Source organism: Vicia villosa, linkage group LG4, assembly GCF_029867415.1.
Source record: "Vicia villosa cultivar HV-30 ecotype Madison, WI linkage group LG4, Vvil1.0, whole genome shotgun sequence".
Classification (NCBI taxonomy): Eukaryota; Viridiplantae; Streptophyta; class Magnoliopsida; order Fabales; family Fabaceae; genus Vicia; species Vicia villosa.
In genome coordinates, this window is record NC_081183.1 from 161582646 (window position 1) to 161654734 (window position 72089).

A 72089-nucleotide genomic window follows, 5' to 3' on the forward strand; every position below is an offset into this window, starting at 1 on the left:
AGAGGTTCAATATTCTCTCAAGATTCAAAGGTTCCTTCAATCAATATTTGGTCCTCAAAGATTCATTTCAACAAGCTCAAAAGCTTTGAATCAACCAAGCTGGGATTCTTCATTCATTCACTCGTTGATTGCAGGATAATTTCGTGTTCATTTGAAGTGTGCCATTTTCAATTGGTGAGATTTAAGATACTTGTTTGGAATTTATTTCATGGTTTTTTGGCTCATGGTGAAGAATTGATTCATATGGATTATTTGAAAGTTGGTACAAGTTTGAAACAATTCATGGAAATTTCACCGAAATTGCAAGAAATATCTTTTAGTCCATTTGTTGAAAGATTATTTCAAGTATGGTTTAAAACCATAAATTCAAGAATTAAAAGTTCATTGATGCAAGAACATTCTTCACATTACTTTCAAGGATTTTCCATTCAAGAATATCCAATATTCATGGTTCATAAAACTTCATTCAAAGATTTTTAAAGGAAATTCAAACATTCAAAAATGAAGTTCATTCTTTACAAAGTTCCAAATTTCAAATGAATTACAATAGAGACTTTGTCCAAAATTCAAGATTACAACATTTCAAGTCTAATTCAAGGTTCAAAGATATTACAACTTTCAAATTCTATTCACTTTCAAGAATACAAGTTCATACAATTCTAAAGTGGAATAAATTCGGATTACAAAGAATAAAAGAAAATGCAATGCTTTCTTGAATTCTTCAATCTTCAAAGTCTTCATCCTTCAAGATCAAGCTTCTTCATGCTTTCTTCAAAGTCCTCATGCAACATGAAAAAAGAAACATAAGAGGGGTGAATTTAGCAAAAGAATAATTCAAGACAAAAAAGGGGTGAGATTAGCAAAAAGTTAACAAATAATTCAAAAAGAAATCAAAGAGATATTTCATGTCCACTTGCATAGCTCATGTCATAAGAAATATCTCATAAAGAATATTCTTTGCCAATCAAGTTTACCAAATGCCAAACACATCCTTAACCTTTCCTATAAATAGAAGGCCTCACTTCATTGCAAATGACACACAAAAGCTACTATACTACTAGCTTTCTCACTTCTCTCTCTTTTTATAATTTTCAAGTTACAAAGTTCCATAGTTACAAAGAAGGGAGAGGTAGTTCTTTATACCTCACTTGAAGATCTTCATCTTCAAGCTTCCAACCACTTGAAGTTCATCTTCAAGTCTCCCTAATATCCAAAGAGGTGTTGAGGCATCACCTTCATCAAAGAGCCTACAACAATTTCAAAAAAAAGAGAGGTTGTTAGTAACAACAATTCAAAGTTGTTTCATCATCAACAACCACACAGTTTCAATTCAACAAACCGCAAGCAGCTCACGGTTTTGTTCATCTTCATATCACCTTCAATCAAACTGCAGCAACAATATAATCACTTCAACACAGAAATTCAGCAACAACAGTTGCAATAACAACATCACCGAAGGTTCTTGCTCACCAGCAGTCAAAACACCGACGCTGCAAGCGGTTCAGCATCACAACAACAATCAACAACAGTTCCGAAGCAGTAGAAAAAAAAAAGGCGGTTCAGCATCACAATTAATTCAAAGACAGCAGCAATAATCCAGAAAACAAAAGTAGCAATCAACACGTACCGGCAAAAATCTCCTTGCCGTAGGAAAGTCAATCCAATTCTTACTCTCAAAAATATCGTTGCTGTTATGAACATAGTTCCTGTTAGAACAAATTTTTCAGAAACCTGAGAAATAGCATGAGTTGTTGTTGCTATACTGTTAAATAAAAGTAAAAACGAAATTTGGAAAGAAACATACCTGGGTTCTTCAAGCTTCTTCCATGGCCGCAAGTGAGAGCAAACCGAGAGGTTATCAATTGTTGTTGTTTAGCAGAGAGCAACGTTCGCTGAGAGGAGAGATGTTCTTGCAGTAGACTTGGTTTCACCGAGAGAGGCCATAGTTGTTGTTGCCGTCCGCGAGAAAGATGATGATGAGAACGAAAATCCACCATGGTTGAATCTTAGTAAACGCCGTTTGTTCACCGTGAGAAGAGGAAAATTGAAGTTTTTATTGTTGTCCCAAAAGGAGGAAGTTTGTTCTCCTGAGTTTGTTTCTTTTTCTCTCAGAATCGTGAAAACAAGGAAGGAGAGGCGCTGCCTCTTTTGTGTTTTTTAGGGTTTCACTAACCCATCTCTTGCTTACTAGAGTTGGGCGGATCCGGGTCACACTGACCCGACCCGGTCCGGCCCATTTCTTTTTTTATTTTGCATTCAGCTTTAATTAATCTGGGCTGCACCCTCCTATCCGGATTTCTCACCTCTGGCCCAAACATTAAGTTTTTTTTTAAACTATTTTCTTTTAGTTTTCTTTAAGAAATTGTTATAAATAAAACTTAGTATTTTTAATTTAATATAGGATTTAGTTTTATTTTCTAACCCTTATTAAAAAATGACAAAAAAATATGTTTTTAAGATTAAAAGTTTTCTTTTAATATTTTCATATGTTTATAAGTGTGTCTTTTTTTTAAAAAAACAACAAAAATATTTTAGATGCATATTTAATTTTATGTTTTCTAATTATTTTCTTCCTTCATGAAAAAATCACAAAAAAAAATGAATTGAGTTTAATTTGTTTTATATTTATTTTTTATTATTTCTTATTTTTTTTTCTTTGTCCCAAATTGGAATAAAAGATCAAATATGGCAGAGATTGTATGCAGTTGATTTAAGACTTTTGGAAATTTATCGTGTAGTCGCTATGATTCTATCAAGCTTCTGATAAATTTTCATTAACTTTAAATCCGAGATCATCATTCACTCACCATCGATCATCACTAACATCGTGGATATACTTGACTAGCTTCAAGATGATTCGCGTGCTAACATACTAACAATTAACTTTAAATTCCGCATTTTATTATATTGTTCTTTATATTTCTTGCTTTATACTTTATTTTATCATTCATATTATTTATGTTTCTATCATTTTTTCTTTGTCCATTTGGACATATTATTTATGTTTCTGTCATTTTTTCTTTGTCCATTTGGACATATTATTTATATTTCTGCTATTTTTTCTTTGTCCATTTGGACATATTATTTATATTTCTGCTATTTTTTCTTTGTCCATTTGGACATATTATTTATATTTCTGCTATTTTTCCTTTGTCCATTTGGACATATTATTTATATTTCTGCTATTTTTTCTTTGTCCATTTGGACATATTATTTATATTTCTGCTATTTTTTCTTTGTCCATTTGGACATATTATTTATATTTCTGTTATTTTTTCTTTGTCCACTTGGACATATTATTTATATTTCTGTTATTTTTTCTTTGTCCATTTGGACATATTATTTATGTTTCTGTCATTTTTTCTTTGTCCATTTGGACATATTATTTATATTTCTGTCATTTTTTCTTTGTCCATTTGGACATATTATTTATATTTCTGCTATTTTTTCTTTGTCCATTTGGACATATTATTTATATTTCTGTCATTTTTTCTTTGTCCATTTGGACATATTATTTATATTTCTGCTATTTTTTCTTTGTCCATTTGGACATATTATTTATATTTCTGCTATTTTTTCTTTGTCCATTTGGACATATTATTTATGCTTCCGCTATTTTTTCTTTGTCCATTTGGACGCTATGTTTATGTTTCCGCTATTTTCTTTTTGTCCACTTGGACCATACTTTACTTTTATGCTAAAACACTAATAAACAACAAAATCTAAAAAAAACGCTTAAGGTTCTCTCTTGGACTACTGGTTACTATCCCTAGCATTTTGGAGATTCGGACTTATGGATTTAGTGCCTCTGGACCCTTATTCTGTTATTACTTTGTGGTTGTTCAGTCTGTCTGGCATTGGATTGTTGTTTGTTTGTGTATGCAGGTATTTCCTTGAAAGTCCTTGATGGTTAATTCCAAGGCATTGAGATAAGGATTTTACCCGAAAACAGTCGTTACTCTGCCCGATTTTCGTCAGAATTTTAATGTGCTTAATGCAAAGTGGTGCTAAAGATAATAAGTTCATCTGTATCCCCAAGTGGTAATGCGTCGGTCAACTGTTGGTTTCTTATTTTGGTCAGATTATTCTCTCCTTAAACTTTTATTTTAAGCACTAGGATAGCCTTTTCATCTCCTCCCACTTCTTAAATTTTCAAAATCTTCTCCCTTTTTCCAAAATCTTCTTATGTTTGTAAAACCTCTTTTAAAAATCTTTTCTTATAAAATACCTTTTGCCCTTAGTGGCTTTTCTTTCAAAATTTAGACACGATTAAATGTTGTAGTGAGTTGTGATACCCCACGATTTTGAAATTGATTGATATAATGAGATCTTTTCTGCGTGAGAGAGCTAGTGGCATACTCGTTGATTTTATCCGAGTTGGAGCCCTTCTTTCATTAGCGATGCAAAGAACTCATTTGTTCTCATGCTCAAGATCAATGGCCGAGTATTTCTCTCCGACGATGATAAAGTGTTTATTCGTTTTTTTTTAAAACCGTTTTCCCTTTTAAGCGGAACTACATTAGCTCTGACTTCTCCATTGCACCGAGGAGGTATGTAGGCACAAGGCTTAATGTCTTGCCGAGCTTATTTTAAAAATCAAACAAGAGCAAAAGTGATCTAAGCAAAACTAAGAGCCCATGGATAACCATGGATACAAAGGGTGCTTAAAACCTTCCCTTTGTATAACCAACCCCCCGAACCCAAAATCTGTCAAAAGGTCTTTCCTGTTCTTTTATGCCTTTCCTTTTTTGGATAAAATAAAAGTCGGTGGCGACTCTTGCAAAAATATAAAATAATTTGACAAAAAAGAGAGCAAGGAGTCAGTTCGCCTCAAAAAACCGAGTTTACAAAGTCGAAAGTCCTTTAGGTTCAAAATAGACAGTTTTTGGCAGTTTCTCGTCAGAAACACGTGGAGTTTTTCCGAGGACAGGGATGCATGGATGGGACACGTGTCTGATTAGTCGACCGTTAAGACAGTTTATTTAGAATTCCTATTTAAACAAGTTAATGTTAGTAGTTTAGGGGTCCGCATTTCTAGGTTGTGTCTCCCTTTTTTGAACATAGTACAAAAAATTCAAACCTAATGTTCTTTAATCATGGAAAATATTATTCCAGACAAGAATTACGTTGTACAACAAGAATTATAGATTTGACACAATTATGTACATTGCATTTTCTCTTCCTTAATAATTATAATTTTTTATTTTTTATAATATTGTCTTCATCATGCATGAAGAATGAGATGCATGTAGTCAACGAATGTTGTTATAGTATTTTGACTAATACTAAAAAAAAAAATCCTGACAAAAAATTTTATTGGCTCATTTGCCTTCTATTTATATATATCTTGTCTCAATTATCTTTCCAAATACCTTCCAACAAATGGGATGACAAATTTCAAGAATCACCATATGTTTAATGTAACACACCTTACTTCTTCAAAATTTTGTATCATTCCTATTTTGGATTAAATTTTCTTTTACACATGCCTTTTTGACCAATGATGATAGACAGCCCATTAGGCCCAACAGAATTAAGAAAATTCCAGCTTCATTAAAAGATTATTATCTTTAAAAGGGGGTCTCATTAGTAACTTTTATATTATTTGCTCTTTATAATTTTCGTTTATGGCCCATGGCCCATTAGTAGGGATAAAACCCTAGCTATTTAAATGTATCTTCTCCTTTGAGAGAGTTATGAAGAAAGTATGAAGTTTGTTTAATGTCAATTTCTTTTAATGCCTTTTTGATCTTAATTTAGCCTTAGTATAGTCTATCATTGGTGCTTTCATCTCTTACCTCTCCTCCCATGGCTCCCCCAAAACCCCCTAACCCATCTTCTAAGGAAATCTTAGAAGAAGCTCTTCAAATATCCACCTTAAACCTAAACAATGCTATGCAAGAAAATCAAGAACATATGAATGAGAGATTTGCTCAAATATCTTCAGATCTATCCAACCTCCAAACTAGATATGACAATGACAAATCGGAGGAAGACTCTAGGTTTGAAGCACTCATGGCTGCCATCACCAAAATCTCTCTTAAAAAAGAACTACAACAAGCTCTTTCAACAAGTTCCGCCACTGTTCACGGAACAGGAACTTCTGTTGGCTCGGTTACTGTTCACGGAACAGGAACCTCTGCTGGGTCCGCTACTGTTCACGGAACAGTAAATCCTACCAGCTACGCTACTGTTCAAGGAACAGCATCACCATCAGGTATGGTCCATAATACCCCTTATATTCCTAGGTTGTCAGCACCTAATTTTCACACTTTTTCACCAACAAACACCCCTATGAGAAATTCTGCCACTTTTTCCACCACACACCCTCAACCAACTACCATGAGACACACTAATCCTCCCATTCCCACAACTTTTGTACCTTACCCTCCGATTCCCTCTATTTTAACCTCCTCCCAACCCTTCCAAATTCCTTTTTCACAGCATATTCCTTTTTCACAATTTTCCCCCCAACCCTCATATCCCAATCTCTCTCACATCCCACCTTTATTAACACCTCGAACACCAAAACTTGAACTCCCTATGTTTGATGGATCAGAACCTCTTGATTGGTTATTTCAAGCTGAACAATTTTTCAATTTTTACAATATGCCACCAGAAAATCGTTTGTCCTTAATTTCATTTTATATGAAAGGTCTTGCATTAAGTTGGTTTAAATGGATGCATAATAGTCATTTATTATCGGATTGGGCCTCTTTTACAAGAGCTTTAGAGTTGCGTTTTGGCCCATCTACCTATGAAAACCATCAGTCAGAATTGTTCAAATTGAAACAAGAAGGAACAGTTGTGGAATATCAATCGAAGTTTGAACAATTGGGCAATCAAGTGATGGGACTGCCACAGGATGCCATACTAAATTGCTTTATTTCTGGCCTTAATGCTGACATTAGAAATGAGATGGCAATTCAAAAACCCACAAATATATCACAAGCAATTGGGTTAGCAAAATTGATTGAAGCCAAAATTAAGGATTCTAAACCCAAATTCTCCAAACCCTATCTTAACCCTTATCCCAAACCCAATCCAAACACTACTACCACAACCCAAAAACCGCATACCTCTATTTCAGCCCAAACCCCTTGTCGCCCAAAAAGCCTATACAACACACCACCTTCCCAGCTACCCATAAAAAAATTATCCCAAGCCCAAATTCAAGAAAGGAGAGCCCAAGGTTTATGCTTTAATTGTGATGAAAAGTTTATTCCCGGTCATAAATGTTCTACAGGCAGATTCTTGATTCTATTGAGTGATGATGAGGCTATTGACTTTAATCAATTGGCTCAAGGGGAAAAAGATGTGGATGAACAAACAGAACCCGCTGACACCTATTTCCAATTGTCCACACAAGCTTTAACGGGTCAATTCTCACCTCAAACACTTAAATTCAAAGGATTAATTGGAGGCCTAATAGTTATGGTTTTGGTAGATACCGGTAGCACTCACAACATACTTCAGCCCCGAATTGCACATCACCTTAACCTTCCTACCACCCCTATCCCTCAGTTTTCTGTTATGGTTGGTAATGGGTCACACCTTCAATGTGAAGGAATTTGTACTAATGTCAAACTCACACTCCAAGAAAAAACCTTCAAACTACCATTCTATCTTCTACCTATAGAGGGTGCTGATGTTGTCCTCGGTATGGCTTGGCTAAGAACCCTTGGTACCATTCAGGCGGATTTTTCTATTCCCTCAATCACCTTTACTCACAACAATGCTCCCATGACCCTACAAGGAGATTCTGCCTCCGTACCCTAACAAACCACTTTTCATCAATTCAAACAACTAGTTCACACAAATTCCATCTCCTCTTTACACCTTCTGATTCTGCAGCCCACCCAAACACAAACAACTACCTCCGAACCCCACCCTTTGACCAACCTACCTAATGATACGCACCCTCAACTTTCCAAACTTCTTCATAAATACCCCTCAATTTTCCAGCATCACATTGGTTTACCCCCCCCCCCCCCCAAGACCACATGATCACCACATAAATCTTTTACCCAACACACCCCCTATAAATGTGAAACCCTACAGATATCCCCATTCCCAAAAGACTGCTATGACTGCCATTATTTCTGATATGCTAAAAGACGGACTCATAGTGCCTAGTCACAGTCCATTTTCCTCTCCGGTTTTACTAGTCAAAAAAAAGGATGGAACTTGGCGTTTTTGTGTTGACTATAGAGCACTAAATGCAGCAACAATTAAAGACAGATTTCCCATACCCACCATAGATGAGTTGCTAGATGAACTAGGTTCAGCTAAAATCTTTACCAAACTAGACCTACGCTCAGGTTATCACCAGATCAGAATGGCATTAAAAGATACACATAAAACGGCTTTTCGTACTTTCGACGGACACTATGAATTTCTTGTTATGCCTTTCGGCTTAACAAACACACCCTCCACGTTTCAATCAGCAATGAATGATCTTTTGAGACCTTACCTACGAAAATTTGTTTTGGTTTTTTTTTTATGACATACTGATTTATAGTTCCAATTTTTGTGATCATTTAGTTCATCTACAGGTTGTTTTTGAATTATTAGCAGCTAATTGTTATGTGGTGAAGTTATCAAAGTGTGTATTTGCAGTTCCTACGGTCCACTACTTAGGTCATGTCATTTGTGAAGGCAAAGTCGCGCCAGATGCAGAAAAGATTAAAGCTATACTAGACTGGCCTCAGCCACGTTCTCTCACGGCTCTCAGAGGATTTTTAGGCCTTACCGGATTTTATCGTCGATTTGTGAAACAATACGTCGCACTCGCCGCTCCACTCACCGATCTTTTACGTTCCACTAGATTTGTTTGGAGTACAGAGGCAACAGAGGCCTTTACAGCATTACAGAATCACATGACCGACATGCCGGTCTTAACACTACCAAATTTCAAAAAAAAAATCATCGTTGAGACAGACGCGTCAGGAGTAGCTATCGGCGCTGTTTTGTCACAGGATGGTCACCCATAGCATTTTTCAGCAAGAAGATGTGTCCTCGCATGCAGGCTTCGTCCACCTATGTTCGTGAAATGTATGCTGTAACAGAAGCAGTAAAAAAATGGCGTCAATACTTGATTGGCCAAGAATTTCATATTTACACGGATCAAAAGAGTTTAAGAAATTTGCTACTCCAGAAAATACAGACTCCAGAACAACAGAAATGGGCTGCCAAATTACAGGGTTTTAATTTTGAAATCTTTTACAAACCTGGAAAATCAAATGTGGTCGCTGATGCTCTAAGTAGACAGTATTCCTCGGAGGACCCAGTGTTGTTTGCGCTTTCATCCGCCATCCCTGATCTTCTCACCACCCTCCGCGAATTCTATACCAAAGATAATGCAGGTCAACAATTGGTTGCAAAGTGCTTCACAAATAGCCCAGACAAAGAACAATTTAAGGTATCAAATGGCTTATTGTTCTACAAAGAAAAATTATTCATACCTGCTATTGCACAACTGAGACAACAAGTCCTGAACGAATTCCATGCGACTCCCACTGCGGGACACTCTGGAGTAAAAGCAAGCCTCTCGCGGTTATCAGCGTCGTTCTCGTGGCCAGGGATATACAAAGATGTCAAGCACTTGGTCAAACATTGTGGTGTATGCCAACACAATAAATATTTAACACAGAAAAAGAAGGGTTTATTGCAACCTTTACCTATTCCGGACAAGGTTTGGGATGACACCTCCATGGATTTTATCACACATCTTCCAACTTCTTTTGGTCACACATGTATATGGGTTGTTTGTGATCGTCTGTCCAAGTCAGCACACTTTATCGCTTTACCAACAAAGTTCAAGGCGAAAGACATTGCACACAGGTTCACGGTGGACATTGCTAGGCTTCATGGCTCCCCAAGATCCATTGTGACAGATCGTGACCCACTGTTTCTGAGTAACTTCTGGAAAGCATTTCATAAAGCACAAGGTACCACGTTAAAATACAGCACTGCATATCATCCCGAAACGGATGGACAAACAGAGGTTCTAAATAGATCGGTTGAAACATACCTCAGGTGTTTTGCAAGCAACCATCCGCGTCAATGGTACAAGTATCTTCATCTTGCAGAGTATTGGTACAACACATCTTATCACTCAGCCATAAAGACAACTCCGTTCCGAGCATTATATGGTCGTGACCCTCCGTCTATCTCTGCTTATTTGACCGGATCTATCCATGAATCGTCCTTGGATATCATCTTGCAAGAACATCATGAAATTTTAAGCACGTTAAAAACAAATCTGCAGAAGAGCCGTATTCAAATGGAAAAACAGGCAAATGTGAAGCGGATAGATTATACCTTCAACCCTGATGATTTGGTTCTCCTCAAGTTGCAACCGTATCGCCAGAAAACTGTTTATAGACGCTCTTCGCAGAAGCTGGCTCCCCGATTTTTTGGCCCTTTCACCGTCATCAAGAGGACCGGCCAGGTTGCTTACATGTTGAACCTTCCTTCGTCCTCCCGCATCCACCCAGTGGTTCACGTCTCCCTTCTAAGACCTTATTTTGGCACCACACCCGAAAAGGATTTCAGACCTTTACCGCCTCACACGCCATTTCCCTTCACTTCGGAAACGGAAACAAAAGGAGATACCTATGGAACAAAGCAAACGAAAGATGAGCTATCAGGTGGAACAAGCATGCAAAGAGAAGAAGTGTAAAGTTTATCACCTGCGGTAACAGAGGAGAGACTCGGAACTCATAGAGTTTCATACGGAAATCTGAAAGAAATATTCAAGAAAGATGAAAAGAGAGAGACATGTGAATCTTATCAAGTGGAAAATAAACTAATGCCCACTTCACCGAAAACTCAGTTAGACTTAAGTGTTTTTTCCAAACCCAAGACCCCACTTCCCAAGTACAAGTCTGTTTCACCAAGTCTTCACGTTAACCCATGTGTCCAGCTGTTCCCCACTAGCAACGGTCCTTTGCTGGATTCATCTCCACCATTGATGCTTGATCCGATGGCCCAACTTAAACCCACCAGCCAGCTGTTACCAACTACACAAACACTCTCCAACACTCCACTTGTTTCAACGCCTCGTTTCCCTCACCCAATGCATGCTGCCACTGTTCCCAATCCCATCACCTCAGACTTATCTTTTCCACTAGATTCTCCATTATCCCAACAAAACCCTACCCGTGCCACACCTTTTTCGGTTGGGCCTCTCACACAAAATCAGGATCCGGGCTGTAACTCGGTGAACTGACTTTTATTTTTATAAGCAACAATGTTGCGGTAAGCATGAGTCGCCACCGACTTTTATTTTGTCCAATTTTTAGGAAAGGTAAAAAGTACAGAAAAAGACCTTTTTAAAAGAAAACGGGCTCGGGGGATAAGTTATGAAAAGGGAAGGTGCAAACACCCTTTTCATCCGTAGTTATCTACGGGCTCTTAATTTGCTTAGCTCATATGTTTGTTTTGTTTGATTTGAGTTAAAAAGGGACATAAGAACTTTAGCGTAAATGCGTAGCCTTATTATTTGAAAGAGTTTTGAAAAGATGTTTTTTTTAATCGAGCTAAGCATACTAAGAGCACTACCCTAAATTGGTCTTTTTCTATGCTTTTTACTCTTCTAAGAAAGGGATAGGGCTATCCTTACCATTTAGGGTAGGTAGTCCTATTGTTTGGACGTTCGGGACAATCGAAGGGTCATCGAGGTCGTTGAAAGCAACACGTAGAGGTACCTTTAGCAAATTCGAAGGGACAATCATTTCTTTTTGTAGGCAACAATTGAGGGTCAAGATCATGTATTCGTAGGCAACAACGAGGGTCATCGAGGGACCATGATCTTTGATGATTTTAAAGCGTCGAGACTTTTGCTAATGGGTACCTCTATTATTCGAGGGACACGACCGTTTAATTATTTTGTAAGGCAACCAAGAGGGGCGTACCCTAGAGGTGAGTGAGTGCAGAGTGTGTTGTATACAAATATTTATCTTGACTTAAGTTAGCTAACGTCCAGTTAATTAATCTTGCCATACACACCTAATTAAGCTAGCAGTTAATATTTACAGAAAATAAAGTGTGGAATGTAAAGTGTTCTACGCTATTACAGGGCTTCGGGATGGGGGAATTACAAATTGCCAAACGGGGGAAAAAAATTATTACAAACCCCAAACATGAAATTAAATCAAAAATAAAAAATATATATGAAACTATCAAGTATAAAGCTTGTAAATGTCCGTAAAGCCTCAACAATAGTACCTCGCAAAAATCAAAAGAATGTTAGTACGGATGTATAAATAATGACGCGTGAATAAAGAAATATTAACAATTAATCATAACTGATGAAAGAAAAATCTAAAAATAAATATATTAAAAAAAATAAAAAATAAAATCTAAAATTAAACAACATATCTTTTATAAATGAGAAGGATAAACTAACCTATTTTTAGTGTTTTTAGTAGTATGGAAAATAAGATTAATTCTAATATTTTTGTACTTTTTGATATTTATAAAAGAAAATCAAACTATAGAGATTTCAACTAATAAATAAATAAACTAAAAAAACAAATAAAGGGAGGGTGAACTAGCAAATAGACGTTGCAATGAGGAAAATGGGCCTGCTGTCTAACTTAAGCCCATATTCACCTAAATGTGATGGAAACCCTAATAAACTAAGAGGCCAAACGGCCGCCCTTCCTTCTCTGGTTCTTCTAATCATTTTTTTTTTCACGCTAAATTCTATTTTCCTCTGTTTCTCAAACAAAATTCATCAATCAAACTCACCTCTCACAATCAAATTCACAAACAGGACATTAAACAAAAAAGGTGAAACAACTTTCACAACAATGCCTCGTACATGAGTCCACGGATAGTATATCACATACTGCAACATGTAAATGCAAGCGAAGGATTGAAGAAATTACCTTTTTGCGGTAGCTGCAAGTGTTGATCGCAGCAGTCGGTGATCGTTGTATCAACGTTGTGTTGAAGGCTGAATGGCATGGGCGCGGCTGAGTGGAGGATCTGCGAGTTGGATTTCGCTGAAGTTCGATTGGGAGAGGGGAGTTTACGTTGCGTTTTTGAGCTGTGACGTCGTGTCGGCAAATCCGTGTTCCGTCTTCTTCTTCGAAATCAACTCGATTATGTTCTTTCAATTCCTTTTTTCTCTGCAAAACGATCGAACTTTGATGCAAATCGTCCGCTCGGTGATGAATCCGGTTCTGATGGTTGAATTCGATCCGGCGCGGCGCTTGATATTCTTTTCCTCTTTTTTATCTGCAAAACATTCAAACTAATCTGCAGAAGAGATTCAATTAGTTACTGCTAAAAAATATTTCAACTGTAATGTAGGCCAATTTTGCATCAGGTGATGAACGGGATAATAGAAATCAAAACAATATGAAAGTGGTATTAATGAGATAAAAATCTGTTGAATTTGATTACATTTTGTTCTATTGAATTTGATTGGAAAGGAAATAAATGTTAGTAGTTTGTTATTGAATAGGACAAAAGTTCACAGTAAAAAAATTAATAATATGTGATTGATTATTACTGAAAATAGTGAGAAGTTAGAAATTGGCGAAAAAATCGAATATGTACAGTGAAGAAGGATTTTCTTCATGTTGAAAAGTCAAATTAGAAAACTGAAAATAAATATGTATACATATGATTTTTGGAAAAATAAAGTGTAACAATTTTTTATATATGTACCGGGTTTAAGCACATTGATCTTTCCCCTGGTAATAAAAATAATGAAAAAAAATATATATATATATATATATATATATATATATATATATATATATATATATATATATATATATATATATATATATATAATTTTGGAAAAAAAGCAAATACCATCAGAAAATGATCATCACGTGGTAAAAAACAAATATGAAATTAAAACGATTAAAAATAACATTGGAGTCTCATATGAAAATCATCGACCAAATATTTGAAAATCATTTGAAAAAGGGTAGCCTCAGGTGTCATCATTGGCCGCATAAAAAGAGATTTTGAAAAAAGCTATTGAAAACGGATTTGTAAAATTGTTAGGGTTTGGGTAGAAATTGTGAGGAATTATTTATGAAAATTATTGATGATTGTTGATGAAGGTTAGAAAATTGTTGGTAGGATTAGAAAATTGTTGATGAAAATGAGAGAGTGGAGCGCCACTATTTATAGACTGAGAACTAGGTCAAAATAATCCTAAAAAGGAAAAGATCCAACCCAAAGGCCCATGGACCTTTCTTGATGATCAAGATTAAGAACCTGGACGCGTTTGTGTCTAGGTGCGTCCTAATGCAAAAAAAGATAAAAAATAGTTTAAAAAACATGGAAATGCACCAAGTAGGAATTGAACTCATGCCCTTCTGCTTGCAAGCCTTACTTCCTTACCAATTGTGCTATGTTATTTGTTTGAAATAAAAAGCCAATTGAAAGTGTATGAAGCATCGGCTATCATTTTCTATTTATTAAAATATAAGCAATTTAAGAGTAAACTACTATATTTTAAAATAGACTTTAAATCGAATATTTATAAAATTCAGGACGTCAATGTAAATGAACCCGAGATTTTATAAAATCCGATTTTTGAAATAGTTTTGAATTTTTTGAAAAGTGTGGGCAAATTTTGGGGTATGACAGCTGCCCCTGTTCAATCTTCTTAAACCTGAAGATGTAGATTGGCCTGTGTGCCTGTCGGAATCTGAAGGTGGAAGATGATTGAACACTAGAATACCCAGAAATTTGCGCTTGCTGGTGCGGGAATAATGTTGGAGATGGGCTTAAAGATGCCATCCAGTTGTTTTAACAAGATGCTTGTCTAAAGGAGATGCTCTTCAGACTGGATCATATGCATTGATTGTATCTGAAGGAGAGATTCATCAAAATGAAGTAATGTCTCACAAAATACTACCTGGAGAGGTTCCTAAATAGGGAAGATCATTTACTGATGTAAAGAAGATTAGGCTTTAAACAAAGCTCGGGAAGAACTGTCTTGTAGAAGATTAACTGAGAAGCTCCCTTGAAAGGGAAAGAAATGTCTTAGAAAAGATTGGATAAATATGTTAAAGAAGATTACCTAAAGAGGTTGAGACATGTCTTAAACAAGAGTAACCTAGAAAGGCTCCTAGAAAGGATATGATATATCTTAAACAAGACTGGCCTAGAAAGGCTCCTAGAAAGGATAAGAAATGTCTTAGAAAAGACTACCTGAAAAGGTTCCTAGAAAGGATGATGAACGTCTTAGAAAAGACTACCTAGAAAGGTTCCTAGAAAGGATGATAAACGTCTTAGAGAAGACTTCCTAGAAAGGTTCCTAGAAAGGATAAGAAACGTCTTAGAGAAGACTACCCAGAAAGGTTAAGAAACATCTTAGAAAAGACTACCTAGAAAGGTTCCTAGAAAGGATATGAAGCATCTTAAACAAGACTACCTAGAAAGGTTGATAAACGTCTTAGAAAAGACTACCTATAAAGGTTGATAAACGTCTTAGAAAAGACTACCTAGAAAGGTTCCTATAAAGGAGGAGAAATTCTTTGAATTATCTTTGAAGAAAGACCTGGAATGAAGCATCAGAATCATATTTATGTCTTGAATGAGCGTTAAGATTGAATTGCTGATACAATCGTCTTTGCACCGTATTTGGATGATAATATTCTTTTGATTGTGAAATGACCTGAAAAGGCAACGTTAGCTTTGTGCAATGTTATGATGCATGTATTGCGTGATGAGGTTCTCGAAATAAACGAGAATGTCGTTTGTTATGTATGTAATGTGAATGAGTTTCTCGAAATAAACGAGAATGTTATATGTTATGTATGTATTGTGAATGATGCATGGATGGACTATCTAGTCGACGCATATTGGTAACTTTGTATAGCAATTGCTGAATGAGAAAATAAATCTCTGTATGCTGCTGGAGATGATTACAAGGTGATTGTGTTGAGAGTTCCTGTCTTCCGTTCGAGGATATCCAGCTGGGGATTTTTATTACTGCTTGGGGATGAAAGTAGCTTGAGTGATTTGTCCCTGACGCATCCTTGGGACAATAGAGAAGAATAATCTTCGAGTGTCTACTTTTAATGGGGATAGTAAGTTTGAACAAACTCTATCGGAGAAGAAGATTGTGTCGGAGAACCCGTAGTGCTAGAGATGTAAACTCTGTTGGGGAATTAAGTGTCTGTTGGGAAGAGATTATTTGAAGATAACTTGTTGAGGGTTGCTATTTGGGGATATATTGTGAAAACTGCTATGTGGGGAAGATTCCCAGAGATTTCAACTTTTCCTTGCCCCATGTCTTTGAGTACTTGCTGTTGGAAAACACTTTTTAACCATATATGGTCCTTCGCTTGTGGGAGACTACTTTCCCCTGGTTTCAGTAACCTGGTATGCTTGATACTTGAGATTACGGGAACTAGAACTTCGTATGAGAGACTGATACTGACACCATGTGATACTGGTAGCTAAACAGCTCTTCTTGAAATTTGTGACTAATGCAACATGCCCCCAGTGGTGGCCTAGCCTTTCTGGTGGTTCAACGTCCTTGAGAGGTTCTATGAACTGTGACCAACTTGCCTCTGGTAGATGGAGTGATAATATGCCCCTTGTATGTACAAGCTTTTTAGCTGACTGCGTCAGGCGTAGGAAACATTTCTGCTTTTGAAGCGACTTTGTCTGTCGGGAGGACTTTCTGAGTTATGTGCTACCACAAGCAACCTGCCCCAGTATCATGAGTTTAGGAACAATGCCCCTGATTGATCAACACTTCTGAGAGAGTCTTCGAGTCTTGACTTGATTGCCCCAGATATGTGAATTCTTACTCAAAAGGGTATTCAACTTTTTTTGTGCCCCTGAGGGTGATCAGTATTTGAGATATTCTCGCTCGAACTCAACGGAGTTCTGAAGACAACTAGTCCCTTGAGAGGATTAAATTTTTCATCCGCAGTTCATGATGGAAGCTTTCCTGGTGTCAAGTACTTGTTCATATGCAAAGAATGTTTATTATGAGAAATATAATTGTAATGCAAAGTTCATGTTTGCCTTGAAATTTTTAAAAAAGATTTTTTTTTGAAAGGATGCTAAAACATCGATTTTTTTGTGAAAGGTGGTGTGATACCAACTCAAGTGCTTAGCAAAACTCCTAGGAGTCAATTTACCGTATTCTCGTTTAGTATGCTTTCAAATTAACCCTGCTTCAATTAGGACTTTTGAGGGTTGTAACGTGGCCAGGTTCATGGTTTTTAGAAAAAAGGATTTTTAGGCTCAAAAGTTATTGGTGCCCACCCCCTTCGTGATGTTCTCCAACCTAAGTTCAGTTAACTTGACGCGAGCATTCATCCTTCAAGAGGAGCTTGAGACATACGATTGAGGAGTTGATGAGGTGTCTGGACATGGCAGTCACTTACCTTTTATTCTTGGTGTCTGATCACACGATCTTGAATTTATAGACACACGAATTTGCCCGTTTTGTTGAGGATCTTTTTTGTTTCCCTAACTTTTGCCTGGACAAATCCTTTTGAATTCTGAGTTTGAAGTCCAGCGGGATGCCCTAACTTTTGCCTTAGTCATTTGTTTTCAAGTTATTGACTTATCGGGCTCTTTTTTTTTTTTTGAGCAAGTCGTATGATCCTGAGACGTCTTCGATTTGTTGGAAATATTATGACTACCCTATTTCTTGGTCGACGAGGGATAATCGTTATTGTATCGTCATATTTTAACCTCCTATTGCGAGAGATGACCATTGCGGTCTCGACTTTTCCTCAACCTTTTGAAGGATAACCATTGTTGTATCCTTAGATGCGAGCTCCTGCTGAATTTTGAACACTCAATCAGGTTAACTGAACACTACCCTGCCCCTGGGTTAAATGTGAGGGTTTTTCATATAGAAAAGAAACTCCTACTCCAAGGCTCAAAGGGGTTGACAAGGGATTAACTTCCTTATATCTCCAGTGTTTGGATTTGAAACAATGCCTGTACATCATCAACAGGGTTTTACTCGAAAGCACACCATTTGAGATTATGGGTATTATATGTTCGTCATTCTCCCTTCAGAGTTATCATGCTTTATCGCCGAGAGTTTGGCATCACTAGCATAGAAAAACATGTTAGAGCGAGAGCGAATGAATATTTTTTTTTTTAGACAAACATATTCAATGCATTACTATTATAGTTCAAAAACAAACAAGTATTGCATATAAACAGTATTGAACAAAAACAAGAAAGATTATGCATGAAAATGCATGACGAATTTCGAATTGCCAATGTTGAGGAGATTCTCTCTGTATGGACTTATTGCTTCAGAAGATCCATTGAGTCAAAGGAGAACTTCAAATTTGGCTTTCAGGTACAAATGATGATAACCTTTGTGTTGGTCAGGCTTTGAACCTTGTCTCAAAATGGCTGACGATCATCGATTGACTGGCCAAGTGCCCCAGAGTGGAAAACAAACCAAACGTTTGTATCTGAACTGCAAATTACTCCTAGAGGAAGATACCGACGAAGCCACACAGGAGTTGTAAGCATCCAAATTCAGGGATAGTAAAATAGTAAGAAGATGAGAAGGTTGTCCTTTGGAAACTTTGGTTGCAGCTTCGTCTGAAGAGCTTTGACTTTTCATCTTTGGACGTCCTTCTAGAAGAATAAAGCTCACCATATCTAGTGGGTCATAGCCTCTGATTCGGGATACCTCTGAATTTGAAGGTACATGGCTAGAGGAAAATAAATCCTCTTGCCCCTTGATAGGTATGGTACCTCTAAACTGAAGACATATGGCTAGAGGAAAATAAATCCTCTTGCCCCTTGTTAGGAATCTGGCTCTTGAGGATGGCACCTGGAATTGCGCGCCCTAAATATTTGAGATCCTTGAAAAAGGTTAGTTAGGTAAAGAGTTCAAGTTATTAGCGTACACAAAAATCCTGCAAGGAAACCAAGCGATTAGGGTATAAACAAATCCTGCGAGGAAACCAAACGGTTAGTGTATAAACAAATCCTGCGAGGAAACCAAACGGTTAGATAATGAATACAAGCAAGTCACACAAGTAACCTTAGGTTTAAAGGCTTGCATGAAGTTCAAGGTAAGTACCATCCCCACTGAAGTTTAGTTGGCTCAACCTGTCCTATATAAAGATCGGGTTCTAGGGAGCTCATATCATTGACCTTTCTCGAAGGCGCTTATCTCAGTTCGGCAATCGAATCACCAACCGAAAAGGTCCCAATATTTATAAAATTCAGGACGTCAATGTAAATGAACCCGAGATTTTATAAAATCCGATTTTTGAAATAGTTTTGAATTTTTTGAAAAGTGTGGGCAAATTTTGGGGTATGACACGGGCCCATTTTCTTCCATGAACCTTGAGGACAAGGTTCCTCAAGAGGATATGGGTATTGATAGACAGCCCATTAGGCCCAACAGAATTAAGAAAATTCCAGCTTCATTAAAAGATTATTATCTTTAAAAGGGGGTCTCATTAGTAACTTTTATATTATTTGCTCTTTATAATTTTCGTTTATGGCCCATGGCCCATTAGTAGGGATAAAACCCTAGCTATTTAAATGTATCTTCTCCTTTGAGAGAGTTATGAAGAAAGTATGAAGTTTGTTTAATGTCAATTTCTTTTAATGCCTTTTTGATCTTAATTTAGCCTTAGTATAGTCTATCAAATGACCTTCTCTCTATAATTATTGATCTATTTTCGTTTCTCTCACATCTTTTCACAATTTAAGTTAATTATAGAGGTTTAGATACTTATGTGTGTCTGCATGTATATTTTGTTTACCTACCTCAATTTGAAAGGAATAAACTGGGAGTACAATTTGTTTAACGTGCATTTGTGAGATATATTCAGTCTCAGAAAGAACATTGTGTTTATGATGTCTCTAACCACCACTTTCTCACTTTTGAGAACATGGTTTTATATCTCTCTCAGAAAAAACTTTGTGTTTTATGATGTCTCTAAGACTATGTACAATGGTTACATTATTCAACACCCTACTTTTTCACTTTTTATCTTCCACATCATCTTCTCTCTTCCACCTAATAATTCAACACCTATTCAATTTTTTTTCACTACAATGGTTTTGTTTAATAAAATTCAACACCCTACCCCACATCATATTCTTATTTTCTTTTAAAGTTTTGTTTTTATGATTATATATTAATATCTGTTATCAATTAAAATTAAATTAAAATAATTAATATTTAATTATTTTTTTTAAATTTAATAATTTATTTATTTTTTCTAATTTTCTATTCTTAATTTTTTTTCTTGCAAGTAATAAATAAGAGATGTAAAAATAGTTATTTTTTAAAAAAATAAAATTATAAAAAAACTTAAAAATGCAATAAATACACTAAACACACAACACACTAAAAAAGAAACACACAAAAAATGAAACACACATAATTTAATTAGTACAATAGACTCGGCTCACAAACAATTTATTTAATCATGAAATATTCCGAACTTTTCCCATATGTGTTTGACTAGATCTGCTTGCAATTCGTGATGTACATTTGAATCACGCATCACAGATCTAGCACGCACGTGATTCGCAAATGCAGGTAGCACCTCGGTCGAGAATGACTCCGGTGTACTAGACTCACTTGCCTCAGATTGATCATAATCTGTCCAATTTTGAGCATATATATCTCGTTCATCCTCAACAATCATATTATTTAATATGATACATGACCTCATGATGAGAGCCAAATCGTTTATGTCCCACAAACGGGCTGGTTCGCGGATGATTTTAAATCGAGCCTGCAACACCCCAAATGCACGTTCGATGTCCTTCCGACATCCCTCCTGATATTTTGCAAATAACTTATCTGGTTCACTTTGAGGAAGTCTAATTGATTTGACGAAAGTTGGATAAGAAGGGTAGATACCATCTGCAAGATAGTATGCCATATTATACGGTCGTTGATTCACAAAGAAGTTCACTTTTGGAGTATTTCCCTGTTAAACATCATCGAACACAGGTGAACGATCTAAAACATTTATATCGTTCAATGTGCCCGAACATCCAAAAAAGGCATGCCAAATCCATAAATCATAAGTTGCAACTGCTTCAAGAATAACAGTGGTGGTTCCCTTATCTCCCCGGGTAAATTGACCTTCCCATGCTGTAGGACAATTTTTCCATTCCCAGTGCATGCAATCAATACTGCCAATCATCCCCGGGAACCCTCGCATTTCACTAACACGCAGTATTCTTTGCAGGTCATCTTGAGTTGGGGCTCTAAGGTACACTGGCTCATACAAATGTATGATTCCTTTACAGAATCTACGTAAGCACTCCAATGCTGTAGTACCTCCTATTTTGATGTATTCATCCACCCACTAATTAGAACCAAATTTTGATCAGTGGTCCATTTGGGGCTTTTCCGGCGTATAGGAGTTGAATCATCTGCATTTGGAGTGGCTCCTTGACCACCTCTCATGGCACCAATATCCATTTGTGTAGAAAACTCAGGAAATTCATCAACTCCAACATTCGAAATATTTTCATTTCTCATCGGAGTAGAAGAATAATCAGGGGGTGTTTGAGATGAATATGGCATCATTCCATAATATGGGCGATAACTTGGATTAGATGACGACATTATGAAATTCGGAGGAAATCCATAATTTGGTATATTTTGGGGACCTTGTTTGTTGGAAGATTGATTTTGAAATATATAGTTGTTGGAATTTGGGTAGTTGAAAGGATAATTAGTAGAATTTTGGGTGTTAAAAGGGTTATTGTTGGGATCCATTTCACTACAAGGATGTTTAGAGCTACAAACAATGATTTTTTTAAGGCTAAATAGAAAAAAAATTGAGAGAAAAAAGTGAATTTTTTTTATGAGTCCAAATCAAATGAACCAAGTCTCTATTTATAGAGGAAAAAAATAATGAATTTTGATAAAAATAAAAATAAATAAAAAATTTATTTACTATGAAATAATTAATTTTAAATGATTAAAAGAAAATAAAATCTAAATAATCACAACAACCAATAAAATTGTGTAAAGTGTTGCATGTGGCCCCACTTTTTTCTCATTCAACATGTTGAATCTTTTCAACACCAATTAATCCACATCACATTAAACACCTCATTCAACAAACCATTGTAGACATTCAACTATTGAATAATTTTTTCAACACCCCCATTGTAAATGGTCTAACCACCACTTTCTTACTTTTGGGAACATGCTTTTATATCTCTCTTAGAAAGGACTTTGCGTTTTATGATGTCTCTAACCACCACTTTCTCACTTTTGCACACTGTTTGGTTCTAGGTATTGTGAGGGGATAGAAAGCTAAAAGGAGAGAAAGTTTATTGAAATATGTGCTTCTCCTGTTTGGATGCAATGTCAGAGAGGAAAGAAAGTAGTTTTTAAGTGGGTCCCACGTAAAAAATCTTTCTCTTCAATTACGAGAAGAAACTTTAAATTGTTCTTTCAACATGTAAAAAATAAAAAATGCCACTCATTTTTTAATTTTTCTTTTTTTACTTACGTCTACTTTTTTACCACCAATTAATTTGTTTTTATTTTATTTTATATGATATATGGCTTGAAGCATGATATATCAATCTAAAACACACCATGACAAACATTGTATTTTAAAAAAAAAATTGTATTAGTCATTTTTTAATACATTCATACTGAGTTTATATAAAATAAATATTGTTTAACAAATGATAAAAATTAACCACACTAAAATTATTTAAAATTTTTATTTAATTTTAAAAAGACTTATCTTATTCATTTTATGTTAGCATATCTTTCTTTCCTCTCATTTTCTTTCCATTTTCACTCGTAACAAACAACTAAAAAATCATTCCACTTTCTTCTAACTTTCTCCCCATTTTCATTCTTTTAATATTTTTTCCTCTTACTTTCTTTCCTTTCACTTTCTTTTCTGATCCAAACAAAGCATTGAGAACATGGTTGTTTTCTTGTATAATCTTTTTCCATGAATGATATTATTAATCTTCAAATTTTTTTCTTATGCCTCAATATTTAGAACATTTAAACCAAATAATGTATATGTGACGCCGACTTTCTATCATTGTATAATATTTACGAGCAGGGGCAGATCTAGACATTATATATTGGTGTGGTTAAACATAAAAATAATTATAAACTAAATTATATTGAAAAGTAAAAAAAATATTATTTAATAAATCTAATACATTTACAATCAAAATAGTATACAATCTATTTTTTAAAAATGAGCTAAAATTACGTCATTGTCAATTATTTCAAAAATATTTATTTCTATAAAAATTATCTTATTGATCACTCATTTTATATAGTTGAATCTTCATAAATTTTATAACTAAAAAAATATGTGTTATACTATTGCAATTCATATCGGTAAGACTAAAGTTAATTTTAGATGTTTATAAACCATATATGAAATGTATTGTATTTATTTGTTTCGATAATATATATATATATATATATATATATATATATATATATATATATATATATATATATATATATATATATATATATATATATATATATATATATATATATATATATATATATATATATATATATATATATATATATATATATATGAGCGCAAGAGCATTGCACGATAGTTATTGGATTAAAACGCTCCTTCAAATGCCATATGTTCTACTTTTTCTCTCTCATGCATTTTAGATTTACTATAATGGCAACAAATAGTTTTGAATAAACAAGAATGTGACCCGCGCGATGCGCGGAATTAAAATGTTATTTAAGAATAAAATAAAAATATGTTTATATAGAACAATATATTTTATGATTGGTAGAATAATGCATTTGAATAATGTTGATGAAAATAGTTTTTTTAGTTTAGAAAATTATAGTGAAAGAAAAAAAATATAAAAAAAGAAAGACATTATTATTTTTAATTCCAAGACTTTTACTTTTCTTATAAAGTCATAAAATTTTAGTAGAGAAACCAATAGCATCTTATCGTCTATTAATCCTGAAACAACAATACAAAGCAATAATTATCTTCTTCTAAAAAGATTTATTGCATTTCTTAATAGTTTAAAGTGACACTTAAATTTAGAATTAAATTTACTACACTCTCTGAAAAACCAGTTATTTTAGAAAATAAAAAAATTAAATGTAATTATATTTTAGTGTTGTGTCATAGAACTAAATTCATATTTAAATTGTTATAAAATTTCAATACCTACTAATGTCAAAAAATAAAATGTTGTACAACTAAAACTAAAATATTGAAATATGGTGAAGTTTGCAAGACAAAAAGTAATCATCTTAGATTTGAGGAAGTTTGGATGGTAATAAATGAATATAAAAAAATATATTTTTTTCAAAATTCTTCTTACATAGGAAAATTAAAGAGCAGCATCACATGAGAATGACAACGACCACAGTGAGAGATGATGACGATGAATGAGATTAAATTCTTCCTACATAGTAAAATCAAATAGCAGCATCACATCAGGACGACAACGTCAATGAGAAGACACTATGCCAAATAAGTTATTTAATAGCTTTTTTTTTGTTTTTGATAGCGCTTAAAAGCGCTATTAACCGCGCCGCTATTATAAACATTTGGTGTTTAATAGCACTTTAAAAGCGCTATTAAAGTGTAAGTTTTTAATAGCGTTTTTCCTTAAGCGCTACTGAAGTGGGCATTTTGCGTGTTTTTTGACTTGACTTTGATAGCGCTTTCATACTAAGCGCTATTATAGGGCACATGTTTGATAGCACTCATAAACAAAGCGCTAATATATGGCACATATTTGATAGCACTTTTAAAAAAAACGCTAACATATGACACATGTTTGATAGCGCTTTCTCTAAAAAGTGCTATTATAGAATGTTTCATTAATATCACTCTTTAAAAAACGCTATTGTAGTACTTTTTTTTTTACATAAAATCACTCTTTTGGAGTTCAAATATCAAAAAGTTACATTCAATTCAATAGCAAATAACGCTTTAAGTTTCTCATTGCATACATATTATGATCCATCAATACCAAATAACATTTAAAATCAAATCCACTTGTTTAAATATCATAACATATATAGTGGGCATTTGGTGTACTAAGAAAAATAGGACATTTGCATAGGCAAATTTGTAGATGCATGCATTTCAATTAAGAGTACTCCAATCCAAATTCCAAAGAAAACAGACATATTCTATAAACAAAACACCTAAGAAACACAAGAAAGGACAACAAAACAACACCTAGTAGCCACACTTCACGAACCAAAAGCGTTGAACCCACTTATACAATCACTTAGCTTCGCAAAATAACTCCTTCCTGTATCATAGAAGGAATATTGATTATGTATTGTACAATAAAAAGCAATTCAAAATATATAGTGTAATCAAACAGTCGCTACAACCAAAGCCCAAACTAACCCAATCAATATAATGATCCAGCCCAATTATGAAGCCCATTGAAATTATAGCACTTTTGTACATATACTCACATTAAGGCCAACAAAGAAAACACCATATTGTTGACTATTTTACATTTTTGATGCTTTCTACATGTAAATAAATTATTCTCGTAAATTTAATAACTCTTTGAATAGAAATCTAACCCTAGATTACATGGTGCAAGAATCATCCTATCCTTGAATTTCTCATCTTTCCAGAGTATTTTGGCTATAGCATTTCCTAGATTATCCTCTCGTGATACATGTGGGGATATGAAGGAGAACTTTTTTATCAATCCATACTCACAATCCCACATTACATACATGAGTTAATAAAATTGAACTCATTTTCTAATTTTTCATAGCCCTGCATAAGTTGGGAGTTATATTAGTAGATCCACCCAACTATTGAAAAGTTTCAATTTGTTTGAATGTCATGACCAGGAAGGAAATATATGACTTTCTATGAAGTTTTTAGTTTCAGTAGGATACTTTCTATATTCCGTTTTGTAAAACAACTAAACAAAGCTTTTTTTCTATAAAATTTGTGTCACGATGGAAGATAATGCCACACTGCCAAAATACCAAGACACGTGCAATTGTCAAAGAATATAGCGGACATGCAGAGAAATACTTACTTTTTTTACAAAGAATTTCGTAGGCAGTTTCCAAATCAACAACTCCCTAAATTTGACAATCAACGCAGTTTTGCAAAACCTGTAGCAATGAAAGGAAACCCCAAGACCAATAAGCAAATATAAGAATGGAAAATAGAGAGGGATGAGCGGATTTTAACTATGCATGTTGGATTAGAAAAATATAACATACATAAACTATGCATGATTTCTTTGTTGTAGCTAACTCGGCTCATTATGTAATGTCGGCTGCCTCACTGGACATTTTAATCATTTTAAATTTTCTATAAAAAATGTGATATTTTTTGTTGATTATTATATCTGGAACTAAAAGAATTGATGATGAAATTACAGCTTATCTCAATTTGTTTGATTCTTTTATTCGAGACATATATATGAGAGAATATGAAGTGTAGCTTATGCATTTATGCCTTTTACATACACAATAGGAGGGTTCACAAATTCATGTATTTTAATTTCAATTTCAATGAAATTATTTGAGATATAAAACTTTTACATTAGCATAAAGCTAAGTAGCATAGGGAAGATTCACAGAACCTAAAAATTGTTACAGTAAACATATTCCACTATCAATTCACATAGGTGACAAGTGAACATCAATAGAAAGAAATAGCTATAAGTAAACTGTTTTTTTTTCATTCAAAATTTAAAAATATAACTATTGCAATTTCAATAGCAAGTATACATATTCCACTATCAATTTTTTTTTTGGATTACCCCCTGTATTTCTAGGGTACCCCCTAAGCGTGTAAAAACAGTGAAAAACCAGGGGGGTAAATAAAAAAAAACAAGTTTACAGGGGGGTCCTAGGGGGGTAAATCATAGATCTTTTCATATTTCAAGGGGGCAATCAAAAAAAAAATAATAATAGGGGGGTAAACCGAATCTCGCGCAGGGGCGCAAATGTCTATTAACCCTTTAAAAAATAGCTAGTGGTGGTGTATACTGTAGATTGCATTAATCTAGACCAAAAATAAACATATTGCATTAATTTATTAAATCATAAAAAATTGAATGGTTAGAAAAAAAGGTGGTTGAAAAAAAAAAGAGGGGCCAAAAGTTGTTGATAGTTATTTTCAAGATAACAGTTTCGTGTCAAGTATGTTAGGTGTTATTAACATTTTTGGTTTTATTTTATTTTATCAGAATATCTTATCTATGTTGCTGTGAGTGGCAGGCATTGTCACCTTCCTAGCAAAAGTGATGTGGGTTCCATAGTGTTTTTGTTATTCAAGGACGGTAGTTATGCAATCATTCATGGATAGTTTTAAAAATTACAAGATGAGATGATGAACAGTAAGCATTTTGAAAATGATAAAAAACCAGATATAAGATAAACTAAGAAAATATATCTTACCTGCGTTCCCCAGTAAGAAATATTTACGAGACAGGTTTGGGAAGCAAACTGATTAGAAATCTGATGCTCCATTACCCCAGCAATTATCTAAGTAACAAAAATACTGTAACATCAGTATTAATACAGAAGGCCAGTTGCAAACATAAATTGGATGCAAATTTACAGTACAAGATTATCAGATAACTAAAAGTAGAGTTATACAATAACATATCCAATTTTCAAAAAGAAAATATCCTCAAATAATCACACAGGCACAGCAGACACAATGTAGATTAAAAATTCGAAAGGAGAAGAAAATTTAACACAGTTTTTTCTTCACAATACTTTTTTACAGTATCCAGTGTTTCCTGAAGGACCCTAAGGCTATGTTTGGGAGTTTGGAGGGGAAGGGAGGGGAGGGCTTTGAAAAATAGGAAGAATTGGGTGAAAATGGTAAAAAGATTTTGGGTAGGAGGGTTTTGGAGGGTTTGAGTTTATTCATAACACCAAAAACCCCATAAAATGGGGGAACTAAAAAATTGTATTGAAGAAGGTTTTGGAGGGTTTTGGAGGGCTTCCATAAATTTTGTAAATATCGTTTAGGTTGTTATACTATTTTGAAAATTAAAAATTTTGTAATAATAATGAGTCTTTTATTATTCTAAACAAAATCATCTTTTCAAAAAATGTCAAATATTTTTCTATATTATTTTAAAAAATCGATTTCGGAAGCCTTCCCCTCCCCTCCCCTCCAAACTCCCAAACATAGCCTAAGTTGCAAGGAGATAATATGGAAAACAAAAATACTGTATAATATTTCTACTTGTAGAAATACTACTAAGTGAAACACATTCTATATAACCTTTCTTTCCAACACACTATTATTAGGCGAACTCATGCAAGTCTTACCATTATGTGAATATGATAGAACATTGAGTTCCCATAGGTGTGATGACCCAATCATTGAACTCGATCTTTTCTTGTACTGCTTCATCTCCATTCTTTTCCTGTACATGTTTATTGTTAAAAGAAAAACAAATGAAATCTCAAATAATGCTGAAAATGCAGTAAACTCATCAAAGATGAAAACAAATACCTCAGCAGGTTTCATATGTTTCCTTACAGATCCACTATCCATGCTTCCCTTTTTAGTTGACATTGTTTAATTAAGCTTACAACTACAATTACAAAATCAGTTACAATTAGTTTCTAGGTTACATAAATTTCTTAACTAAGATTAGTTTATTGCTATAGAAAAGCATGATAAATCAGACATTTTACAAAATTGAGACTAAGTAGTTAATCGCGGTCATAATCGGTGTTTTCGCGGCGGTGCGGAGGGAAGCGGCCGCTTAGAAGCATTTCACGAGAACAGAACGCGCACATCACTGTCGCGATTGCCTCTCACGATGCATGTAGCTGCCTTCGCGGCCGCATGAAATGCATTTCACGATACATGTAGGTTCCAAAAACTTTATATTTCACGTTTTTTTTACAGGAACAAATTTAACTCATATCATTAACCAAATAAATGTCAATACAAGGAGGTGCAACATTAACGAAACTACGCCTAGACCAAGAATTGGCCGCCTTAACTAAAGAGTCGGCAACCATATTCGCTTGGCGCTTAATAAACTTTACCTCAAAGTTTGTAACAAGACTCAACAATCTCTGTATAACAATAATAATAATATTAAACTCCGACTTCCCAGTAACCGTAGAATTAACAGCATGAGTTACCACTTGGGAACCACTTTCAAAAATCACATTATTTAAGTTCTTGTTAATAGCAATCTGAATTGCCTCCTTCAGCGCCAAAGCTTTAGCTTCTATAGGAGAAGTGATACCTTTATCCCAAGCGACACCTGCAACAAGAAATCTCCCCAAATTATCACGAAGACACCACACCCTATTTGTAGTGTGATGATGATTATTAAAACCTGCGTCAACATTACACTTCAACCACCCTTCAGCAGGTGGGTTCCAAACCATAGGGAGCTGAGGATCACTATTCTAAGCAGGGTCATCCCGAGCATTAAACCAATCAAGCCAATTGTAATAAGCTTGGATTCCAATTCTCGCAAGGTCTTCCCTGTTATCATTCCAAACAATATTATTCCGGTTATTCCACAGACTCTCAACAACCATAGCAAAGCGCCCAACATCCTTCTTGTCCTCCCGACAACAAATATCTAAGATGAGAGATTTAGCATCATTAAAAGTTTGTAACCGGTGATCAACAATATTAGACAAACCTGCTGCCTGCCAACAAGAGCTAGAAGTTTGGCATCAAAAACTTTATATTTCACTTAAAAGTAGTAATTTGTAAATAAGAGACACTTCAACCCCAATCATGCATATCCTTAGTTTCCACATATAACATCCTCTGTTATGATGTTTTTATGATATTGAAAAGTCATACATAAGGAAACAACTCAGACAGTTAAAACAAAAAGCAAAAGTTGAGACATATAAGTATAAAATGGATAAACTATGCAAATCTGCCACAGCCATAGCAAATAAAACATACTTCTGAGGACAGTGACTTTAACTCCTCAATTATCTCAGTCCAACCTTAACTCCCTAAATTCACTCAGTCCACCCTTAGCTCATAATATTTCTGAGTCAAAACACTCCCTTACTTTTCTCAAGTCTCACACGTACAGGGCTATTTTCCATCACTATATAATTACTTGGTTATGAACACAAAGGGACACCGAATTTCATCTGCAGAAAAAACAACTGAGCCCTAATTTCTGACTCAACAAAAGTCTCCCAAAACCTATTCACTTAAAGCTCTCATTATGGAGTAATTGAAGTTTCACCCTGAAGCTTCAAATTACTCATAGCTCAGCCCCTACGTACAAAAAATTTCCACCAGCTACAACACAACAACCAACAGCAGAAGAGTTCGCAAAAGAGGAAGAGAAGCAAATTAACAAAAACGAAGGAGCAAAAGGAAACTCACCGAAGAGACTCGCCGGCATCGTCGAACCAGTACTTTGAACCATTCTCTTCACGTTTTTCCCATGCCATTTCGTGTGCATCTGTGTGTATAATCGTAGATCCAATATGACTTGTTAATTAGCTTCAAGAATGGCGTTCAATTTAGGATTTTTTTTGAAATTTAGGGTTCAAAGTTTAGTCTGATTTGGAGGGTTTAAGCTTGGAACTAGGAGAATCCAATGCCATATTTGAGAACATGACATCAAAGATGAAGAAAAATCAGTGAGTTTTGGCGATGAAGAAGATTAGGGGTTTTTGGTGGTTAATGGGCAAAATTATGTGCAAAACGGAAAAGTATCCTCCAAAAACGTGTTTTGTTTTTTTATTTTATTTTGTTAATTATTTTATTATTTTATTAATTATAAAATATAAGAACAATAGCACTTTCCTAATAAATGCTAATATTAACGCTTCCTAAAACAATGCTATCTTAGTGAATAAAAGTAATAGCATTTTTTTCCAAAGTGTTATTTTAGTGTATAATATTAATAGCGATTTGAAAAAAGCACTATCATACTAAAGTTTAATAATAGCATTTTTTTAGAAAGTGCTATCAAAATCATATTGTATGCATTTTATAATAGCGCCTAAGTATAAAGTGCTATTATAGATGTGTTTTTTCCTTTTCAATAGCACTTTTTTAAAAGTGCTATTAAATTAGGCGATACAAAATATCAATTTTGGCGTAGTGAGATGACCACAAATGGGGTTGTTGGTAATTAAACCAACATTAGGAGACATATGACATGGTACACTAAGGCACCATAACAATGATAGATACAACATATACAATGTTGAAACAAAGACTTCTAGCGGGTCTTTTGAAAATGAATTGACATAGACGGTACTGATAAATTATAGAATAGATTGTTTCAAGCACTAACTAATGCTCTATGACTTCTAGCACTGAAAATGCTTCATAGTTTATTTTTTCATATCATTGCAATATTAAGGGGTTCTAAAAATGCAAATAACCAACTTTAAAAAAAATTATCCAAAAAACCAAGTTTTGGGAGAAATTACCTGGGTAACCAGGTTTGGGAGGTGCCCTACATATAGGATTCCTACACATAGGTGCCCTACACATATATATTTATATAATTTTTAATAATAGTAGTTAAATATTATATTTTTTTGAATAGTGGTAATTGATTATATTATTACTATTATTATTTTTAATAGTGATAGTTGATTATTAATTATTAATGTATTTTTTTAAAAAAAAAAACATTACAATGAAAATAATGTTAAATATATTAATAGACTATTAAGTTGGAGGTTTCAAAATAAAGAGTTTTTAATGAATTTTGAATGTAATAACGTTACTTTTGAGTTGATTATATATATATATATATATATATATATATATATATATATATATATATATATATATATATATATATATGTATGTATATATAACTCTCCACATTTAATAACTTATTATTTTTAACCATTAGATTGAAAAGAATAGAGAGTTAAATATGTCTAAGGTCCTTATAAATATGGCAACTTTCAATTTTAGTCCCTACAAAAAATTTCGTCAAACAATGGTCCTCGCAATATTTTCTGTCCTTATTTTGTGTCCCTCCCGTTAGATTCCACTAACGGAGGCTTATGTGGCACACCACGTGTGACGCCACGTCAGTAAAAGTCAATATTGAAAAAAAAAAGAGACAGATTGCGGGGGTTTTAAACCCCCTGTAAATAACTTAAAAAAAATAAAAAAAAATTGAACCAAATTGAAATGTAGTTGAACTGCGGTTAGTTCAATTTGATTTTACTTCTCAATGGTTGCCATTCATATCTCCTGCAGTTGCAATTCATTGGAATACATCAAAAATATTGCTAGTAGAGTGTAGTACGAAGTGCACGGACTCTCATGATTGTGGACACCATCATAACTTGTATAGCTTGTATCTTCCCTATCCTTGCCACCCTCTTCTTCACACCACACCCTTCACCTGAACACTTATAGTAGTTTCTGCATGTTTACATAGATCTATAGAGTGTAATATACTAAATACTAATTCTAAAATTTATTAAATTGTTCTAACTTTCATTTCATATTTACATCATTATTTAACAAGTGGAAAGTTGAATTGACATATACATACACTCAAATTGAAACAAGAAGTTGCTACCCTTTTTTCTATTGAAGGACAAAACGATGAGAACCACACAAGTAAGAACCACACAAGTAAGGTTTATTAATTCTACACCATTTGTTTGCTAATTAAACAAACATGCATATTGCATACAACTATATATGATTGTGATAAAGTTTCTAATTAATTATTATGACAAGATGAGTCCACGTCCCCTCTCCATATCATGCTATAGTATATGTCAGTCGCCACAAAAAAAATTCTATGGAAATACATCTAATCACCCACCACCACCAATATATTGGATATGAATATAAGTGCTCAATGTAAGTTAAAATAAATCATATAGATTAATTAAGTATAACTAATTACCAGTTACCATGGGTTGGAATTATTCTTGACGAACTTCTTTCCACACTGTGATCTCCTTCATAATCTCAAACTGTGATCTCGTCCCTTGAACTCGCTTCTACTATACTTTGATTAATCCATATACTTCTGCGTCAATATATTAGTACTGCTATATATATTTATTTGTATGTCAACAAGAAAATATATAGAAATATGAAAAGTTGCATGATCATGTTATTGTTGTTGATTGAGGTTTGAGTTTCATCATAAAACCCTTGATTAATGACATTAATATCATTGATGAAACCTGCTTTATGATTCAGGAGTTTCTATACTTAGTGACCAATTAGAATCTTCGCTAGCAGTGCAATGTCCAGCAAGTTCTAGCAGTGCAATGTCCAACAAGTTCTAGCAGTGATATGGAAATTTTGAATTATGTTTTCTAACAAATTTTCTAATCTGCTTTATCTTCGTCTTCTACTACTAATATGCATGATAATGTTGGGTTTGAGAATTATGGTGGTTTCTATTCTGATCTTGAGAAGATGAATTCGGATGAGTTATTCAGTTTACCACAACAGCTACCACTATTTGAGGACAATATTAAGAAGGAACTAGTTAAAGGTGAAGGTCATGATGATGTTTATGATGATGACCCTTTTTCTCATCAACCATTCCTTTGGAACTAGGACTTTTCATCATTCTCCATTCTCTCTATAATTTTGCTAAATATTCTTACTTTATATTCAGCCACTCTTGTTTTTAAGTTATTTAAAGGGGGTTTAAAACCCCCGCAATCTATTTTTTTTTTTTTTAGTTTTGACTTTATATGACGTGGCGTCATACGTGGCGTGCCACGTAAGCCTCCGTTAGTGCAATCTAATGATAGGGACCAAAAATCGTGATGGAAAATTTTGGGAGGACCAAAGTTTGACGAAATTTTTTGTAAGGACTAAAAGTGAAAAGTGTCATATTTATAGGGACTAAAAACTTATTTAACCCAAGAATAAATGGTCAAGATGTGGAGTAAGTTATAATAACTTACTCTTGGAGTAAATATATCCCTCCTCGTATATATATATATATATATATATATATATATATATATATATATATATATATATATATAATAGTAGTATCTAAATATTATATTTATTTAATTATTATTAATTTTTAAAATAAAAAATAGTAACATTTCCTAGAGTTTGACTTTATGAGGTGCTTTGATGTTTAAGGGCTGGATCGGTTGAGATCGCCTTGTATTAACTGTTTTTGAATTAATCAAATCATTTATTGATTCAAAAAAAAAATAGTAACATTCTATGATTACATGAGTTATAAAGGTAGTAAAATGCTTTTATGAATATATATTAGTAGACTATTAAGTTTGAGGTTTCAAAATAAAGAGTTTTTAATGAATTTTGAATGTAATAACGTTACTTTTTAGTTGATTTTATATATAATATTTATTTTTAATAGTGGTATCTAAATTTTATATTTATACAATTATTATTAATTTTTAAAATAAAAAATAGTAACTTATAAAGATAGTAAAATGCTTTTATGAATGTTACTTGAGATATATAAAAAAATTTAAAAAAAGTTCTTTGACATTTTTTACTAGGAATTTTTTTATTTACATATTGAATTGTATTAAATATTATTTTATTTAAAATTTAGATATAAATTTATATTATTTTTAGTTTTATTATTATTATTATTATTAAATATTATATTATTTAATACATATATATATATATATATATTTTAATAGTGGTATCTAAATATTATATATATATATATATATATATAATTATTATTATTTTTTAAAATAAAAAATAGTAACATTCTATGATAACAGGAGTTATAAAGGTAGTAAAATGCTTTTATGAATATATATTAATATACTATTAAGTTGGAGGTTTCAAAATAAAGAGTTATTAATGAATTTTGAATGTAATAACTTTTTAGTTGATTTTATATATAATATTTATTTTTAATAGTGGTATCTAAATATTATATTTATATAAATATTATTAATTTTCAAAATAAAAAATAGTAACATTCTATGATAACAGGAGTTATAAAAGTAGTAAAATGCTTTTATTAATATATATTAATAGACTATTAAGTTGGAGGTTTCAAAATAAAGAGTTTTTAATGAATTGTGAATGTAATAACGTTACTTTTTAGTGATTTTATATATAATATTTATTTTTAATAGTGGTATCTAAATTTTATATTTATACAATTATTATTAATTTTTAAAATAAAAAATAGTAACAATCTATGATAAAAGGAGTTATAAAGATAGTAAAATGTTTTTATGAATGTTACTTGAGATATATAAAAAATTAATAAGAAAATTTCTTTGACATTTTTTACTAGGAATTTTTTTATTTACATATTGAATTGTATTAAATATTATAATATTTAAAATGTAGATATAAATTTTTATATTATTTTTAGTTTTATTATTATTATTGTTGTTGTTGTTATTATTATTAAGTATTAATATAGTTCCAACTTAATAAATTTGATTATATAAATATTATTTAAATTTTTGTTATTATTAATAGTATTGTCAAAATATTGTATTGTTATTATATATTTATTACTATTATTATTGGTTATATATATATATATATATATATATATATATATATATATATAGTGGTATATGAATATTATATTATTACTATTATTACTAATTTTATAAATTACAAAATAGTAACATTCTATTATAATAGGAGTTATAAAGGTAGTAAAAATTAATAATTTTTTTTATTGTTGTTATTATTATTATTATTTTTAGTATTATTATTATTACTATTGTTATTATTATTATTATTATTATTATTTATTTATTTACAATATATATTATATTATTTATATCTTTATTATTATTAGTAGTGTTAAAATATTATATTATTATTATATATTTATTAATATTATTATTTATTTTTAATATAGGGTTAATTTAGTAAATGACACATTAGGGTTTTTGTTAAGAATGACTATCATAATGACATGTGGCTAAAGAATGACTATCATGAGGACATGTGGCTAGGGTAGCCATCATGACAACCTTCAATTTATATATATATATATATATATATATATATATATATATATATATATATATATATATATATATATATATATATATATATATATATATATATATATATATATATATATATATATATATTAAGATACCCAAGTGTGAAAGAAAAAAAAGTAAAAAAGAAGAATTAATCTGCACTTAGAAAAAGTATTTTCCATCAAATAATACATCTGATCTTTTTGTACTTTCATTCTCACATGTAAAAGTCACCCAATAGTTAGCACAATGAATTACTATAGGAAATTCTGGTGTGGCTTTAGAATCAGTGTAACTTCGAGCAAAAGATGAAATAAAGTGAAGAAGAAGAAATGAGAAATAGAGAAGAAATTGTGGACTTAGGATAAAAGAGGAAGAAAAAGAAAGAAAAATATCATATTTGGTTACTGGATTTGTCGCAGTCGTAATGCCACTATTATGGTCGCGGTGAAAAGCTATTGCAATTGCGATGGCATTCATAGTGGCCGCGGTGGTCACTTGTCATACACATTTTTTTGTTGTTTAAAAGGAATAAAGAAACCACATTCTAAGGGTTACGGTTTTAAGCGACATAAGTGACGATTAGGTTATATTGGAGCTCAAGAATTAGAGATTTTCACCTTTTAATTCCTATTTTCTCCATTATTTTCATGTAATGGTTATCTTATATACTCAAGGTAATAACTATATATGAGTAGCAAACTTACTCTTGATTAAGTTTTGTTAAACAAAGAAGATTAGAGTTGTTGAACCATGTAGTTGGCTTGTACTCTTTTATTGATTTAATATTATAGTTTTTATTCAATTATCTTTTATTGTAATGCTTTTTATGTGATGACGAACAAGTGAATTGAACTTAGTATCATATCGATTATTGACCGTAGCAGTGTGAGTCAGATCTAAGATAGTTGTTCAAATTAGTAATTAACTAGAAATAGATAATTACAAGTCTGTAATACAAAAATTAACAAGCATAATTTCATGTTTTTACTTCGAATTCTCCTAAGGAATTATGAAGTTTTCATTGAGAAGAGTGAGTTATACACAAAGGAACTGGGTATCAAGGTAATGTTAATTTATTGTAATTCTAGAAAACCACTTCAAGAAATTAGAAGCAATTACCAACAGTGATAAACAGTGAACTCGAAACAAAACTTGATCGTTTTCTCATTATCATATTTTTTTGTAAATTTTATTCGCAAAATTTACTTTCGCAAAAACAAAATGAAAACCCCTATAAGATTTATTTTTAAAAGCACAATCAAAACCTTGTGAAAATACACAATCCCTATGAAGACAGTCTTTTATTCTACTACTTTGACTTGATTAGTTCACTTGCTAAAAAAATAATCAAGTTTTTGACGTTGTTGCTGGATATTGTTGATAATTTCAACAAGATAACTATTGTGTGACATTTTATTTTAATTTTGACATGTTATTGTGTGACATGTTATCATTATTTCTATTTTGACTCTTATTTAGTTTTATTTGGTGCAGTGCTAGTGAGGTATTATTTGTTTGTTTATGCAGGGTTCGAGCTCGACACTGATAATATTAGATTCAGAAATCAAAAGAATAGTGCAAGAAATTCGGAAAGCAAGAAGAGAAGCACTACAAGTTAAATAAGAATAAGAACAAGAAGAGATGGCTAATCCACCAAGACAAACAACGATGGAGGATTATTGGAGAATGATTGATATTGGTCATATATCCTTAGGTTTTCAATATGCTAGTCATGTAACATTTATATTAAAAAAATTATGCTTTCAAGTTTAAGAAACAACTCGCTCGATAGGAAAGGTACCACAGACTCGTGGGAGCATATGGCTAACTTTTATGATACTTGTTCTATGTGTAAGCCAAATGATGTGACTGAAGATAAAGTGAAAATATGATTGTTTGATTTTTATCTAATAGGTCAAGCAAATTATCGGTTGCAATGCAGACCAGATAGTACTTGTAGTAGGGAAAATCTGAGATCGAAGCCATTATATTGACTCGACTCAATATTTTAGTGAAAGTCGCCACCGCGCTTTATTATTTCCAAAGGAAAAGGGAAAAGAACGAAGAAAACCCAAAGTTTGTTTTTAAAACAAAAAGAGATCTTAGGTAGGGGTGTTGATTATACAAGGGGAAGGTTTTAAGCACCCCTCATATCTGTGGTACTCCACAAGAACATTTTTGAAAATCTGTGTTTATTAAAAGATATTGTGTGCGAAAAAAAGGTTTGTTTGAATTTTAAAATAAGCTCGGCAAGACGTTAAGCCTTGTGCCTACATACCTCCTCGGTGCAATGGAGAAGTCAGAGCTAATGTAGTTCCACTTTAAAGGGAAAAAATGTTTAAAAGGAATAAACACGTTTACCATCGTCGGGGCGGTTACTCAGCCATTGATTTTAAACACGAGAACGAACGAAATCTTTGCGTCACTAATGAGAGAAGGGCGCCAACTCGGATAAAATCGACAAGTATGCCACTAGCTCTCTCACGTGGAAAAGATTTCGTCGTGTCAATCAATATTAAAATCGTGGGGTATCGCAACTAATGATAATGATTAATCGTGCTTACTTTTGAAAGAAAATACCAACAAGGGTTAAATATAGTTTTAAAGAAGATTTTAAAAGGGATTTCAAACATAAGAAGATTTTTAGAAAAATAGAGGAGACTTTGAAAATTTAAGAAGTGGGAGGAGATGAAAAGGCTATCCTAGTGCGGGAAAATAAAAATTTAGGGAAAAAACTATCTAACCAATATAAGAAGTCGACACTTGACACATTGAGTCAAGGAAGAATTCCCATCCTTTGGATAACCCACACAAAAGCAAAATTACCACTTAGGGACCCAAATGAACTTGAAAATCTTCGAAGAACCACATAAGTTTCTGACGGAAATCGGGCAGAGTAACGGTTGCAAATCGGTGAAATCCTTATCTTAGTGCTTTGGAATTAAACTTCAAAGACTTTTAGAGGAGACACCTACACACATCACAACAGCAATCCAACTAGACAAAAATAACGAGCAAAATAACAGTCAAACAATAATCCACAGTTCATTGGTCCTTAAGTGTTTTTTTAGGTTTTATCTTGTTTATTAATGTTTTAACATAAAATTTAAGTACGGTTCAAGTGGACAAAAGAAAAATAGCGAAGAATAAATATGACGTCCAAATGGACAAAATAAAAATAGCAGAAAGTAAATATGATGATATGATAAATATAAAGGACAATATAATTAAATGCAGAAATTAAAATTAGTCGTTAGTTGTTAAAGATAACCATCTTGAAACTTGTCAAGTATGTTATCAAAGTTAGTAAATAAAGATTAGTAGTGGAGGAAGGATGAATTCAGATTCAAATCAACCACATACGACTTCCTTTCATTTTAATCTTTTACCGATTCAGGACAAAGAAAAAAAGAAGGATAGATGAAGAAGAAAGAGCAAAATTAAAATAATAAACTAATATATAAAAAGAAAACACAAGGTATAAATAATAATGGAAGATCTAAGATCCAGAACTATCCGATTTAGTCAATTGACTAATTTTATGTAGGATCTAAGATCCAGAACTAAGGTGCATAATAGAAATAAAAACAACTATGTAGAGAATCCCATTTCCGGTCATCTTCTCAGATGAGGACAAGTGGCTCCGATGGCCACTTGTCACACACAGGCGGCGCGCAGATCACGAGGAGAAAGAAAAAGTAAAAAAAAAAAAATAATAAAAAAAATAAAACAAGAGATAATTTGTAGGTTTTATTAATTCCAAGACAAACTCTTCCTTTTCTCAAAGAACCATTCACGTGACCAAACATCATCATTATCATACTTTGGCAACATCATCTTTATTATCACCTTTCAGAAAAAAAAGAAAACCAAGTATTCTTCCCTCATAAATATAACTCAGTACCTCTCTCATCTTTATGATCAAAATGAACAAAAACAAAAACAAGTATTAAGGGTGTGTTTGGTGAGACATGAAATTGAGAAGAGAGAAAAATGTAAGAAAGAGTATGAAAAGAGAGAAAAAAAAAAAGAAATAGAGTAGATTTGATATATTGTTTGTTATAAGAGAAATAGAAGAGAGAAAAATACAATTATTTTTGCAAAGGCAAATATGCCCTTATTTTTATCAATATTTCTTTTTAATTTAATCACAAAATTAATAATTATTTTTGTAAAAGTTTAGTTAATTATTTAAACTAATTTGATTAATTAAATTTATTTTATTTTTATTTAATTAATTTTTTAAATATAAAAGTTTCATTTTATACATTTCAAGATATATTAATTGAAATTATGTAAAACATAGTTTATTTTATTTGACTTTATATACAATTTCTTATCAAATTTAATTACTTTTAGTTTAATAAATCAAATTAAGATCCACACTCAATTAAATAACAACACACATTTCCACACTAATGTTATAGATATTAAGTTATTATTTGTGAAAAAAAATATATGAGTTGCTTCAATGTATACTATTTAAATATTTAAATTGTTTAGTCAGAAATTATAATGAAGCTGAAGCAATCAAAAAAGGGTATATATGGAAGAAACAGTAAAAATGTCCATCTGCTCTACTTTCTTCGTTAGTTAGAAGAGAAATGAAAAAGTGATGGGTCCCACCAATTTCAGTCTCTCTTTCTTATTTCTTCGATCAACCAAGCAGCCTAAATATCCAACTTCTTTCATACTTCTCTCGTCTCTTATTCTCTCTCTTCATTTTCTAGCACAGCCTAAAAGTTTGAAAGAAAACAAATTAAACACTGTGGCAGCAGAAGAACAAGGAGCGGAGAAGGTGAAGCTTGACGGCGGCTCACCGAAGCTTACAGCGGCTGGAGCTCCTCCGGCACGGTGGTCGGAGGTGAGAATTTCCCGAATGCAATTTTTTTACATATCTGGGTTCGGTTTCTTCTCCTCTTTTCAAATCTCAAGTTTATTTTTGAAAACAAACAAGCAAAATTCGTAGATCTAAAAAAGAAACTTCGAAAATCTTGAGTTTAAACAACAAAATCAACACAAAGCAGTAGAACAAGATAGGATTCGGAATCAGAGGGAGATTATCAACCTTCTGGAGTAAAAGAAATGAAAGATGGCCTCGGTTTAAAGCTCAGTCACGGCGGTTTATCACCTCCGGCGCGGTGGCTCTGGTTTTCCGGTGAGAGTTTCTGGCGAGGTGACAAATTCAGGTGATTTTTTTTCTTTTCTGTTTGTTCTGATTTGTCAGTCTGAAAAAGCCCCTTGTGTCAGTCTCAATGAATGTTTATATACTGCTTGAGAACTTAGGGTTTTGCTGAGTTGTTTGGCTGATATGAATCCTGATGAAATGTTATAATTTTGCTCTGTATCCCATACGAAAATTCACTAATTTTTGGTCCAAATACCATTTTTTTTGCAGTGTTCTTGAGACTCAATTTGGGCCTTAAAGGTTCTGAATTTTTGCTTGTTGGTGTGAATGAATGTTACTACAGCCACCCGAAAATCCTTTATTCCAGTCCAATCTCTCACTTTTTTTTATTGTAATTGTGATACCAAATCAAATTAAACTTGGGACTGACTTTGTGAATTTGTTGTTTGAATTGAGGATCAATGAAGTGTGGTTGGTGTTATTTTGAAATGTAAAACTATGGTTGAATTCCTTTGTTGAGTGAAACCGTGGGAGCTTGTGCATGAAACCGTGAACTTGGCTGGGAGTCTCCACATGGGCTTGTAATTCACCTATTTCATGAAGGTCAGAACAAAACATGTAAAAAACAAACTCAACAAATAGTCACATATGAGAGTTCCTACCCATCCAGCTCTTGTTTCTTTTCTCTTCATCTTCGGTAAATCAATGCTCTTTGTTTAACAATGGCTTATGTTCATTTTTCGTTGCATTCTTTATTATCAATCTCATTTAATCTAACATACTACATGTTAACAGAATACATGCCATTGAGTCAAAATAATTTTTTCTTACTTTGATATGATGAGAAAGCAAGAGTTTAAGTTAGTTTTGATAACATTTGGTTTCCAAGTCAGAGTGAGGTGTGACTAACTTAAACTCTTGCTTTCTCATCATATCAAAGTAAGAAAAAATTATTTTGACTCAATGGCATGTATTCTGTTAACACGTAGTATGTTAGATTAAATGAGATTGACAATAAAGAATGCAACGGAGAATGAACATAAGCCATTGTTTAACAAAGAGCACCGATTTACCGAAGATGAAGAGAAAAGAAACAAGAGCTGGATGTGTAGGAACTCTCATATGTGACTATTTGTTGAGTTTGTTTTTTACATGTTTTATTCTAATCTTCATGAAATAGGTGAATTACAAGCCCTCCCACGGTTTCACTCAACAAAGGAATTCAACCATAGTTTTACATTTCAAAATAACACCAACCACACTTCATTGATCCTCAATTCAAACAAAGATGTGGGATTTAGCAATTGTTTCAATTCGCTTAACTTTATTAGAGACATTCATCAATTATTTCAGTTAGATCATAAATTTTAGTTTTATAAACACTAAAACTGGTTTGAAATAAAAAGATGTGGGATTTTTTTGATTACTTGAGCAATTTTAATGATGTGAGCAGCAACATTGCAACTCTCCTGTAATGAACTAATACTCTGTTGCAAAGATTAATTGTCAAGGTTTGGATAAAAACATCTAGAAAATGCATAACATAGCTACACAAGGTCTGGATAAAACATCAAGAAAATGCAGCAGTTGCATGAGGATTGTCTTTTTTAATTAATATAATTTGACAACCAAAATGTATCAGAACCATTACCACCATAAAAACCAATTGATGAGAATAACTCAAATGCACATATATTAAGAAAACTCATTGAAACTAACACATTCAAAGGGGAAGAACTCAAACTCGTGTTACAAGACTTTAAGCCTTGGAAAAACTCACAGCATATGAAAATAACAGGAAAGGAGGACTAAGCGAACCTTGAAGCATTAATTTCCCCTATGCATTATGCATTTGTTTTCCTCTAGGAAATCATTATAGCTAATATTTCATACATAACTATTCTTGCATTATATATTTCTCTCCTGTGTTATATCATACACACAGAAGAAGAGAGGATGAAAATTAAAATAAACAAAAGAAAGGATAATTCTCTTTAGATGAAGGCCAAATTTAGAGGTTATTACTCATGACTAAGATATTCGCCTAATTCAACAAATTTTGATAATGACTCGGGCCAATTCACTTCAGAAAGGCCAAATTCAGAGATTGTTACTCTTCCCAATTTCCACTCCAAAACCAAAAGAATAACTATGAGTTGGAATCAAATGTACAAGCTCTGCACCGCCACTACAAACTTCTTGGACCACACATCTATGGTGCAAACCACCACGGTCATCCTCCTCATGCACCTGCAGCTGTTGTTCATAATGTTGAGTCTGTTTGACAGTGTCTATAACTGATTGTCCTGCTTCGGAACTTATCTTTGAAACTCAAGGTCTAAATGCAAATGGTGGTGATAGACAAACAAGGTTAGAAATGCGTTTGAAAACTCTCACTTTGAAACATTTACCAATGCTAAAACACATGGGTAGGGAATTCCAATGAAAGCTTCAAGTTTCAAAACCTCTGCCTATTGACAGTTACTACATGCAAAAGCCTCAATCATGTCTTTCTTTCAATTAGCAGATTTGTTACTCAACTTCAGAGCTTCTACCGTGGCTTACATATCAAAATGCGTGGTTGTTCTTCATGGGAATGCTTGCTTAGATCCCACATTGTTTCATTTACAAATAAATTTAGTGTCTAAAAAGATAACACAAGCCTAAACTTGCCAAGGATACAAAGTACCAATATTGCATTGGTAACAATAATAAACTAGGCTATTAAATTCGGATTTTAGATTAATAACCAAATCAAACTGGAATAAACCAGCCAAAACCAGAAAGACCTAGTTCTAAACTTTCAACTTAATTTAAAATACATTTTCAAAATTTAAACAAAACTTGAACTGTAAAATCATTTTAACTTAAGTTCAATGGAAAATTTAAACTAAAACTTGAACTGTGGAATCGTTTAATCTTAAGTTTGACGAGCTTCAACAAAACATAAAGTTCATTTAATATACATAAAGATCATTTAATCTTAAGTTTGATGAGCTTCAACGATACATAAAGTCCATATATTTATTTATAAGGATGCTCTGCATTTTTATTTTGGAGCTACCCAATGTGGACTAACTCTTTGCACTATCTTCACACATAAACACTCTTTGTCTATATTTCTTTGTTAATGATTACTGAATCCTGATTCTGTCTTAAACAAACAAAGTGAAATGAAACAATGTCAATATATTTAGCTCTTACTTAACACTCAAACAATTGAAGCTACAACAGAGAACAATTCAAGAGATTTCAAGAGGTATATAATTTTATGAATACAAATTCAATAAAAGAATGCAAGAGAGCAACACATTCAGTAGTTCCTTTCCATTTTTTTGAACCATAAACAATCAAGTTGAGCAGCTTCCGAGGCATCAAAACCCTTTTCCCAAGCAATCTCAAGCCGTATCTGTAATGACGGGGTCTAAGGAACAAATTCTGAACCACCAAACAAAACTTCTCTTGTTTCCGCCTCTGGGCTAGCAAGTGAGAACTAAGCATTTGAATGTTGCACCATCCAGCATCCTCAGAATCAAGGCTCTGGAAATGATCAACATAACCGGACAAAAATGAAGTTTGAATTTGCAGTTTCAGACTCCAATTAATTTTGCAACAAGGTCATTAAACCCGATTCAACTTTGTAAAACGCGTTGCTTGTCTGGAAAGCAATCAAGCAAGAGATTTTTGCTTTCATTTCACATTGCCCTCTATCTCTACTAGTCTCACTGTCCAAAAACTGCTTCATACCCCGTGACACTAACTGATTATTCACTCTGCAAAACATATAATTCTCAATAAAAACATTGCTTGGAAACCATAAAAGGAACCTCTCATATACGCATATAGATTAATAGATATGGTGGGAATACCAGAAGAGATTGGAGGGGCTGTAGGGGCAGCTCAGGATCATGAAAATGAGCATTGTCATGCCTGCATGTATGCAGAATCATATTGATATATCATCTTCGATCGATTGGTGTGAAATGGTGAAGAAAAAACAATGCAGAAAATTTGAGCAACAATAAAACCAATCACCAAGTTTCACGGAGACTTCAAAATTAAGCAGTGCTCTGCAAAGTGTGACTCTGCAAGGATCAATATTAAAATAAATGATTGAACAGGGAGACTTCAAAATAAACTAGTACTAATTCAGAGCTTGTGAAATATCATCTGTTAGGGGTGTAACAGGGCTGACTAATCAATTGGCCCACGATAGCACGAAGGGGCCCAAGCAATGGTTATTTTACAGTAGGGAGGGATAAGAGAGATCCTTCTAGAATCCCATGAGTTGTCAATGATTGTGGCAGGCCTTGGAGAGAGAGAGAGACTGTAACCATTCCCTTAATATATTTTAGTGGCAGACCTTGGAGAGTGTGAGGATCATCTTGGAAAATAGCTAGAGTTAGTTATGGAAAGTGAGCCCTGCTCGGTGTCAGTTAAGGTGATGCTTTCACTTTAAATTCCCTCATGACTGAATATAATAAGCAGTCTGAATCATTCCCCTATATTCCTTATTACCTTTATTTCCTTGTTTGTTTGCTGGTTTCTAACATCTTCAAATGAAACTCATCCATAATTAAGCTATAATTTTATATTTTCTCTAGTGTAATAACTACTAATTGAAAGTACTTGAAAAAACTGAGTACAAAAAGTATACATATAAATATCATCAATAAAGGGGTATGCAAATGACGAGTTTCGTACCTCGGCCCATGATGGCTTCAATTCAGTAGCTCTTTCCATGTATAGACTATCAGTTATCATATTCCAAGTAAAAACTACTAACAGAAGCACTAACAAATATATTCTGATGTTGGCACAAAACAAATATATTCCATTACCGGAATTTAGTTTATGTCAACTAATAATATGGATTTTATAGGAAAGACGAACTTTTTAAAACAACTTACTTCTGTTAATTCAAATTACCTCCAAAACAGTTCACTTGCTATCATTAGTTCAGTAATTTAAATTATTTAACATTTCATTTAGTCTACATTAAATAAACAAGTTAAAAAGAATATAATAGCAGTGCAGACGCATGACTTGCAGCCTTTCAAAAGGAGAGAGAAACACATGAGAAGTTTAGATGTGATGAATTTGAATGGTGAGAGAGCACACTTACTCTCTCATGTGGAAAACACCCATGAGAGAATCCATTTTTGACATCGGAGATGTGAGTGTTAGGCATGAGTCGTCAGAACATATTGTATCTGTCTGACATGTAGATATGATACCAAAACAGGATGCCATAACAGTTCCATGGTGGTGGCAGAAGGCTCACAGATGGGAAAGATCAACATCACTCAAGCGAAATGCAGACCATACAAAGTACATGTTGCATGCCACTTTTATTAATTCATATGACTCAGACCGACCAATACTAAAGATCAAAGATAAATTAAGCATCTATTGTTATCATGCAACATAAGGAGACTCCACGAGAAATTTGTGTCCACAGGGGCGACCCGTAATATTTGATGAAAATATGCAGACTTTAATCATGATGACTTGCGTAATGGTTTACACGTACATAGTTAAAGAAAGTTATGATTCTAATAATTCCATATTGATCTCAATATCACTGGCATTATACAGTTTCCATATTTTAGTATCATGACTTTATTTGCTATGATTCTGTCACAACATGTGTATAGCTGTCATGATAAATTCCTTCCATATATATGTTCATTATTGTAATTAGTCCTAGCATAATTCTAGGATCTCATATGTACTACAACTGTGGTCGCGAATTCGGTCACTAGTGAACATCCGGCGGAATATCAGCGGTGGTGGCGAGGGATATGGAAAAATTTGCAAAGAAGTCTGTCGCTGGAAAAGCTCGTGGTGGCCAGAGATTCCGCGGTGGTGGTGAAGTCACACAGTTTTGAGTATCTTCCTCTCTTTCTCTTTTGCTTCAGACTTTGTTGGTATTTTCTTGCTATATTTTTATTTAAGTGTGAAATTTATGTTGTTCATGGTATTGCTGTATTGTTGATGATGAAGGATGCTTTTGAAAAATGGAGGTTTGATTTTATATTGATGATGAAGAAAAATGATTCAAAAATTGAAGTGTTTGGATGGGGGAGTTTGAGAATTCATTTTGTTTCTGCTAATTTTTTTGTTGTTGTGTGTTGTTGAGTTCTTGGATTTTGATTTACACGCAACAAGAAATTGATGTTGATGTGGGTTTTTGGACACTAACAAATAGTGTCATACAAGTTGTTGAAATTTTTATACCTGAAGTTAAAATCTATCCAAAATATGTGTATTCTAACAGATTTTGTATTGTGCTTCATGTGTCTTCATGTCCATGTTCATGTTCTGTTTTCTGGTTAGTTTAGATGCATTTCATGTGTAATTTTTTCCATATATGAAGACACAACCACAATATCACCGGGAAAGGTCAGTTTACGTGTTAATATTGGCAACTGTGACGAATGGGGTTGGGTGCTATTTGATGGTTTCAGATATTTAACACCACCAGAGCTAACAAAGACTGTATCGCAATCCATGCTGCAATGGGAGGTGGAACTGACATGAATCTCTTCGGTCTCCGATTACCAACAAGATGCTTTGGTGTTGCGATAGCGGGATAGTATGTCGTTACATTTGCTGCAAGTCTAGCTTGTCAATGTGAGAAGTTTTTCTATGTGGTTTTTATTGGGTATAATTTGTGTGATATAGGATGTTTTGGTTTTCTTTTCTGAAATATGCATTTAGAGAAATATGCACGTGTAAGCTAAATTTAGCTTCTTTAACTTGGGGTTGTTGCTCTTTTATAGGATCTGGTTGAATTCGGACTGCAATATACTAAGAGTTAGTAAATGACCACATTTCTAACTTATATTAGTTATAGGATTTGGTTGAATTCGGACTGCAATACAGGATTTTGTTTTGTAGATTGAAACGCAAATACGCTCGAATGGGAAAAAAATAATAGAAAAAAGCTGCTAAGGGTCCTAACAAACCCCGTTGTCTTCATAATTTTGCAATCCTTATTATAGAAGGGCCTTGAAATTATTGCCTCTTGACTCTCTTCTAAATTATTCTTGTGTTTTTATCATCTTAGGGATATGCAAAGGAATAGCATATTGGTTGAATATAATGGTTAAGTCAAACTGGAAGACTTTGATATGGTTAAACATGTAATAAGTTTATAATGTGACTCATGCTGCTGTTTATAATAGTTAAATCAAAGCGGAAGACTTCGTATTTCATCATGTAAAGCTCTTCATTTCTGGACATGGCTTTTGATTGTTTACCACTATAACTGATAAAATGTGTGTTAATCGTTTTTTCTGGTTTGCAGACGTGTCTGACTCTGTTATGTTATTTATTTGTGATCCAAGTGATATGCATGCCAAAACAATTTACACATAACATGCAGTTTTTTAATATGTCTTGGCTTGTGATTGTCTTAGAAAATAGTTTGAAACAAACAAAGAGAAAAAGAATGACATGCTTGGAGCATTGTTGGTGACAGATGAACAATTCTCATATGAGGAAGGAGTTGATTTTATGTTGCCATTGCTTGTAGCTGGTTACAAAGCTACTTATACTATAAAGTATTTGGCCATCAAGTTCCTCATTAAGATTCCATTAGCTTTGGCACAGTTTAAGGTACATAATTAATTGCCACAATATTTGGCTGAGATATAAATGCAATGAATATCAATGAATTCGTATCTCAATATATGCATACACACTATTTAGTAAAATGAAATTCATATATCCTTGTAAATGCTCATATGTTTATATTTAGTATAATGATTCATGTTGCTTGAATATCAATCTCTTTACTAAATATGTTTATATTTAGAAAAATGATTCATGCTGCTTGATACATTGGAGTGGGTCAAGATATAGCCCCGACTGGGGGAACTGATGTGATACATAACCATAAATTTTACTTTTTAATTGGTTTTATTATTTCTAAGTTCTTTAACATACTTTAACTCTACACATTAACCATGATATAATATTAGACCTAAAAGCATATTAGACTTAGTGTGTGATCTTCAGATGCATATTAGACTTGAAAGCTAAAGAGGCAGATATGCTTGCTTCCCAAATAGCAGTGCAACAACCCCAACAGCAAGATCAGCTGCTTTCCACACGAAATGAAATGTTGAAGGTAGGATACTGATTTTTTTCATCAAATCATTTAGTTCATAATGAGTGTGTTCAATGATTTCAGTTTCAGTATACAAGTTGAATTATCACCTTACATATATTATTAAAACAGAAAATTAAAATGAGACGGAGACTAATTTTCAAAAGGTATGTATAATTTAAACTCGTGTTGTTTTAATTTCATGGTTCAATGTTTGGATGTGATTCAAATTTATAACTTATATGTTTATCGAATAGTTTTCTTGCAATGTGTGATGTGTCATGTGCAATAATTCCAAATCTACTACTTATAAGAAAATACAGATTATGGATTTCACATATATATTTGCTAGCCATGAAGCACTAACTCTTACACAATAATGACATGTAGACTGCAGTAATAATTTAAGAAAATGAAAGTGATCTAATATAGTTTGTGTATATTTCAGATAGTGTCATTAAATTTTAGTTGGACATGCAAGTTGCACTCTTGAGGCTGGTGTTAAAATTTATTCATTAAGGATGGATTTATTGGATTGTGAGACATACAAAGTCTTTGGTGGGATGAATAGAGCGGGACAAGAAGCTAAGCAAGGCTACAGTTATTACCCTCTTATCAAGACTATCAAATTGTTTAAAATGTAGGATGATTATTGTAAAAATGAGAAACTATTAAGAAATCTTTATTATAAACAGTTAGTATTTTCTACTTACGGACGAAATGCTGATAATGCTACCCTTCTATTTAGTTGGCACTATGACGTATTTGTTGTGGCTGAGTCTGGAGATCTTGCTGAGAAGTTTCTACAAAGAGTGATTTGAACAGAGATCTTTTTATAATTTGTCAAAGATCTTGGTGAGAACTTAACACATCCTAAATTCTCAGCAAATTCTCAGCAAGTTCTCATAGTGACAAAAATTACATTACATCCTAAATTAATATCTTTTTATAATTTGTTAATGTGCTTATTGGTTGTATATGAGTTTAAACTTCGTCATATGGTTAATTTGTTGTAATATTAGGGGTTTAAAAAGTTCCATCATATATATATATATATATATATATATATATATATATATATATATATATATATATATATATATATATATATATATATATTCTAAGAATAAGTATTGAAGATTTACTCCAAATCTTAACCATTGATTATCATTAATTTAATGGCTTTAATTAATTTTTTATATAAAAAAATATTTTCAAAAATAATTAGATTAAATGATCAATTAATTAAGCCGTTAGATTAATGAAAATCAATGATTAAGATTTGGAGTAAGTCTTCTACACTTACTCTTGGAGTAAATATATCTCTCCTTATATATATATATATATATATATATATATATATATATATATATATATATATATATATATATATATATATATATATATATATATATATATATATATATATATATATATATATATATATATATATATATATATATATATATATATATATAGGGAGCATATCAAGTGAGAGCATTTTTAAATGAGAGGATGAGAGGAATAAATATCAACCTTTAGATTCATCATGAGAGAGAAATTAATAGCCACATTAATGTATTAACATTCTCTCTCTTGATGAATCTAAAGGTTGATATTTATTTCTCTCATCTCTCATTTAAAAATGCTCTCACTTGATATGCGCTCTCTCTCTCTCTCTCTCTCTCTCTATATATATATATATATATATATATATATATATATATATATATATATATATATATATCACTACGCCAAATTTGTCTTTTAGCATTATATCTACGAAAACGCTTTTAGGTTTAAACGCTGCTATAGGTTTCGCTAAAAACAAAACTAAAAAACAAGGGAAAAAAGCGCTGTTATAGGGGATCCTACGAAAGCGCTTTTAAAAAGCGCTTTCTAAGGCTACTTTAAGAAAGCGCTGCTAGATATGAAAGCGCTTATAAAAGTGCTGCTATAGGGGTAGATTACGAAAGCGCTTATAAAAGTGCTGCTATAGGGGTAGACTACGAAAGCGCTGGTATAAGGCTAGTTAGGAAGGCGCTTTTAAAAGCGCTGTCGTAACTTATTTAAAATTAAAATTTTTAAAACAAATTAAAGTTATACCAAAACACGCGTTTTACCTCTCACTCTTCACTGTTCTTCTCTTCTCCCTTGCGTCGTCTCTGTTGTTCTTGCCCCCGTCGTCACCCAGACTCCCCAACCACTCAATTCAAAACCAATCCTCCTGAACTTTCTGTTGGTGTTCGTTTTGAATTTGTAAAACTTAAGGTACAAGCAGGTTTAAATGCCTTGAAGGTTGCACATAATGCCAACATGGATTACGTAGCTTCTAGGAATCTCTGAAGAGCTTTCAGAAGAGAGATTCAATCTGACCTTCTAAAGCTTCAAGAAGCTTATTTGGCTGATGCTCCTGGTCCCTTTGGATTCCTTCGGGATTTTGAATAAAGCTACTTTTATCCCATCACCAGCTGAAAATCTCTTGAAGAGAAGAAGTCTGTTAATGAGCTTGAAGAAGTGCATCCTCTGGCTATGATTGTGTGGAAGCCTCAATACAATGTTCTGACTAGAGACTTTCAGTCTTTATTCAACTAGTTTAGGGAGAATCCCTCTGTTTAAGCACCAAATATGGTATGGTTTAATATACTTCACCCCCTTTGCGCAATATACCAAAAACGCTATCAAAATCAAAAGCTCACGAATTTCATCTTCAACCTCACAAACTCTTGTAATATTTAGTGAGTGTTAAGCTTAGAATTTAAGAGAAATATCACTGTTGTGATTATAGCTTTATAAGAAGCAATCTCACTCTTGTAAACTTTATTTTACATTGTTTGTAAAAGATTTATAGAGTGATCAAGTTGTGGTCTGTAGACTCTAAAAGACTTAGAAGTTGTCTAAGTGGTGAATTCCTAGAGTGATCAAGTTGTGATCTGTATACTCAAGAAGACTTAGAAGTTTTCTAAGTGGATAACCATTGTAATCAGTTGGATTAGTAGATTAAATCCTCAGTTGAGGTAAATCACTCTAAGGGGGTGGACTGGAGTAGTTTCGTTAACAACGAACAAGGATAAAAATAATTGTGTTCATTATTTTTATCTTATAAGTTTTTAAAGTCACACTTATTCAAACCCCCCATTTCTAAGTGTTTTTCTATCCTTCAGTATTAGTATGTAAATTTTTTAAAGAGGTTTTTGTTTTCTTCCTCTCTTCCCTCATATATGCTGGAATTTAAGTTCAATTATCATCTTTTTCTTTCTAGTCAACACTGGTGACCCGAACCTTCTTCCACTTGTAATTTTGTATCAGGCAATTGAAAAGAAAATGCAAAGCAAAGAAGCAAATTAGTCCATATTTACAATTTACATTTATCTCATTAGTTACTCCTACCGTTCTAAATTATATAAAAATAATAAGTCCTTTGAATTGAGTGGAAGCATGCTGAGTCACTCTATGATACAGAAATTGAGTACATAGCAAGTTAGGCCACAGACAGAACAATTTTCGTTAAAAGGCCGTTCTTTAGAGCCTTGAAGGACAAAAAATTTCAGACTAGTTACCCCACAACTGGCAGAAGTTAATGAATGTTAGTCAGCAAGAACAAGGTCATGATTGAGGCCACTTGTCCTAAAAAAAACTCAGTTTTTTCACAAGAGTGGGCGTTCATCTCTTTGTGTATCCACTTTCTTTGAGTACAAAGCTATCCAAAATTGGTCTATTATCTTCACGTCATGATTTAAGTGTCCCCAACTAGATGGTGACATCAACTACCTAACTAATAATAAGACATGCCACTAAACACCCTAAAACACCCTTAATACAAAATAAAATTGTCCTTAAAAATGCCCTTTTCCGTAATTTGTTAAATCAAAGTTTTATTCCAACCAATTAGATTTATGCATTCGTCCAAGTGGCACTCCCTTTTCATATTTCTATTAGATACTTCATAATATCCATTGTGTTTTCCCTCCAATCATTAAAAACCGAAGGACAATTACATAGTCTTCTACACCCTTTCATTTTCCAACTATCTACTTCACTTGTAGTTTTGTAATTGTCTCTCTCTTCTTCTAAAACCGAAGCTGTCTTCTCTATCTATCTTTCTCTTCTCTCTCTCGCTCCCCCAACCCTAGCAAAACCAATACTTTTCTCTTCATCATTGTTAATCTCTCTCATCAGATCCGGCAACCTCTTCACTTCCTTCATCAGTACTTCCAGGCTCGTCGGAGGTAAATACATATCTTCAATGGCGGTAGTGACGCGATTCCGGCGGGGTATATGTGATTCTGGCGATGGGACTCGCAGATTCACGGTCTGTTAACTCTTCTAGGGGGTAAGATTTTCAATTTCTTCTGATTTTCGATTTTAGGGTTTATCATCACAAAACTTTAATGAACTTTATTTGTCTCTTAAACTATTATTATTTAAGGGTTTGTTAGGTATGAATGATTTTGGTTTGAAATTTGAATGATTTTGAGATATGAATCATTTGAGTATATTTTTCAGGTTTGTTAATAAAATGTGTCTTTAGGAGAAGGAAATAAGGCATATGCATCTGCTACATCAGTGATGGCAAGAAAGATAGAAAGCTGATAATGCACAGAAAGCTGATAATGCATCAGAAAGCTGATAATGCATCAGTTGCAGCCACTGAGAAGAAGGGGAGTGATTTCTGCCATGAAAAAGATAGAAATAAAGATGTTAATCAACCAAACTTGCAGTATCATGACAAGAGCTGGGTGGAGAAAGCTAAACATCGTACTGTAGCGAAACACACTGAGGCTAGGAACAGAGTTGAGTTGTTAAGGCATAAAGGTATATTAGTCACATAAAGTTAACATATCTTTTGCCACACTAGGTTTTTAGGTTTGTAGTTAGCTTTTTCATTGTGGTTTATTGATTTTATATGCTTTTGTATATAGACATTTGCTTAGTCATTTTAGTATATTTTTCAGGTTTGTTGATGTTGTTATGACTATTCCCAAAGGAACTTTGTTCCCCGTGTGCGGTATGAATCCGGAATATGAAGTTTGATAGGTCTCAAACGAATAAGACATGTAAGTTTTCAGGAACATTGATTTTCTAATTTATGATTGAATTTAACTTCTTTATTGGAGTTTCTAATTTATGTTGAAATAATCTTAGAGTTGAAATCTTTATGTTGGTTGATTTTGAGTTTCAATAGATTGAATTGGATGTTAGGTTTTCTAATTTATGATTTATTAAGGGCTTATAACATTTGATGCTTTCAAATCACAATTTTGTTTTTATTTTGTCGTCTTTCAACATTCTACATATTTAGAATAGAAATTTTTTACATTTTGATATTGTGCAAGCTCTCATCTATATTTTCAATTTGCTTTATGGTTTCTTTGTTTTAGAAATGGTCATATTCTAGACATAAAGTCACTCATTTTGTTCTGTTTGTACTCCTGGAAAGAAATTTAGTTGTACATAATTCTAATTTACAACTATTTTTGACACTGACAATGGTCAAACTTGACATTCAGAGATTTACCAGGAAGCTGGTGTGAGAAATTTGGAGAGGAATCTTGCTGCTCTGGCTCCTGCTGCTGCATTAAGGGATACAAGGACTTTCTACCTCACTTCTGGAAAGCAGACTCGCTGATGGAACTGAAATTGAAATGGGTGTGATACCAATGAGTGTAAATAGTCGGGACATCTCAAACACATTCAGGATTTCCTCTCCATTAGTTGTTGATAAAACTATGCTTGAAAAACTTCTTGGGGTAATTGATATGCATTACTATTTCTCTGTTCTAATCAAGTTCACTCGTGTTCCTGAATATTGTGGAGACTCGCAAATAAATTCGCTTGATGCAGTTGCAGAGTTGTTGCTGCAACGACCATGAAGTTGCAGCCACAGATTGTGGTCCTGGAATTTTATTAAAACCTTGGTTAAATTATATTTAACATGTGAAGATTTTCCTTCATTTTCTCATCTCAAACACATTCAGGATTTCCTCTCCATTAGTTGTTGATAAAACTATGCTTGAAAAACTTCTTGGGGTAATTGATATGCATTACTATTTCTCTGTTCTAATCAAGTTCACTCGTGTTCCTGAATATTGTGGAGACTCGCAAATAAATTCGCTTGATGCAGTTGCAGAGTTGTTGCTGCAACGACCATGAAGTTGCAGCCACAGATTGTGGTCCTGGAATTTTATTAAAACCTTGGTTAAATTATATTTAACATGTGAAGATTTTCCTTCATTTTAATATTATCATGAAAGATCCTACATACGCATAGTTTTCTCATATGCTCATCAGGACTGATGCCATATTTGTTATCAAATGCAACCTCCAAAATTTGATGATAGAGAAGACGCAGAACCCGTGGCTGCCCCTGGGGTCTCTGTTGGGCTGGTTTGGACTGCTTTTGGTGGAGAGATTTAGTTTGTGGAGGCTTCAGCAATGGTAGGGAAGGGTGAATTGCATCTCACTAGACAACTTGGTGATGTAATCAAATAATCAGCTCATATTGCACTAACACGGGTAAACAAACATATATAGTGAACTTCTCTCCCCTATCGCCTCAACAGTTGGTTAATTATGTGAGTTATTATGCAGGTGATCTCAATGAAACATACTTTGAGGGAAATGTGGATGAAGAGTCTAATCAGTTGGTCAAATGCTCATATGAGTGCCTAGATAAGGCAATATCCATTGGTATGTATAATCATGTTTATTTGAATATAATTTGGATGATTAATGGATTTATATTATTATATTTTAATACTTGAAAATCATGGTTAACTATCTATTTTGTTTCAAATTTTATGTCAAATATTGGTGTTGAAAATTCAACTTCTTTAGGATGGTCCGACTTATGTTCATGTGTTTGTTCATGTTTTACGCTATATCTTCAAAGAGGATACAATTAAGTATGTTTTGATTAAACTTCAGTCATTGGATTGAATTGCTCTCTGGTTCATCTAAAACGTCAATACTTGGAACAACATTCTGGAGTAGATAGACAGTCGTTCAAGGTTACATTTTTTTCATTTGAATTAAATAATGTAGTCATATTGTAATTTTTTCATTTGCTGGTTTAATCTTACTTTCATTTACAGGTTAATGGGGCTGCTAATGTTGGGCGGTATATTGGATTTGGAGTGTATTTTGTTTTGTCTTGATCCTTCAGTTGTAGAAATCTACCTTACCACCGTATACTGTTTCCGTGGCATCATATAAAAATTTGACTGTAGTTCTGGCATTACTTATGCCTTTTATTTAATAGTAAAAGTTAACAACTAACTATGTTGCCACAAACATACATAAGCACCGTTACAATTTGTTTCATAAATTAACACTTGCAGGTATATAACTAGGTAAAGGTATATAAGTTAGACCATGTCTTCTTCATAATTACTATTTCTTCCCTATGTATTATATAACTGATTAAAGAATTAAGACATGCAGCAGGATCTATATCACTCATCTCAAGATTGTGTGTTTTGGATGATTTGACTGCTGTATTATAGTCATCCGTAGCAGGCCTAGGACTAATATACAGGTGCTGGATTTATCTTTTGATTATTGAGCTTCCTTGATATCCATGTACAGTGCTGTCTATTTCCAACAACAACATATATTACTTTATACAGCCTATGATATTCAGAAACTTTTTGATTGTACAGCTACTACAACACCTTAACAAGGAAGAATTTGAGGAATAGGGTTTCTCATTGAATAATTGTATCGAAGAGAGATTGATTAAACCCACCTTAACAAGGAAGAATTTGTGGAATAGGGTTTCTCATTGAATATTTGTATCGAAGAGAGATTGATTAAACCCAGTATGCTTTGTTAATATTTAGGATAACATCTTTCTATAAAATCCATATGTAACTTATTTGTTAATATGAATTCAAATCATCTTGCAATAAAAGAGTTTCTCACTTATCATTGTTGTTTATATGTTTACTTTTGTGTGCTATTTCAAGTATTTGTATTATATAGTGATGTTAATTGTTCATACTTTGAATTGTCAAAGTGACATAATTGTATATTTTATTCAGGAAAGCAATGCCTCTGATAATGGATATTCTTTTGTTGTATGTGCTCGTCTTAGGTTATGGATTGTTTCTATCGACGTGGGACGGAGCTATGTTGCTCTCTGTGTGGGCTAGCTCCCCGCTAACATTGGATACATTGGATTAATTTGCTCTAGCCTGCATATGTTTGCTTGGGTGACTGTTAAACAATATGTACTGGCATAACTTATGTTGTATTATTTTTATTAATTCATTTAGCCTTTTTAAAATAAAAAGAAACATTAGATTAACATAATGCACTTTAATATTAAAGAAATACTTTGAAATATTATATGATTAATTGAGAAATTTTGACCATACTTAAAAAATATAAATCATCCTTTGAATTATTGTAATCATCTAATATATTTTTGGTTTATTAATTGAATTTATAAATTACTCATAAAGAAATATTAGTGATGTTTTAGTAGTTTAGATATAATTAAGGATTAGAGTGAGGGACTAAAAGTAAAACGACTATTTTTCAAAAATAAAATCATTACAAATCTCTTCAATCTCATTATTGTTTATAGGTTTTGAATATAACAATCTTACGTATCAGCTACTTCCATTACTTGGAAAAGTAAAACACTAGGTATCAACTGCTATTATCACATGCAAGAAAGAGGTTTTACTTAGTAATACTAGGTGTAGCACAAATAATTTTTGATACTTCTATCTATTACTAAAGAGTTTAAATTAATTCTCTTAAGTAAAAAAATATAATGGATAATAGATAAAATAAATAATCTGGTAACATTTTTTTATTTATAGATATTAACAAGTTTATAAAAATAATAAATGTTATGATTTTAAATGCAACAATTTATTTATGTAAATATAGTTTAAAATATTAAATTAAATGAAAATAAATATAAATGAAATAAGCATGAATAAACTGATAAATATAATATAATTATATGTTTGAATTAATGATATCAATCTTTTATAATCTTTTATGATTATAAAATAATTTATATTTAATATTTTATGATGTATATGATAATGTTTGTAGTTTTCTTGCAAATATTTTAGTGAAGTAAATTTAACTCACCATTTTTACGGGTCATTATCACCACAAAACTTTTTTTTAGGGTTAAATATATTTTTAGTCCCTATAAAATAGCAAATTTTGTTTTTGGTCCCTATAAAAACAAATTACATGTTTTGGTCCATACAAAATTATTATACACGTAATTTTAGTCCCTATTGTAAAACCAATGTGTATTTTTAAATGATTCTTTTGCAGACATATTTAGACTGTTTTAAAAAGTTCCTTGGAAAAAATGAAACTCAAATATTATTTTTTAAATCGAGATTTTCATTACTTTTATCATTATTTTTTGAAATTTAAAAAATTTATATTTAATTCTTCGCATTTTAAAAAATTCTAAAATTTGATAAATAAATATTTTACAGTTTTCTAAACATGTATAAAAAAATTATTCAAAAATTTAAAAATTAAAGGGTAATTAAACAGTTTTTAAAATTTTAGGAAATAGCAGGGACTAAAACTGCATGCATAAAAATTTAGAAGGACCATTCATCGATGAAAAACTTTTTAGGGATTAAAAATGTAGGGTCGCATATTTATAGGAACCCCTGTCATATTTAAACTTTTTTAATCAACAAAATATTTATAGTTATTAATGATATTTGTAAATATTTATAATTATTAGACATATTAGATTTATTATGTTGGTGATTTGCTACATATTTATTTTTAAATATTTGCAGTTATTAGTGATTTTATAATAACAATTATATATCAGCAACAATCAACCATGATTTATAAGATACGAATGAACTTACTCGTGCGGACGCAGGGGTCACTATCATCACAATTCCTTTTGTAAATATTTATAGTTATTAGTCATATTTGTAAATATTTATAGTTATTAGACATATTAAATTTATCATGTTGCTGATTTGATAAATATTTTCAATTATTAGCGATTTTATAATAACAATTGTATATCACTAACAACTCATTCTTATCAAATGACCTAAGATATGAATAATTACTGCATTTCCATGTTTTTTTTACATAGCTACTATATATAGATTGATTTCATCTATATTATGTTTTGTGAATCTTAAATTAACATTTCTCATTCGAATTTTTAATCTTCTTTTTTTGCATTTGTAATACATTATTCATCTTAAGATTTGACTTACCCGTGCGGACACACGGGTCTTCTACTAGTTACATCATAAAATTAACCCATTCTTAATTTATTGCAATCATGTTGTGCCCTAGAAGTATACCAATATACATGTGCAAATTAGTTTAAAAAAAAGTGTTTATTATGGCCACTCAAATGATAATTAATTGACATGTGTTGAAGAATTTAAAAAATATATAGTAGTACTTGTTTATAACAAAACATGTACTATTTCAAGATAGATTTTTTAGCTCACTCATTAAAACAGCTCATGATGATTCAGATTGGTAGTGGTACTTCAATACCATTTTAGTGGAATCAATTTGCCCTACAGTTCCAGTAATATGCCCAACTCATGTCTCATGGGCCTGTTGTTAAATATTCTAGCCCTACTTGATTTTGGTCCTTAAAGAAAATCATATTTACTAGTATTCAAACCCGTGCGAGGCACGGGTTAAATATTTTCTAAATAAAAAATCTCATTTTAAAAACACTTGTAATTTACAAATTTTATTTATAGTTAGATTATTATATTGTATAGATAAAATGTTATTGTTATTAATAATATACATAGAAAAGTTTACTTAACTAATATTTTTTTGTAAATTATAAAATAATTTTGGCATTTCTAATTTATTTATTAATAATTTGTGTAGGTTTTAAAAAAAATTAACTCAATACATAATTATATCAACATTTGACTTTTTCCACTTATAAAAATATTTGCAAATTATTCCGTTTTTAAAAATAATTGTAACATCAGTTGACTTTTTCCCGTTTATAAAAATATTTATAACTTATTACAGTTTATAATAATAATTGTATCAACAGTAAACTTTTCCATGTTTATAATATTTGTAACTTATTCTCGTTTATATAATTGAATTAATTAATTAATATTTTTCCCATAAAATTACATATGAGTATTATCAGTTAAATAATAACTAAAACTATAGTATAAATCTTTAAATTACATAAAAGAGTTTAATAAATATGTATTGATACTGGGAAAACTTACCGAAGAAGGAAATCAAAAGATAGAAACATCAAATCTATTTGGAGGATGGCCGGTGGCGCAACGTTATTATAAATAGTAAATAATTATATTAAAGTAATGATTAAAAATATAGATAAAAATATACTATTAAAAATAATAAATAAAAATATGTCAATTCGTGCTTGCGATCTAAATATGAATTAATTGTATAGTGTTGAATTATTTTATTAATTTTTAAAGGTAAATTGTGTTAATTCAATAAATTAGATATACAAATTAAGTAGTCTCGGCCTCCTGTGTCTATTTTTGTAGAAAAATAAATGAAATAGTAAAAAATTAAGTAAATGTCTATTTTAAGTAGTCTCAACCATAGAAAATGTATAAAATAGATCTTTTATTTAATATATAATAAAATAAATTGAATGAAAAGAATGACAAATTTGTGTTTTTCATAAAAAAATGTGTTTTTCATACATCATAGTTGTCTCATGTATAAAATAAATATTTATAGTAATTTTTAGTATAAATACAATTTGCATAGATATATAATTATGTGTAATTTCAATGTACATATTTATAATACTAAATTGAAATATATCATAAGTATTAAGTTGTATTTTAGTTTTAAACTAAAACCCGTTTTAATATGAATTTATTCAATAATAATATATAATAATATATGTTTTATGTAATAAAATTATATCATCTCATTCACTAAAATAAAACAAAAATGTCAAACTACATTAGCCTCTAAAATAATTTACTAACATAAATAAACAATCACTCTTATGATATTTGAAGATAAAAATTTGAATATAAATTTAGAATAAAAGCTAAAATTTTATCATAAAAAATGCTAACATTTTTTCATGTCAATTTTATTTTTCCTTGTATCATATCATAATATCATATATCATTTTCCATCAGATATATGATAATTTTGTTTAAAAAAGTTATTAAAAAATCATACTTAATTGATTGAATCATTTTTTTAAAAGCAAATTAATCTAGATTAAAAAATTAACGTTCTGAATCAAAAACAAATTTAAAAATCAAAATAAAATAAAATAAATTAATTTGATGTTCAATAAATAAGTTCTCATATGAATTACATATATATAACAAAATAAAAAAAATGATGGACTATAACATATTACCTTTTAGTTACATGGACTAACCTAATTTAATAATTATATAATTTAGTGATTCAAACCTATAACTTTGCATGTTTTAACATAATTTTTTTCTAATATAAATTTATTATTGGTAATGTAACAATATTCTAATTATTTTAAGATAATTTGGATTAAATAAATATTTTTTTTTATTATTAGTTTGAAATTAAAATTAATCATATAAAAGTCCTACTTAATTTATACTTACTTTATTGAATCAATTTTTATACTATCAAAATGGTCTTGTGAAATGTGAAAATTGTGTAAACATTGCTTCCAATTTATTATACTCACTCAATTAATATTTTCATATTGTCATTTTTATAAAATAATATAGGTATTTTTTATTTGAATTAAATGATAAAATTTTAAGTTTATAATTGTCGTTAAATCAAGAATTTTCTTTCTTCTGAATATCATTGTGTTTTTATTAGTAAATAAAATAAATTACTTTTTGAAGAAGAAATCAAAAAATAATACATTATTAAAAAATATATTTTTTAAGGGAAATTTATTGTTTTTTAAGTAAACAAAATATATATTAAAGAATAAATTAATTATGGACGGAGTGATTATAAACTAATATATTATTTAAAGATAAACCATATTAATTATTGAAGGATACATTACGAAATAATATATAAAATATATTATTTTTTATTTATAGTAAATATACTATAAATATTAAATTTGAGGTAAAAAATAATTTTAAATACTATACTAAAAGAAGGAAAATGCTTAATGTTAAGAAAAATCTAAACAAGAAAGACAAGAATAGATCTCAACCGTTTATTGTCACAACCATCCCATGATCCCTATTAAAAAGGAAATTAAATTAAAAATAAATTAAAAAATATCCACTAAATTAATGACACATGTACATTCTTGTGTTTCTTATTCAAATTTTTTCGTACTAAATAGCATTACTCTTTATTATTATGTATGATTGTTAATATTGTACATATAAATTGGTTATTTATTGTTTTTATATCTATATTAATTCTATACTATTTTGTTTAATAATTCTTAATCTTATTGTTAACACAGCTTCTGAGAAGAGACAACGTGTACCTTCTGCTTATAATCGGTTCATTAAGTAAGTAACATTTTCCAATTTTTAATTCTAAGATCACTAACAATGCATCTTCAAACGAATGTATATAGTTTAATAAAGTTTGATCTTAATGCTCTAATAAAAACTAGTTGAATCATAAAGTTAACGGGTACGTAAGACATCTCTTTTGCGATGTTATACATATTGAAAAAAATGTATTTGACAGTGTTATTGGTACGTTACTCAATATACAAGAAAAATTTAAGGATGACCTTAAAATAAGGAAGGATATGGTAAACATGAGAATGAGAATTGAATTGGGACCCGTGACGAACATTCTTATTTGTTTTTCTATGTAGTGTGCTCAACAGCGAAATAATACAGATTACAGATACTTCGTTTTGAGGTTTATCAAATAAATCCTTCAAATAAATCGAATAGAGATTCCAATCACGGTATGGATTTATAACTTAGGATTTGTTATATTATTTATCGGATATTTCTTATAATTTATTACTTTTAACTAAATCATGTTTATGTTTTTTAGTACTTCGATGAAGTCAAGTGTGCTCATTACACGAAACTTCAGTTGGAAGAAATCAAAGAGGAATTGTGTCAATATTTTATTGCGCAAAGAATCATATAAGGTATGAATCAAAGAGGATTTTTGTTTTGGTGGTTACAAGTTAGAAGTTAGTTATTGTTTTCTGTTAGAGGTTTTAGGTAGAAGGTTGGTTAGAATTGTAAGTTATTGGAATTCTGTTAGTTTGACAAAATAGGAAGGTTAGTTAGTGTTAGGGAAAGTTATTCTATTAGAACTGAGTAGGTTAGTGAATGTTAGTTTTTGATAGCATAAAAATCTGTTAGTTGGTTATAGATAGAGAAGTTAATTGAAAATGGTGATGAAGTCTGTTAGAAATATATATACTTGACTGAACTTGAATGCGGATTGAATAGAATGTTCGGCTTCCAATTATATGCATTTATGTGTAGCTATTCGAAATGGTAAATTGAGCTTGGATTTTGTATGGATGATATACTGTAGTATCTTGGTTTCTTCTTTGAATTTGGTTTTATGGTTTTATGCAGGGGAAGTTCATGATAGGTGTAGCAGGGCATTGGTTGAATTGAGATCATGGCTAAGCTTGAAGCAAGGATATGCAAGATGGAATCAAAAGGTTTTATTGAACATGGCTTGGAATGATGAGAATGATGTTGGAACTTCACTACGCCAAAAAGGAGAAAAGACAACACAGAATAGACAGCGATTTATTTTAAAAGCGCTGCCATAAGTAAAAAAAATTGAACACGGAAAAAAGGAAAGGAAAAGAGCTGCTAAAGGCCCCCTTTAGAAAGCGATTTTGAAAAGCGCTGCTAATGACCCACCTTTAGAATGCGCTGCCTTAAAAGCGCTGCTAATGGTCCTTTCTAATTTTTAAAAACCCTAAAACTATTGTTTCCCAGAAGCGCTTAACTCTTTAATCTCTTATATCTCTCAAAGCGCTGTTTCTCTCAAACTCTCGAATCTCTTCATTAATCAGTTTCTGGATTCCATCTTTCTCTTTTCTTCGTCGCGAGGTAATCCTTGAGTCACCCTTTTATCATTTTATTTTCTTCTTCTTCTTCTCATTTTCATTATTGCGGTATTTATGAATAATATGAACGCCCTTTCCCTTTCATCAAATCTCCGCCGCTAGCCACTTCGTCCACCTTTCGACGTCATCAAATCTCCGCCTCCTAAAATGGTTATGAATCACCCATTCCACGGTTCTTCTTCGATTCCACGGTGGAGATTGTGAGCCTATTATCTTGAATAGTCGTTGTTGTTGAAAAATTGATGGTTTGTTCAGCAATCGAACTATGGCTGGAGATTTTACTGGGTAGACAAAACTAGGAACAAGTACTTCACCAGAAATGAAGAAATTGACTGTATCAATAAGTGCTTTTCCATTTTTCTCACCCCTTTTTGTTTTTATTGATGTGGAGTATTGTGTTATGTGTTTGTGTTTATTGGATTGATTGGTTTTATTCTGGTTAAAGATTTTGGGTTTATAGATATAGAGTTTGAGTTATGTGATTATTTTTGTGTTGCCTTCTTTGTGTTTGTGAAAATGTCGCAATGCTTTCGTTGAGCAATATTCATATAGTGTTGTCAAATAGAGACTACAATCGGTGAGTGTTGGACAACAGGTTTTTGGGGCTTTGCATCCAACTGCTATTAGGGGGACTTATGCTGACCATGCAATTCTTTCTCAAGATGAGGTTACTGTAAAACCAGATTCACTTTCTTATGTGGTATGTGTTCTTAAAAATTTGGAATCTTATGATTTTGTGCTTTCTTGTTATTTAGTATGATTCTAGAAATTATTATGTCACAAGTAATACTTAATACTTTTGTATATACGTTGAAATTAGCGTTTCCAACATTGTTAGCTAAGGTTCAATTTGATGGACTTGCGATGTCAATAGGAAATGGACATGCTGAGAGTGCAGAGTCGGGAGCTAAAAGTAGGCTATCACACCTGGAGCTGAAAGTAGGCTATCAAACAGGTTTATTGATGTACTCTCAATATTGAGTTAAAATGTTAGTGATGTTAGTTAATTTTCCATTTTTGATATCCGTTATGGTTAGGAAGGCTGTGACAATTAGTAAACTGTTAGAGCAGTCAGGTTTTTAACTGTTTCGACTTTGGTTTCACTATGATTGTGACAACTAGATTTGTTAGTCCTTTTTCCAATTTTTCTGTTATCACTTGATTTACCCTTGCTGATGCAAGATTAGGTGTTAGCTTCCTAGGTTTGGATGAGTGGCAGTTAGGCTCGGTTAAGTGTTCTGGAAGTCATCTGTTAAAAACTCAGGATGTGAAGAAAGACTCCAAAGGATCCATGAGTCTTCATAAACCAATAATAACTAATAGTGCACACAATAGCATTGTGTGAGAAATTCAAAACTGTTCGGCTCATCTGTTAGCAGTAAGCATTATTGTATTTAACGAACTTTCAAAATTTGTTCTGTTAATCAATGAGCGAGTGCTGATAAGACTAACCATTGTTTCTAGATAGGAAAATGCTTAATCTTACGAAATAAATTAGCAAGAAAGTGAAGAATGCTTATGTGTAAGCAAAATAGATGAATATTCTCTCTTATTTTTTTCTTCCTATATTTTCTTTAAATAAATTATTATAAAAATAAATTATAATACCACCACCCCCATGATCCAATATAAATAGGAGTTATTTTATTGACCCACCAATCATGTTAAGACAAATAAACATTCTTGCATTTCTTGAAATTGAACCTTCGTACTATTTAGCATTACTCTTCTAGATAAGGTTGGACATTCAAACAAAATTGGTTGACGCAGCCTATGTCGATATTGAAGACGTCCTCAAGTTTTTTGAATGGCTTGATGGTGAACTATCTACTTTGGTAAGTTTCTGCCAAAGTTATTTATTGATGTAATCAATTTGCGTGTTCACTCTTCATATGATAGATAGTTTTGAAAATTTTCTTATATCTAGTTTTTATACAATAAAAGATAACATCCTTTTCTGATTAAAATCTTTGATAATAAGTTAGACCAAACAAAGCCTCGGTATAAGCATGCGTTTGACGATGCACATAGAACAAAAAGGTTTCTAAGTACCTTGTTATGGTCCTATATTGTGCAGGCTGATGAGTGTGCTGTCTTGAAGAAGCATTTTAAGTGGCCTGAGAAGAAAGCTGATGTGATGCGTAGGCTGCAGTTGAGTATCATGAGCTTAAAATGTTGGAACAAGAGATTTTGTCTTACAAGGATGACCCTGACATTCCATGTGTAGCTAGTTTGAAAAGGGTGGCAAATCTATTAGACAAGTAAGATTATTATGACAAACTGAGAAGGATTCTATTTATGAACTATAGATATGATAGATTTACTACTGGTGGGAGGGGATAATTATGTTCCTCGTTGTGGTAGGTCTGAGAAGAGCATACAGAAGCTAGTCATGTTAAGAAATTCTGCTATACGTACGTTCGTATCAAGTTTACAACATTCCTACTGCATGGATGCTTGATTCGGGAATTGAGCAAGGTATTATTTTTCTATGCTTTTACTCTTGAAATGTAAAACAATGACTCTACTACCCGTATTGGCCTTTGAAAAGGCTTATTAGAACTCGAGTTGATTAGATATTCACCATTTATGCAGATAAAGCAGGCTTCTATGACTCTGGTGAAGATGTACATGAAAAGATTAACAATGGAGCTTGAATCCATTCGAAATTCCGACAGAGAATCCAGTCAAGACTCTCTTTTACTACATAGTGTGCATTTTGCTTATAGAGCCCATCAGGTAATTTTTTAGCAACTTTTAAAAGGTGTAAATAAAGTCTGTAACCTATAAATGTTCCGAAAAACAACATTTGAACATATCCTATATTCTAACCGTGCTGGAGGTTTGGACTCAGAAACTTTGTGTGCATTTGAAGAGATTAGGCAACGTGTACCAGGAAACCTAGTAGGGTCTAGAGAGCTTTTGGATGGCATATCATCATCATGACAAGTCACTGATTTTTAACACTACTGCTTAAGGTTACAAAATGTTGGTTACTAAACATTTATTATTCTTAAAATATCTTTTCCAATGTTCAATGCTACTATGAATGACAATCAGAATATTTTGTGAAGAAAGTACACTCCAGTTCATAGATAAGTGTGGCTATGAAGTTGTAACAATCTGTATTACAATCTATAGGAATAGGATCTTCAATTATGAGTTGTTGATTTTAATTAGTTAACTTTTTTGAGATAGTTCTCTCTAATGTTGTAGCTTTGCCGTATGTAGCTGCTTATATATATTTAACAATTTACAAAGTTACTTTAATAATGTAATATACTAATGTTGTAGGTTTAAATAATGGGGATGAAAGTGATAATGGCAGTGGCACTCGCGTATAACTTTTATATACGTAATATTTTGTTGGAAAATCCCATGCATATACTATGTTAGGAAGAATGTAAATAGGTTAATTGTTGATTGTATATTATCAAAGAATGTAAATAGGTTGATTGTTATTGTTAAGGTTGATTTGGTTATGTTAGAAATATGTGAATTGAATTATAATGTGTACATATATTTTGGATTACAATGGTATATAATGTAATGGTATATAATGCCTTTTTTTGGCATATATTTTGGTATTATAATGACATATGTTTTGGATTACAACGGATTATAATTGTATATAACAGGTTTATAGGATTACAATTGAATATTCCAGGTTTACATGTTATTATTAACCGTGTTATTATTTTAGGTTTAAACCAAAATATAGACCCAAAAAATGCTGCTTGTAGACACTTTAGAAAGCGCTTTTCCAGAAAAAAGCACTGCTAAAGGCCTACTTTAGAAAGCACTTTTTTAGGAAAAAACGCTTTCTAAAGTATACCTTTTTTCCAGGAAAAAACGCTGCTAAAGGCCTAGTTTATAAAGCGTTTTTCCAGAAAAAAGCGCTGCTAAAGGCCTACTTTAGAAAGCGCTTTTTATGAAAAAGCACTGGCTAAGATATACCTAAGGCAGCGCTTTTGCCTAAACAAAAAGCGCTGCTAAAATCTATAGCAGCGCCACCTACGACAACACTTTTAAAGGTAAAAAAGGGCTTTCGTAGGTCTTTTATGGCATAGTATATATATATATATATATATATATATATATATATATATATATATATATATATATATATATATATATATATATATACACACACACAATCTGTTTTCCTCTTACCTCTTTTCATTTGTATAACTTTATCTCTCTTTCCATTTTATTTCATAATTTACACAAAGCACATTTTAAGACTAATTATAATCTTTTGTTGGAGACAATGCATTTCGATTTCATGAGTCACTGTCATTATAATATTTATTTTATTTTAATTAATAATTACATTTATTTAAGGTAGAAATTTTTATTTTTAAATATCAAAAATTTTCCTTTTTTTCACCATCTCATTTTTTCTTTTTTATGATGATTTAATATAATTAAATGAATGAAATTATTGTATATTTTATAATTAAGTAATTTATTTTATATATTTAAATATATTTATCCATATCAATTAACTTACCCGTGCAGACGCATGGGTATCATACAATAAAATTTATTATTTCATATTTTATATTTGCATTTAAATAAATTATATATCAATTAAAATTGAAAACTATTCATCTAAGAAGTTTTTATGGGACACTATTACCACAATACCTGTTTTATTTTAATCAACAAAATCTTATAAATATTTATAATTAACATAAACTAGAAATTATCCATTGTTCATCTCCTAAGGCTTCATCAACTTTTGAAGGTTCAATTTGAGAGAAAAATGCCATGTTTAAGCAAGCATCTTGAAGGTTTAGTCTTGTTGTAACGCCTTGACTAATATCACCAATGACTTTATCAATTGGGTGATCTCTATGAGTTCTCCATATCTTACGTAGATCATTGACATTTGACTCTTTTTGAATAGGTTCTATTTGATTCTCCAATTTATTCTCATTGTTGGATTTAGAAGTATCTTCTTGATTCTCCGTTTGACTCTTATTATTTGACTTGGAAGTATCTTCTTGAGGAATTACTACTATATCATCATCATCATCATCATCATCATCATTACATATAATAATATCCTCCTTGGATGAATTAGATTCATCAAAAGATACATGCATAAATTCTTCAATTTTTAAAGTTCTTTTGTTATATATTCTAAAATCTTTACTAGAAAGAGAATAGCCAAGAAAAATACCTTCATCGGATTTTTCATCAAACTTACCAAGATTGTCTTTGTCATTGTTTAAGACAAAACACTTGCATCCAAAGATGTGAAAATACGCAATGTTTGGTTTCCTTCCTTTGAATAGTTCATATGGAGTCTTCTTTAAAATAGGTCTAATATTAACTCTATTACTTATAAAACATGTCGTGCTTACTGCATCCGCCCAAAAGTATTTTGGAAGATTTGAATCACTAAGCATTGTTCTTGCAAGTTCCATAAGTGACCTATTCTTTCTTTCCAGTACTCCATTTTGTTGAGGAGTCCTTGGTGCCAAGAAATTATGAGATATTCCATGTTCTTCGAAAAATTCTTCAAAAGAAACATTTTGAAATTCTCCACCATGATCACTTCTTATGTAGGCAATTGTTAGTGACTTCTCATTTTGAATTTGCTTTGCATATTTCTTGAACGCTTTGAATGCATCATTTTTCTGCACTAACAATAATGTCCAAGTATATCTAGAGAAATCGTCTACAATAACTAAAGCATATACATTACCTCCGAGACTTCTTGTTCTTGATGGACCAAATAAGTCCATATGCAACAATTGTAGTGGACACCACATTCTTAGATTTGAAAGTTGATTTTGTTTGTTTCCCTTTTTGACATGTGTAGCAACCTGCCCTAAAAATAAGCTTTTAGAGTCGCCACCTATTCTGAAGGGCGAATAGAAAACCCTACGCAGTTACGAGATTCAGGGTAAGTTATTATAATCAGGTCGAAGGAAGGTATTAGGCACCCTCAACCCTTTCCTATTGGCTTTGAATCTAAGGTAAAGGTTTGTGGATAAGATATTGAGGTTTAATAGCTAAAGAATTGAATAGGGGAAAATTGAAAATTTAAGTGAATTGAGATTTTAGGGAGGGGGACTCGCCTTGGTTATCCAAGTGCCTACGTATCTCCTTAGGGAGAATCAGCGTCAACGTAGTTCGGGCACAGGATTGTACGCCTTAGAATTTGATATGAATGGTTTGAAGGCTTTTTGAATGGCCTATCGTAGTTTTAGAAGTTGTGATTTGAAAGGCATTTTGAATTGCCTGATTGAAAAGGATGAAGATCCGTGGTTTGGTTTGAAGTGATGAAATTGTTTTAGATTTGGGCGTATAACCCTGATTTGATATGGCACCGTTAGATGCGATGACCAATAGATTTGGTCAGTATAGCTAACGGATTAATGGGGCATTGCTGGTTACTCAGATCGATAGGTTGATCATCGCGGGCAGCAAATTGAATGTATTTTAATTTATGTATATTTTTATCTCTCGTCTAATGCGACTAATGGATTTAGTCTAGGGGTGTTCGCGGTGCGGTTTGGTTCGGTTTTGAGCATAAAAGCCATCCTAACCGCGAGATAAAAATGCATGCGGTTCGGTTTGGTTCGGTTGATTTTTAAAAAGTCATCCAAACCAAACCAAACCAAACCGATGCAGTTAGGATCGGTTCAGTTGACTGCGGTTTACACTATAAAATAAAAATGTACTGAAATAAAAGGAAAAAGGAAAGTAATTCAATGTCAATATAATATATGATATTATACCATACAAAAGAAATTATATTACAAGAACAATAGAGAACTAAAAATACATTATAAATGAAATACATATATTAGACAGTAGAGAATTATATATATATATATATATATATATATATATATATATATATATATATATATATATATATAATACAAAAACTAAGTAGATTATGCCAAAACTTAAGTTAATAAATTAATTATTAAAATTCAAAACGTTAGATGTGACTGTGTGCAATTGAATTTGGAAAGATAATAAATTAATTATAAAAATTTAAAATTTAAGTTAAATATACGGTTTGGTTCGGTTTCGTGAAATAAAAACCGCAAACCAAACCAAACCGTGCGGTTTAGTCCAAAAACCATCCAAAATCATCCAAACAAAACGCGGTTTTTTGCGGTTTCGGTTTGGATTGGTTCGATTTGCGGTTTTGCTTTTGGATTGGTTCGGATACGATCACCCCTAATTTAGTCGGGTCGAGGAGAGAATTTAAATAAAGGATTAATTAAATTATTAATCAAATAGATTAAATTAATCAAAATTATTTCTCGCCTACTGCGACTAATAGGTATAGTCGGTTCGGGGAGAAAATTAATATTAAGATTAATGTTTTGCCAAACGGTAATGGGATCGGGCAAACCCTAATATTTTGGTTACACACTCCTAGGGTTTTTTATGATTTAATATTAATTAAAATTAATTAAATCAATTAAGTCGAATAATCGGGAAGAATGTTATACTCCTGACCCTAATCCTAGTTTTATATTCTAATCCTAATTTAAAAATTAAATTATATATATATATATATATATATATATATATATATATATATATATATATATATATATATATATATATATATATATATATATATATATATATATATATATATATATTAATACATTAAGATAATTAAGTAATTATATAAATAACATATAAATAATATATACAAAAAATAATAATAAAGAAACCTGGTGGTGAGGTCCTGTGTGGCGCATTGGAGAGGTCCATGGTGGAGTTGCATCTTCCTGGGCGTTAGATTTGAATCAACGGAGATCCAGTGGCTACTGCGTGAAGGTGTACCATGACCTTCTTTGTATTATAC

General features: G+C 32.0%; 3 long non-coding RNA genes and 2 pseudogenes across 10 annotated transcripts; 3 read left to right on the plus strand and 2 right to left on the minus strand.

Moving 5' to 3' along the window:
* Positions 1-20335: 20335 nt before the first annotated feature.
* Positions 20336-21583, minus strand: LOC131598219 (uncharacterized; annotated as a pseudogene).
* Positions 21584-26029: 4446 nt separating this feature from the next.
* On the minus strand, positions 26030-30643 carry LOC131600140 (uncharacterized). Its single transcript, XR_009283026.1, has 5 exons — positions 30351-30643; positions 28479-29574; positions 28292-28389; positions 27404-27490; positions 26030-26107 (listed from the first exon to the last, which is right to left on the minus strand). It is a non-coding gene; the product is annotated as an uncharacterized LOC131600140 (long non-coding RNA).
* A 9854-nt stretch (positions 30644-40497) lies between these two features.
* Positions 40498-42501, plus strand: LOC131595757 (uncharacterized). The gene is made up of 2 exons (XR_009282034.1): positions 40498-41139; positions 41349-42501. It is a non-coding gene; the product is annotated as an uncharacterized LOC131595757 (long non-coding RNA).
* A 10682-nt stretch (positions 42502-53183) lies between these two features.
* On the plus strand, positions 53184-57599 carry LOC131595759 (uncharacterized). 8 transcript variants are annotated; one of them, XR_009282040.1, is made up of 7 exons: positions 53184-53527; positions 53701-54009; positions 54150-54251; positions 54705-55710; positions 55786-55884; positions 56122-56204; positions 56289-57272. It is a non-coding gene; the product is annotated as an uncharacterized LOC131595759 (long non-coding RNA). The 8 variants fall into 8 exon arrangements; XR_009282038.1 differs by adding an exon at positions 57290-57599 and having other exon boundaries at positions 55786-56731; XR_009282042.1 differs by having other exon boundaries at positions 54705-54944; positions 55486-55710; positions 55786-57274.
* A 6370-nt stretch (positions 57600-63969) lies between these two features.
* Positions 63970-66894, plus strand: LOC131598220 (protein CHUP1, chloroplastic-like; annotated as a pseudogene).
* The last annotated feature ends 5195 nt before the right edge of the window (positions 66895-72089 follow it).